The sequence below is a fragment of the Podarcis melisellensis genome (genome assembly GCF_964234715.1).
Source record: "Podarcis melisellensis genome assembly, chromosome: 2".
NCBI lineage: Eukaryota > Metazoa > Chordata > Lepidosauria > Squamata > Lacertidae > Podarcis > Podarcis melisellensis.
Genome location: NC_138529.1, coordinates 76,872,571 through 76,932,930, shown reverse-complemented (window position 1 = coordinate 76,932,930; position 60,360 = coordinate 76,872,571). Strand labels below are relative to the sequence as shown.

Genomic DNA, 60,360 nt, shown 5'->3' with positions numbered 1-60,360 from the left:
GGCTCATGGCCAGTTTAAACATGACTGCCACCATGCTGACTCTGACATATGGCCCTCCCCCATGGTAACAGCAGGTGTGGTATTTAAGATTCATTGACAAGGGTTAGCAGAAATGAGCAGGTGCTGCATATAGTTGGGGAGATTTGAATAGGTAAGATCTTTTAATCCTAATAAAGGTCACCTTGTGGGCTGGCATCATTGGGAAGAGCTTTACTGACCTCTATATGGGAGACGCATAATGGTGCGCTAAGGAGGTCGTTCCGTCAGCACCGCTCTGCTTGCCAGATGGAACAATTTCCCTTCTCCTCCCCTCATGCATGGTTCTGGGTGAGCTATTGACCCTCCCAAGATTTGGGAAGGGCATGCCGGTGTGTGTGTAGGGGGAGCAGAGGAGGAAGTCTCATTACACTGGCTTCTGCTAGTGAAACAACTTAGCTGAATCTGACCTATAATGCTTAAATCAGACTATTAAAGAAAGTGCTGATATTCTCTAGTGCGGTAATAATCTTGATTTATCCCATATGCCCTTTAAGTGTGGCGTTGGTAACAGATGCCTGAACAAGATGATGGTTAGGGGAGGATAGAATTTCCCTCCGTATAGACTGATGTGCACCAGACAATGTGTATCTCTCTCCCCTTCTTTCAGATCTGCATAGCTGTGATGGCACATAGATCGTGTCATGTCAGTGATCTGCTTCCCATCACCTCTATGACAAGCTGCTTATTACTATGTACTAACTGAGCACATAGGTTAACGTTGGTAGAAATGTCTCTGTAAGTAGCTTTGGATGCTCAAATCTACAAGGTAGGAGAATTGCAGGATTGCATTTGGCCTCTGGGCCCAATGACGTCCCGTCCCCCCCAATGATTTAAACATTGGTTTCATTTTATTTCAGGCAGTCCCACTGTGTGCCTCAATGCATTTGCAGAGGACAGAAAATATCTGAAAAGAACATATTATACCTTTTATAAACTCAGCACAGATGTCCGTGCAGCTCTAGCAATGGGCATTGCTGCCATGGCTAGAATTGCAGCAGGCATCCAGCCAGGCCAGATGCAAGACTAATGCTGATTGATTTCAGATTCATCCGAGGGCCGTGGTGTTGACTGAAGGAGACAGAGTGCTCTCCTTCAGTTCCAAGCTCCTATTTTTTCCAATTAGAATGCTAGTTACTATTGGGGGTTCTGTGTCTGACAGACAAGAGAGAGACAATGACATGACAAACGACATTGCAGAGCAGCCTCCAGCAATCTGAAGTCATCAGCACTGACATGGCTACTATCATAAATAACCTCTAAATAAGAAAGCCACTTTCACTGAGTTCCAACCAGCATCATTTCATTTGGACATGAGGAAGGACAAAGGCAGGCACAAGGAAAGCAGAAGCAGGCACCAGCAGCATTCTCAATGACTTAGAAAAGCCACCAGAGGAAAAACCCTACTCTATCATTATAATACAATGCTGGCATGTGCAGCAAAATAGCCACAGCTTAAGATCTCTGAAGGACACTGTCTCCCACCCAGATTTCAAGTTCACATTTCCAGAGCCAATGCATTTTATATTCTCACTGGCATGGGATGTTTCCATACTAATTCTCTGGAATTGCCATCCTTGTCTATTCACTTTAACGGAGCATCCAGACTATGTCCTTATCAGCCCATTGCATTCAAGGTTTGTCTCTCTGTGTCTTTTCAGAACCGATTGCTTGCAATGTTTTTATAAGAAAATGCAGTTGCGACACCAGCCTAGCTTACATAAGTAAAGCACTATTTACATTGAACTTCTATGCACACTTTCCTGAGAATGCGTCTCATTGATCTCAGTGAGGCCTACTCCTGAGGTAAACATGCATAGGACTACATTCATAGATTCTTCAGGACTCCTTTGCCTTTAATTAAATACTTCCTGTTTGCAGGTTCATCTCATTTTGTTTCTTCCTGATGAGTGGGTGGGAGAGCAGTAATGAATAGTCTCTTTATTGCTCTGATGCCAGTTTTTGTTTCTGAGTGTGGAGATTTTAATAGCAGTTTTTCTTCAATATTATTATTTTTACAGCAAAATACTGATATTTATTAAAAATGAAAGGAAATTGTTAACTAAACCAACCACTTTGCAAACTTTAAAAATATGTTGGACCTGAATGGAAAATGACCTATCCCATAGACCGTGCAACTGCAAAACTTCTGTTTTGTGCACTTTGTGCTTTTCTTTCTGGGGGGGGGGGGGACACATACCCCTAAACATTTTGTGAATCTAAGTTTGGCCTCACTGAGGGGCAGTATTTCAATATGAGTAGGAAAATGAGAGTACCCCTAAACAATTTTTTAGAAAAAAAATAACTGGTAATAGTTCTGATAATCACTGAGAATGTAAACGATATATACATATATCTGATTCAAACTCTGAAAGCATCAGTGTTTCTGTACACTATCAGAATAACTGCTTGTAATAATTATTCAGGAAGAATTTTGAAGAGTCTATTGAAATAAAAATGAAAATGTTTTTATATATATATATATATATATATATATATATATATATATATATATATATTCAAATTAGCTTCTTCTAAGAGAAAAGGGTGGGTGTATGACACGGTGTATATGAAAGCAAGTGGAGATGGTTTTTTAAAAATTACTTAATCACAGCTGCGCAGCAGAGGTCTGATGTGGAGGTCACTCTGCTTGGCTTTTCTCACTCTCCCTCTTTTGCATCAGCCACAAATTCATTCCTAATTGCTGCTGAGGAAAACAAACTGTCAGCGTGATGGTAAAGCGCAACACACAGCCCTTGCACTTATTGCTCATCAGGCAGAAAATGTCAGCACTTGCGCAGTGCTGGGGGCAAAGCCTCTGTTTTGTGCCAAGTTCTTTTAATGAAAAACAAAAACAAACTGTTCCAAGTGCTCTTTAATCTTATTGCATCTTTTATGATCCTGTCAGCGTTATTATGCAGTGGGTGGGAAAAGTCAATTACACATCTTTGGCACCCCTTGCTCTTCTCCACTCTCAGATATACTGACTGGCTTGAGGACAGGCTTACATTTTCAATCAAGCCAACTAATCTAAGACTAGCCAAGTGTTGGTGTGTGGAGCATGATGCTTACTTTCTTAATAATGCCGTTTGATTAAAAGGGGATTCTCTCCTTCCCACCCCCACCTCCCAATCATAACCATTCTCTGGATTAACATTTCAATTTGAACAAGCTTTAATTTAATTATCTGATTCCTGGGGAAAAGATCTATCTTGATGTTTGATTATTAAAACGCCTATCATTATGGTGTGTGGGTGGGTGTAGAGTGGGCAAATAAATGGCAAGGATTCTGGAGGATGCAGAGACACATTCCTCCTCCCAGGACCTCCTCTCACAGTTCTCAAGATGGTCATTTCCCCCTTTCCTTGCAGGAGTTAATAGTAGTCATTCGCTTATCTGGAAGAAGGTAAAGGAATACAGACAGGGACACCATCCTGCATTAAGGATGGAGGAGAAAATAGATCCATTTTGCATCTCAAGGTGAACTTTCCCAATTACGGTAGCCTTTCCGAAACAGCACATGAAACGAAACACAACATCATTTGAAATTTGCACTTCTCTGAAATTTGTAATGCAGTTCTCCAGCCAAGTATTGAGTACAAAAATGCACGTGCATGGGTGAAGTGTGTAGACAGGCATATACTGATTAAAATGGCATACAAAAAATGCATTATATTAAGGAACATTGCTTAGCAAAAATGTGGGTATTAGACAAAACTGTTATTAGGGAAAATGCCTCTTGCACTTCTGACACTTGAGGCGGTGCTTTTCAGCCTGTGCCATGGGTGGGCCAGCTCTGATCAGCACTGTAATCCACACCCCATAGCTCCAAAATGCTTGTACGTCACTCAGAACGTGTGTGTACCGTGTCTAATGCAAGGGAAAGACCACAGCTCAGTGGTACAGCATCTGCATTGCATGCAGAAGGTCTTAAGTTCAACCCCTGGCATATTCAACTAGGGCTGGAAATGTCCCCTGCCTGAAGCTCTGGACATCCGCTCCTAGCTGGTGCAGACAAAACAGAGCTAAATTGATTATTGGTGCGACTTGGTATAAGGCAGCTTCCTATGTTCCCATAGCCTGCTCTGTAAGCCAGTGGATAGCCGGCACTGGTGATGTAAACCCCAGCACTAAACCAGGGAGGATCATTATCAGGACCTGTTGTCGGCAAGAAGCAAAATGGAATTGGCAGTTCCTTTTCAACACAATCCGTCAATACTTCTCAGCAGGGCCCTGACTGACAACACTCTCAGCTACTGAAGCACGTGGCGGGAGCATTAAAATTATTGACTTCTTCTCTCAAGATTATCGACTGCTATCCAAGAGCTGTGAAAGCTGAATCTGATTAATTCTAAAAGGGGCACAAGGATGAAGGAAGATTAGTGTCATTAGCCTTTTAAAAAAAAGGCATGCTTGGGGGGTCAGACCAAGAGACCAGTTCTCCAAGGGCAAACTCTGAAACATGGAACAGCTCGAAAGGGGAAAGTTTGCACGGAGTCTCAGACCACGAACAAGCAGAAAAGGCAAAACGGTATCTGACACTGGCTGAGAGGAGCAGTCCAAAATTTGAGTGGAAGCACTATGTCTTCCAGGGAACAATAAGCTCAAAGGAACAGAGAATTCACACTATCCTACCTGTAGGCCTTTTTGCACTGCTACTGCTTTCATCTTCAACGTTTGGGCATGCTGCCTGGTGCTGATGGGAACTGTAGTCCAGTAGCCTCTGGAGGTCCCTAGGTTAACCACTCCTGCTTTAGAGGCAATCCCTCTTCTACCCTCAACAGGATATAAAGGAAGTGGAAAGTCCCACAACAGTGTAATGTGTCCAACTGTTGAAATGCCACTAAGCAGCAACAGTTGTGGTCTTTTGAAAGAAAAGTCTTATGCAAGCACAATGTCTGACCACACACACACACACACACATATATATGGATATATATATATATATGGTTACAGTAGGTCTAATTCCGGGAAAGGTCTACTGTATCTGTACTAACAATGTACACGTATATCTTCCAATGTACACATATATCTAAATGTTTCTTCCTTAACAGATCAATGACATTATAACTGGGTGACAAATAAGATCTATGTGAGCTGGAGTTTGCTCATGAAGAACAACATGAAGCTAAACTCAGCATGATTTTTTTCTCTCCCTCTAATTTTTGTTTGATTGTTTTAATATAAAAAATAAGGAATTTCCTACTCAGAGAAAACTTAAAGATAGGCTAAAGTGTGCAAACCCTCTATAGACTGTTGCATATGAAAATTCTGCACACATCTACTTCACAGAATATAGGAGCACTGAAACACTACAACTGCCCACAGCATCCGTACACGTGACATGCTGACACGCTTACACGTGACATTACACATGACAAACAACTGACACCCTCCTTCCTATGCAAAATTTGCTTCTCATGTTACAAAACTGAAGCAGACCTAAGCCATTTCATTGCACACATTCTCTCCATGTATGTGCCACTATGAACAAAACTACTTCAGCGACCCCTGCTGGGAGAAAGTTGAACACCCTAGGGTTTTTCTTTCTTTCTTAAATCTCACTGAAATTCCTTTAATGCAAAGGTTCAGGTTCAATTTATAAGCTGATCAAATAACAGCATTAGGGAAGGGAATCTGCATTTTAAAATAAAACAGAAACTTAAGATGTCTATTGAGTGACAGCATTTCAAACCCAACATACCAATATGCTTGGCCCCATTGACCTTCATGACGCCATCTATGCACAGAACATCTAAATTAAAACTGCTGATGGAGCCACAGTGAATTTAGTGTTAGTCTTTCGTTTTAAGCTTAACTAGGCTTTTATCCCACCCCCCACCCCCCGTGCAATGGTTTGAAAGCTAAAAGAGTTTACGAAATGCATCCATCTATTTCAAGGGCTAAGCTAAGAAAAAGGGTTAGACACTCCTCCCCTGGCCCCACTTCCCCAAGCAAGCCCCATGATGTGGCTGCTAATTAGGGGAGTTCCAAATAATGCATCTCCTGTGTCTTTATTATCTACGTCCCCAGTATGTTATTCTATAGTAATCCAATTACAGAAGGGTGTGTTTCAACAGAGGTAGATTATCTGAGGCAATAGTCCTAGCTGCTTGGTGTTTAATTAGAATAATAAAATCACCAGGCAACTGAAGTGAAGAAGCAGGTAAAAAGACTGAGAACTGTAAAAGTCCAGGAATGAAAAGGTATTTGTCTTAACAGCATAAATCACTCACAGCAATGAATGAGACCACAGTGCATTATTTCCTTAATGAGAGGTCAGTAGTTTGTTCTCTGTAAGTATACTTTGCACAGGTTGACCTGAACAGACCAGTTATGGACTTCATCTAGGCACTTAGGTTTAATCCAGGTGTCCTGAACCCCGACTCCTGAAGAACAGCAAGAGCTCAAACACACTGCCATTTGTATGCATGAATCTCCCTGCAAGTAAATACAAGCTGTGCTCACACTGCTGATGGAATAATAAATCCCCAAAAGAAAACACTCTCTTGGAAGGAAGCTTTGAGGACACAAGAGGGTGGAAAATTTGCTAATGTCTGCTACATCCTAGCTCTCCCATGGCCTGAGGGCAAAACCCCAGGTGTCCTACAGAAAGGTCACAATCTCCAGGCTTTATTTGCCATTACATACACTTAGTCTATGCACACAGGACACTTTCTTCTTGAATCAGTGGAGACTGGGTACTTATTTTGTCTACATAATCTATGCACAATCTATCTCTATTGCATCTTTGTTCCTGAAAAGCACTTCCTGAGCAACTTGTTTCATTCTTAAAATAGAAGCTCATTGGAGATTCCTTCTGCATGTCCACCTGAAAACAGGTGTAGGCAGTCCTGGGAAGAGAGAGGGATATATTCACACCTGCCCAATAATGTTGTGGGTGAGTGCATACCAAGATCACAACCACCTCTTCCTTCTTCATTCACCTGGAGCATGTGCCAGGGAGGAAAAGGCGTGGATAACCTAGTCAAATGGTTTTCAAATGTATATCAAGTAGCAACACCCACCCTTGTGGACAGCAGAATTTAGAATCAGTCTAGATTGACAGCAGCATGTTGAGGATAAGAATGAATGCTTCCAGGTTGAGAAAAAAGAAAAAGACATTTTTTCTGTTGCATGCAGGTTAGTGTGTACACAACTGGAAACATCCAGCATCTTAAAGTCCTCCCCAAGCCTGGTAGATGAGCCAGATGTGATTTTAAAAAGTTGGCACTGTGGATGGATAAATGAAAAGGGTTGTGTGGTGCTTAGCAAGAGGTTTGTTTCTATATATAGCAGACTTTAGCTTTGAGGAGGCCCGGAGTGTTGCTTCACCTTATACATAGGACCAAGAGACATGGATGGAAGCTGCTGAAGTGACCTGTAACACCTGTACCATATCTGTTCTGCTCACCAAGTTCTGATGATGCAAACAGAAGCTGCTAAGAACCAGTCGCAGGTTTTTAAAATATGGAACGCTTTACAAATTTGCGTGTCATCCTTGCACAGGGGCTATGCTCATCTTCTCTGCATTGTTCCAATTTTGGTATGTGCTGCCGAAGTGAGCGCAGTAGCAGGTTTTTTAAGCTACATTGAATGGATCTTCCCTGCTCAACCACTCCATTTAACAGTCTCTTCAGAAACAGTTTGTTGCTTTGTAGTTGACAATGAGGCAGCCTACTCATTTTAATGGGTTGTTGTTGTTTTTTGCCTCATTTTCTCCCATGATTATTATTCTAAAGAGATTTGATGCCTTTTTTTATTCTTCTGCTTGTAGCTCTGTTTCAGGATGCTCTTAAATGTTAGGAAACAAATGTGTGCCATAAATCATATTTTAAGGGAAGATTACCAACTAATCTTAGGTGCTGGGTAATAAGAGTTGGAGTCCCTTCAGGCCAGTTTTAGAAAGTAAATAATAATGAAACAAAATCTCAGACAGGTTGTGGAGTATGGCAGAATTTTAAAAGTCAAGAGCTTGTCTTGCTTCCTCATTTTTCTTACAAAACAACAGTTTATCATCATGCAAGAGGCAGGGTGCTCAGGGTGAAGACATGCAAAATTAGGGTTGGCAGACCCCCCAGGCCTGACCTGAAGTCTCCAAGTTTGCCTGGCTGGCCCCAGGTGGCAGAGGGAGGGTTTGAATTTCCAGGTGGGTGAGAGCCCCTATTTTAAAAAGTTAACAAGCTGATTGTGTGAGGAGCTTGCAAATTTCAGCCTGGTGGGAGCTGACTGCAAATTATTGCATAGAACTCTAGTCTAGGCAGAGGTTGGGGGGGCGGCATTATTATTTTTAATGCTAAACAAGCACACAAATAAATCACTGCTGTGGTACACCCACAGTTGTGATTCCCAAGATTATGATTATGTATCCCCACCTGTTGCCATTGGCTGCAGCCTACCTGTGACATCACGAACGTACATGGCAGCTGAGTGGACATAAAGGTGGGTCTTTTCCTCTTCTTCAACAGAACACAGTGTGCAACAGCTGTGACATTCAGCGTTGCCTTGTTTTCTTCCACTTGTAGGAGGAGAATTGGCAGATGGAAGGATGTGATCATCTGGTTGTGAGATGCTATGGAGTGATAATAAGGCAAGGTCACTTGCTGAGCAGGACTGCAGCTTGAAGACAGCCAATACCCACAGCTGGAAAATGGCTGATGTCTAGTGATGGACTTAACGGAAGCTGGCAGGTGTTGGTGGGAGGAAAGTGATAAAGATCATATTCAGAAGACAGTGGCTGGAGCTGGCTGGTGTTCATGGGTATAAGCTGCTTGGATTTCACCTTTGGAGGCTAGTCAACAGAAGCTCGTGGATATTTGTGAGTTGAAGCCAGGGCATGAATATGAACTGGTGGAGAGTGAAAAATGTATGAACATTTTTTGCTGGTGTTTTTCATGGATGTAGGCTGGTGTATGCCTGTGTGTATGAATGGGCCCTATAAAAATGGGAGGTTTCAGTTGCGGTCAGGAGAAATGATGTGTGTATGTGTATGAATGGTGGATATGGAAGATGGCAGGCTGAAGTCAGCAGAAGAAGTTGCCAGGTAGAAGTCACTCGAGGTGTCTGGATGCTTTCAGGTGGTAGCCATCCCTTTCACTTGTCTCTCTGGTTCCCCCACTTTCAGGGATATCTGAAGCCAGTGAAGCTTTCTTGAGACTATAGATGAGAGCAATGAAGAGATGTCATAGGGTGGTCTGAAGCTGGCAAGGCTTTCTCAAGAGCTCCCTGCTCCACCCCCTGTGAAAGCAAAGAAGGGAACTGCAGAGCTTAAATGCCAGCCAGCGTATATACCTAAAGAAATGTGTGTTTGTGTGTGTGTGTGTGTGTGTGTGTGTGTGTGTGTAATACACACACACACACACCCCTACCTGTGGTGCCCACTCTTTTTCTTCAAAGACAGATAACAGAAGGTCAAACACCTGAGCTTATGGTGTGCCCCAGCCACCCTCTGTATCCGTACACATGTAAGCTGAGTGTAAATATTTTTAATGATAAACCCATAAACCAGGCAACTAGCAGCCTTTAAGCCAAATCTGGTCTCATGGGCAACTAAATGGCCCACTTCTCTTTCCTGACCTTTAAGTACAGGGAAAAGAGTCTTTAAGCCAAACAAAGCTTCTTTGCAGCTGGCTTCAACTGAGTGAAGAAATATTCTCCTTTACAGATGACAATATTCTGTTTGAGGGACTTTCAAAGCACAGTCCTCTATTGGGAGGGCTGTCTGACCCAAGTTTGGCCATGAACAGTTTGCTGGTCAGTTTTCTCCACTATGCTAAAATGTAAATTATAGTAATTATTTGCACCTTTGCCTTTCTCCACATTAGTTAGCATATTCAAATTTGTATGCAAATCTCTTGCTTTTTTTGTAATTAGTTTTCTCATTTTGGACAATACATAAGGGACAACTCTATGGGAGACTGCCACATGGGCTACATATTTCTTGTAGGGTGTATCTTCCACCTGGCTCAGAAATCTAGTTAATCTAGTTTAAGAATACAGTTGTGTTAACAAAGGGGATGGAGAAAAGACTTGAGTCCTTGTCTTTCTAGTTGGCCAAGTACCTTCTTCTAGTTTGGATGATACCATGACCTCCAGCAGCAAGAAATGTAACAATCTCATCCCATTCCAACAAAAAACAAGGCATTCTATGAAGCTGCCTGAAAGTAACTTATGTTGGTCAACCTAGTCTAGTTAGTAATGTACTTTAAGAAGTATAAAGAAAATTTGATGCTGATGAAAAAGTACATAGGGCCAAGGATGAGAAACAAAGAATTTCATCTTACTAAAACCTTTTGTTGTCTTTTAGGGAGCAAACAAAATATATTCCACAAGTACTGGGAATTATTTTTTTCTTGCTTGCTGAACCCAATATAGAAGAAAACAAAAGAATAACTCACTTAGGAGGCTGGCATTGTGCATTTGTAAAGGCAACTGCTTTCAAACAGATAATGAAGAAGGCTTGGCTTATGTGGTGAGTTCTTTATAAACTCATTTCCTTCCTGGAGTTCAGGAATTATTCTACTTTGGCCATTGCTGCAAGACTGGAAGAAGCTTCAGTGGGAAGACGCCAGCATTTATTTTCTTTCTTTTTTTAAGAAATAAGGTAAGGTGTGCAATTCAACCATCTTTTAGTTTATAGTTCTATGAGAAAACTTGGCATTACTTAAGTTTCTTATTAAATCACACAGGATACTCTGCTGCATAGCATTTGTTGCTACTTCTATTTGGCAGTTGGAAACTCTCTCTTCATTTTCCACTAGATTTCATTTCAAGTTCTCTCCTTGGATAGATTCACACACACAAATTACTGTTGTTTTTTGTGAGCTATAAGTATTCCAGGAGAAAACCACTGCAGTGGTATCTTGGGCGTAGCCAGGATTTTTGTTAGGGTGGGCAGAACTGACGTGATTGGTCACTTAGTTAAGTATTTCTATTGTTTTACTTGACCTAGGGGGGCAGCTGTCCCCTGCCCCCCCAGCTATGCCCATAAGTGGAATGGCGTGTATGATTAGTTCACTGTTATGGCTACATAGCTCAACGAGGTGGCATGGCCCTCTGACCAGACTGGGGCCACAATGGGAGACCAAGGGTTAAAGCCCACTAATGCCTGTGCCCGGGTATTAATTTGGGCTGGGTCCCTTTGGTAGCTATTTTTGAAAGAAAATGCATATGCTTAAGGACATGATTAACATATTGCCAAGTTTGACCCTTACTGGGCTTTACTAAGCTTGTAACTCTTGTTCTCACCAATATAAAATTAAGCTCTGGAGTAAATGTGGTGATGCCCACTTTTAGAGATAAAGAGTAAAAGTGAATTGCCCACTTTTAGAGATAAAAGCCGGTTACAGTATTTCCTTAAATATGTGGCTTTCAGCACATTTAAAGCATTTCATTTCAGAAGTGTGTGCTGTAAACTTGTTTTCTTCAACTTAAATCTCTGCCTAATATATGTAATAATAAATCTTGTGGCTCAGGAAACATGACCTATATTTTTCACAATGATAGAGATGAACTTTAAAAGACCCTTCTGTACCAGAGTAGATAACTTTCATTACACCTTCAGTATGTACGCTCCCCCAACAACTTTTAAAAGGCTGAAAATAATACTCTATCAGGCTGGGGAAATCTGTCCTAAACATAATGGTCAAAAACTGATGTTTCTGTTGGATCTTCCTCTTTTACCCTGATCCAACTCATTGGGCTTAAAAATGTATTTATATATGTGACTATTCTGTTGAAAGATGCTTAGAGACGATTTACATTATTGAGCTGGCAGGGTGATAATGTAAGCTGAATTATATTCCCTAAATTCTGCTTGCTGTGAAGTAATTATGTCATTATTTCAACAGTACCATGCACTGTCTCTCTCTGTGTCTTACTCTCTCACACACACAGTTCCACATTTACCCTGCCAAAATTAGACTTGTTGCATTTTGTGTGACATCTATAAGAAACAACCACTATATACAAATGCCCCCATCCAGCTAAGGAGATAGATCCATGCATATAAGCAGGCTTAACCATGCATATATGTTAGTGGATCAGGAACCATAGATGTAATTCCAATGCATATCAGAACAAAAATTTAGCAAAGGCCATCTATTTGCACTACAGTGCTTTCAATGGGTTGGCAATCTTCGTTCTGGCACAACTAATCAAGCACTTTTTTTTTTAGTACAACAAGATGGATCAGGGTGTTCAGGTAATGTAAAGTGCCATTTGTTAATAAAAAGGAAGGATGGGCACAAGAGAAATGGCATAGAGCTCCAGGCTGGTTTTGCATATTCTTGTGAACACTTGATAATTCAGCACTTCAGCTCAGCGTGTTGACTTCATTGGAAAGCTGTGCATTTAAAGTACGATCAATCAGGTGCTATGTAATTTCTGTCTATAGTTGATCTGTGATGCATCCATTCATACTTGAAAATCACTATGGTGCTGCTGCAGTCATATGGTGAGCACGCATGTGTGAGTCGGCCCTCAGAGACAGAACAGAGAAAGATGAGGAGAAAGGGAAATAGGGTAATTTGGAGAGAGGTAGATAAATACAAACAACCACTTTAACCTCCATCTCCATCTAATGCATGGTAAAACTAAAAGCCTCATCACATGACAATATGATACAGAAAGATACCCTGCAGTGAGTCTTTCTTCATAGTTTGGCATGTTCAGGAAACTAGTTCAATTTGTCATTACAGTGGTAGTACCTCAGGTTACATACGCTTCAGGTTACATACACTTCAGGTTACAGACTCTGCTAACCCAGAAATAGTGCTTCAGGTTAAGAACTTTGCTTCAGGATGAGAACAGAAATCGGGCTCCAGCGGCACGGCAGCAGCAGCAGGCTCCATTAGCTAAAGTGGTCTTCAGGTTAAGAACAGTTTCGGGTTAAGAACGGACCTCCGGAACGAATTAAGTACTTAACCCGAGGTACCACTGTATATGCATATTGTAGGAAGTTTCAACCCTATATAAAACCAGCTTCTTCTAAACATGAAGTATCTTTTTTAAAGGTTGTTTTTTGTTTTGTTTTTTGCAAATGGCCACAAATGAGAACACTGAAGCTTCTGACTGCTCAGCAACTGATCTGAATAAAATGAGGAATCTGAACAGTGCAAAGAAATCATCCTAGCACTTCTGAACATAGCGAAAGGCAAGAATCAGTGGCTGGTACGCCAGACACTGATCATCTTCTATCCTCTGTTACCTTGATATTTCAATGGAAAATCAAGTTCCTGAACCAAAACCACTGACCAGATGAGTTGCTATTCCAATATTCTCTTCCCCCCCCCGCCCCATATTTAGCCATGTATTCTGGGCGACACCATTTCTAAAATAATGGGTTAAACAAGAGGGAGTCAATGTAGAGCCCTCCAGATGTTGCTGAACTACAACTCCCATCAGCCCCAGCCAGCATAATCAATGGTCAGGGATGATGGGAACTGTAGTCCATGAAGATCTGGAATACTTGGGGTAACCCTGAACATTATACAAAAGCAGCATGAGTCTCTTCTATGTCTCTTGTTGCCACTTTTCCATATCATTTGAGGATGCTGAATGCCATATATTGTATAGGAGCAATTTGTGCAGGATATTTCAAAGAAATTCTATAATATCTATGGGTAGAATCCAGAGGGCAAAGTTTTGCATTCTTTTTTTGCTGTAAAAGACAGAGCAACAAATTGCATTGTTCATATTCTTGTCCCACAGCTGCGATCATGAACAAAGTAAAGATCTCCTCCAATGCTGGGATACTGGTCATGCTACTGTTATTAAGCACAGCTCAACCCAAGCCCTGCCCTCCCTGTTTGTGTGAGCAGCAGGAAGACCTAAGGGGTTGGATATTAAACTGCAGTTCTATGGGGCTGAAGGAAATGCCTCCCCTGTCATCAGAATTATGTCACTCTTGCCATACCATCAACATTCTTCATCTGCAAAACAACAGTTTGACGACGGTTCCTCTTGGTGCACTGGACCGCTTAATTTACCTGAAAGAAGTTGATTTCTCCAACAACCCTTGGAACTGTGACTGCTCTATTTTATATTTCAAGCAGTGGCTGGAAGACTTCAGTAACACTTCTCTTGCCAACCTTCAATGCGCATCTCCGGCTTCTGTCAAATCAAGAGCCTTGAGTCAGCTGACTGGGAATGAACTGGAAGGATGTAGGAAGCCTCAACCAATCAAATGCCTTGATTTCTTTTGGAGAGACTTTGCTCTTATTTTTGTGGCAATTATTGTCTTAATTTTAGCAAAGTGCATTCTACAATACTCAAAAAAATTAACTTCCCAAGCTGCCAGGAAGCTACATCCTTTTGAAGTCCCACTGCTGCAGATTCATGACCTGGAAAAACAGAAATCAAAATGAGCTGTTGCAGTGACTAATAGCTCTTCAGTAAGATTACCAAAGTCATCTGTTGAAAAGGTTGTGTTTGTTCAGGCTCCAAGCGCATACAGAGCCATGACTAAATGTCCCTTAGGCTAAAGAAAAAGCACCAGTTATATTCTGTTTGTTCTTGCTGATTACATAAGAACTTGTACAGTGTACGTAGTTACTTTACGTTTTCCCAAATGGCAATACCCACACCCTACCCTTGATGCTTCTGTGAGCCACTGGGGTGAAACCAAGGATAACCAAATTCTGTTAGCTGTGTAAATAATTATGTAGTAATTATTACTACATGTGCTAATACCATAACATGGGGTGATGGAAATGTGCTCTCATGCACCATGGCTTCTGCTGCTGCGGCACTCAACCGTATAAACATCCCCAAAGATAATTAATAATATCACTGCTATGCACACAGAGCTATGTATATGAAAAAACAGAGTTTAAGTTAATCTCAAACTAAATTAGGTACCAGGCCAAAGAATTTAGAACCTTAAACTCGCGCTCTTGCCTAAAAAGGATCTGGGTTAGAGAGTTCCGTTTGCTGTTATATCTCTTTTATGTTGCATCATTTATTAATGTCCTATAGCAAACTATTTTAGAGCCCAACCAAAAGCCTGCTGTGATATCAAATGATTATTTGGGATAGAATTTATGGTGTGTATTAATGTATCATATACCCCATGAATATATTCTGAATAGAGGGCACCAGTTCTAAAAGTATTTGTCTTTTAAGCACATCTGTCTTCAGGAAATGGATGACTGAATTTCATGGCTTTGTCACTGAAACTTTAGTACTCTTTACTGATGAGTCTTCATCCATTGCATACTGTTGCTAACCAGTAAGCCCAATAGTGACTTTGCTTGCTATAATGTTAGTTATGAGTTTACAGTTGTAACGGTCTGTACACCCCCTGCTTCAAGACACCATCCTGGCTTTATTAGGATTCACCAGGATGCCTTTTGTTATTTAAGAGGACATAAATCCTCAAAAACGAGCAAGGTGTTTGTTGGTTTAAATAAAGCATGCTGGTAGCTCGCGCTCAGCAAGTTCTGTGGCATGTTTCCACAGCTATTCTTTTTCCAGTTTCATTACTTAAACACACACACACACACACACACACACAGAGAGAGATATTGCTGAGTTCTCACTTAATGCCCAACATATTTCAGAGCAAGGATGGGGAACCTTCCAGATGTTGCTGGATTACAACTCCCATCACCCCTGACTATTGGCCATGCTGGCTGGGGCTGGCTGGAGTTGGAGTCCTAACAACATCTGGAGGGCCACAAGTTCCCCTCCTCTGGTTTCAGAGGATGCTATGGCAGTGACCCATATTATTTCTCAACAGCTCTTATGAAGATGGCATAATACCTGAATTTAAGAAAAGGGTATTGGGTGAAGAAGTGAGTGGCTGCTCCATGAGTAGGAATTCTGTCCACCATTTCTGAGTAGGAACTCTCTCTTATCAACAGCAGGGGTGCTTCCAGATTGGGTCTTTTAATACTACCTAGTCATTGCTCTTTCATGGTAAGCTACATGTGGAATTGAAAATGGCTATGGCCACCAAAATGTGGAAAGTCAATGTATGTGCATCATGCAAGGTTCTGTCCATGCTAGCAGGCATCATATAGGGAGGCTCAATGTGCCTGAACACACCATTTTGGAGAAATGTTTATTTTAAATTTTGTACTGAAATACTTTCTTCTTCTTTTTTAAGTGCCATTGTGTTTTAAAGTGCTATAATTTTTTTAAGACAGACAGAACAGAAAGCCAAAAATCTAAAAATGAAAAAGTCAAAATGTCACCACTGCTGATAGTTTGGTGATCATCAGATTTTTTTCTAGCAGTTGTCAGCTGAAATCCAATTCAGGAAGGAAAAAAAAAGGCAGAGGCAGGGACACCAGATCAGAATAAAGAATCCAAAAGTCTGGAAACCTTGATATCTGTTTGCAGCGTGGATGGAATACTGAAGCTACATCTGTGCCAATTTCTGTAATAATTAGGGACTCTCTAATAATCTTTAATTTAATTCTGGTTTGCCAGAACTGGCTTAGTCATGCTGGCCACATGACCCGGAAGCTGTACACCGGCTCCCTCGGCTAATAAAGCGAAATGAGCATCGCAACCCCAGAGTCGTCCGCGACTGGACCTAACGGTCAGGGGTCCCTTTACCTTTACGACTCTTTAAACAACTGACAGCACAGTCATACACATATCAACTGAGAAGTAAGTCCTACTAATGTCCTGCATTTATTGCCAAATAATTGAGTATAGAATCGTATCCTTTGGAGCCTAGCTGCATTTGGATAAACACACAGTTCCTAATATATATATAATTGGTTGGCATCCATCTGTCTTGTGAGACAATGGAGGAGTGCGCCTTTGGGGGTGAAGTCAAACTATTGGAAGGTTACAACACCTGCTGTGGCTGTAGAAGCCAATACAGGTGTTTTGTTGGAGTGGGGGGCAGATGAAGGTTTTGCTGCTACAAGTGCACCATGGCATTTATTCTCTCTGTGCTCCTCCCAGCAGTCATTCCTCCTCCTCTGCTGTGAGTACACAACCTGTCTGTCTGTCTCCAGGCACTGTGGTCATCTGCAATGGATTCCCACATGGCCAGGTTAAATTTGCCAGCCTTCATGTCACGTTTGCAGACACCTTTGTAATATAGAGTTGGTCTGCCAAGAGGCCTGGTGCCTGAAGGCAGCTCCCCACAGAGCACATTCTTGGGGATCCTGCCATCTTCCATGGCTGTGATGATACTTCAGATACTTCAGACTTCAGAGAGCTCATGTCAACTTAAAATGGACTAGCCCAGGAACGAATGAGAAGACTTCTGGGTTTGGAAGCTGTTGAAAGTCTAGAAATGAATATGGTGCAGAATGTGACAGTATTTCTTTGGAAACAAGTCTTCTTAGCAGTCTTAGCAGAAGTCATTGTGGAGCAGCAGTCTTTCCAGTAAGCAGAATTCTTCTTATCAGGTGGGAACCACTGTCCCTTTATCTGGGGGAATCCTTCCAGAGCAGGAGCTAACAGGCTCCGAAAGAGGATGGAGGGAGCGTCACCAGCTTATCTTGCCCAGCCACTTCTTTCAGAAGCACTGGGCCACTTCCCATGCAGCCAATCAACTCCAGCTGCACAGTGCATGCTGTTGATTACAGTCCTTGCTGCCACAACCTGCAGAAAGGCAAGAAATTACTATGGTATGGATCTAAAATGGAGCATACAGAAAAAGGCTTCTCCAAGGGATTTGCGAAAAGTCTGCTGACCAACTCTACCTTCTCGTACGCACTGAAGAGTGTGCAGTGAATCCTGCTGTCTAAATCAACATAAATACTCAAAAAAACCAAAAATAAAAGAATGCAGAGCTGTAAAGTGATTGATCTCCTCATGTGTTTTGGACTTGAGGTAAGTGTCAGTATCTCTATGCATCTTTTCTCTCTGCAGTAGCCGCACTCATGCTCTCTCACCATGACATGGTGTCCAAATGAACCCTATGGTATAACCACACATAGCAGAAATAATAAGAGAAAAGCACAAGAAGTTTAGTTTATTTTTTTTTTTAAGGGACCTGCATTCCCATAGTAGCAAAGAAAAAGTTTGAATATTTTAAGCGTTTTTCCCTTTCTTGATCTTTTTTTCTTTTTTTTTAAAGGCGGTGTTGGCAAAGTTCTTCATTGTATACTGTAAGGCATCTCAGTATTTTAAAAGGTTTTGCATTTGGTTGTTAACTAACAAAATTAATGGCCCAGAGTAATATAGAAGGATAACCTGAAATTATTATTCAAATCAAGTACTGTTTCTTTAGCAACCCATTGATTTGGGTAACTGACAGTTTAAACGCTACTGTGTAAAGTACTTTGGTTTCACTTGGATAAAAGTACCTAGGTTTTTTCCAGTGAAAATAAACAAACTGATCTCCTTTATTAAACGAACCAACCACAATCAACATGTTTGGAGCATGCATAAATCATAACACAGGGGGTAATTTAACATTAATGGCTTTAATTTGCTTTAACGTTTTCATTCACGATATGGTACATAATTAGATCTTATGAAAGGTTTGTTCTATGCATTTCATGCATCACAAGGTTTTCCTGCTCATTTGCTACAGATAAGCCTTTAGCTCTCTTTGGAGAACACAGCAGGAACTGCTGCTGCATCAAAAAGTGAAAGCACACAAGAAATTAAGGGATGTTCTCAAAAGTGGGGTGGGTGGTGCTCAAAGTTTGTTAGCAGGGTGCTGAGCTCCTCTCTGATACCCTCCTTCCCTAGAACCAGGAACACACTGTGACTGTTTCTTCATCCTGTTCTGTTTACCATCTATTAACCTGGGTAGGGAAAACCATGCTAGGACCACCACTTGGCCTTAACAGAATGCTTCTCAAAATTTCTGTTTGTTGCCTGCCTCCGTACCCAGAACTCCCCATCAGTTCCATGAGTAAGCATGTGGGTCTATATGTGCAGCTCACTGCCATGTGCTAAGACAGGTTGGTTTTCCAACATTGTCATTACAAGAACAATGGAACAGGGCAGCTTTGCTTTTGTCTTAAAACCACATGCAGGAAAATACAATTGGGTACAAAGCTGCAATTTATCCTAAGGTAGGCTGTACTGGCCATAGGATCCTCTCCCTAGCTAAATCTTCATGCCTCCCATGTGTCCCTCCTCCAACCCCATAGGACACCCTTCCATAATTTGAAAAACTAGCCCACAGGGCATTATTGTATGTGAGGCTTTGTTGTATTTAGATCAGTCCCACATGTCCTGCAAACATGGTGTGGGTTTTTCTGTTTATACCCAAGGAAACTCAGCTGTCTTTTGAATTAAATGAAGTTTACTGGACAAAAGTTAAAAACTCTCTCTTCTAAGAGGTTAATCTATCTGGTCCAAAGACTGCAGTGAAGCTTGCAACCATCAACAAATCTGTAAGCAGGCACATCTATTTAGTGCATGGAAAAGAGGGATGCTAGTTTGAACTGCCATCTTGACTCATTTCCTGCACTCACTGTTCTTCAAAATGTGTAAGATGGTGATGCTTACATATGAAATGAGTGATATATAAAATTATTATGAATTGTCTACAGAAAGCTTCAGGTTCGCCACCTCTGAACAGCAAGCTCCACCAACTCCCTGAAATCTGCTTTCTTCAGACAAGATTCTCAAGTCTAATCCACATCTGGAGAAGGACTCTTCTTGTCCCTTCAGAGGTTAGTATTTAGTTATAAAAGAGATAGCCCATAAGGAACAGGAAGCAGAGATGTAGTTCAGAATAAGGAATGTTTTTCCCCTTCCCCTTCTCTCTCCCCCACTCTGGCAGTGGTCTCCTTGGATATGCCCACCAGAGATAATTCCAAAACGTTCCATGGAGGAAAACATTAAATCAAAAGTTAAACTGATCTTCAATCTGATGTTTCAGCGATGGCCTGGTAAAACAAACAATAAATTATTCCCTCCAAAGTAATCTTCCTCTTCCCCATGGATGCCCACATGCTATAGACTTCCTACATGGGAGATGAAACTGCAATTGAAGTGTGCAAAACCTATGTGTAGACTATAATGAGTGGCAGGGGAAAACATGAGAGTATACAATGACATGCACCCATGTCACTTTGTGATAAATACAGAAGACTATCTATATGCAAGTTTCATGCTGTTTTGACAGGAAAGTGTAGGAAATCTATATCAGCCACTACTGGAGCCTCCCCTTATAGGAGAAGGGAACAATTGATTCAGCTGCAAAAGTATAGAACAGGGAGGAGAGAGGCATTATTTCCTGTTAAAGTATAATCTTTGAAAAATACTATACATTAGTACAACATTCATGAATGTGCTGTGACTTATTTCTTTGCACTGATGCCATGATTTCAACTTTCAGAATGGTCACAAGTCAAGGAATAGGATTACTGATACTTCTGTTCCTTGAAGCCACGTCTGCAAACTCCTGTCCGCACCCTTGTACATGCTCTCCACCTGATCACAACCCACTAAAAGTGGACTGTGGCTTCAAAGAGCTGGCAACTCTTCCACTTCTACCCAGTTCAGCCCAAGAACTGTACCTCCAGAACAACAATCTGGAAACAATACCTGCAGGAGCGTTTGATAATCTTCAGGCACTGCGTATCATCAATTTATCTAGCAATCCGTGGCATTGCGACTGTGGAATTATGTACTTGAAGAACTGGTTAGAAGATCAAACGGGGAACACGTTGATTAGCGACATTAGATGCTTCACTCCACCTTCACTTCACAAAAAAGCAATATCTGAACTAAGAAGGAGTGAGCTTCCTTCTTGTTCCACACCCCGAAGATTCTGTTCCGATTTCTTGTTTAGCGACATATTCATCTTCCTCTTCATTTTTGTGCTCTTTCTCTTCCTGTGGGTTTTGATTACAAAAAGGCCTAAATTTAAAGTAGAGATTTGCAACAACAGCATGGAGATCCCAAACACATTACCTTCAACTTCTTATCAGCTGAAAAGAAGAACAGCAAGAGTCTAGAGTAATTTATCACTGCTAGCGATTACTGCATGTTAGATTGCCAAGTGAGAAGAAAGGTCAAGCAAATGATTTCTGTTTATCATTAAAACTGAAAAGAATTGTTATTATTGGCTTTTCATTTTAAGGGATGGGAATTCAATTCATCAAGAATGTGCTCACTGCACGAAAACTGTCATACGCAACTTTAAAAGACTTTAGCGTCCTTATTTTAATCATTATGTTTCTGATTTATGATGCCTTCATGCTGCTGGTAAAAGCACATCCTGCAATTAGAGGTGCAACTTGGCTCTGAGATATGGACCGTTATTACAGTTTTAGGCTAATAGGTCAGTGCATAGGGCTTGCTGGCTCTGGCTGAGCTGAGTTGTTTCCTGGTTGTGATCATCACCATATTGATAACCCATCAGCCCAAGCTGATGGTTGATGTGTAGAGGTTGATGTGGCTTGTACATTTTGTACAAGCCAATGGGGAAATACAGTGTTCACGCTCTGGTAACCCTCTGTTTATGTGACTCCTTGCATGTCAGAGAATTATCAATAACTGTACACAATGTGTTGTACATGGAGCTGCCCTTGAAGATGGGCCAAAGATAGCAGTTAGTGCATAATACAGGGGGTAGAATTCCAACCAGCGCTACTCAACACATGCTGCAATGTTGACCGACAGACCCTTCACTCCGGTCATATGCCAATGCTTTCCATGGGAACTTTAGTGGAGGGTGGCCCAGGGCCATTGGGTTCGGCCCCAGATCTTGTTGGTGGTAGTCTTCTCACTCCACCCTTTAAAAGAAAACTTAATTTAAAAATTTTGCCTACAGGGAAGCTGAGCACCTGGCAAAGCACAGTGCCAATGAGACCCAACTACTCATGCCTTACTTTGCCCACAGGCACATGCAGTAGTTGGTTGTGATGGAGAAGTAGGGATATGAGGGTGGGGAAGGGGCATGTTAGATGTTGAACAAGACTTTTTTTAGCTTTAATATGTCCATAAAAAACCACTTGCTGAGTATAAGATTGTGGACAAAGTTGAGGGTCTAGTCTACATAATGGTGTATGGGTCCCAGAAAATACTGCTGGCACCCAATAGCTCAGAGTAAGCCATGACAACAAGAGCCAGAGTTCCTCCTCCCCCTCTGAAAACTGGCCTAAATCACCAACCATACATATAAATCACCATATGCAAATTCTATGCAAATTTGTGCCTTAACTGTGACACATGTGCATGCGTGCACAACACATTTTCCTATCTCAAATATACTTTAGCTACACCGAAGTCTATAAATGAAACCCATTAATTTGATTCTTATGCCAACTTAATTTTTTCTGATACCCATCTCTCACATACATGTGAAAACAGCTAGAAATGTCTTTGTTATGGTACATAAAAGAGACAACTATTTAAAGAAGGAGCTAAATGTCCATCATTATGACAGATGGAAGGTGAAGAAGGGAGTTTATATTGCAAGGAATATCAGGGGAGCAGAATAGGACAGTTCACAAACTACAGTGCTCTTGCAGGACAACCCCTAATATAGCCCTCTAAGTCATAATAGTTAATGTGGTAGCATGGTTCGTGCACACATTGCTCCACCTAGTAAGAAAAATTCCAGACGGGTTGAAAACTCAAGTTAGTAGCTCTCAGGGAGGAGAATTTCCCCCTTTCCCATCCTTTTATCCTTCATGATAGATGAATTACATCTACCTCCCAGGTCCCACCACCAGATGTCATATGGGGAACTGCTCGATAAACCATCTTCATAGAATTGTAGTACTGGAAGGGACCCTGAGGATCATCTAGTCCAACCACCAGCAATGCAGGAATATGCAACTATTCCATATGGGCATAGTACCTGTAAACTTGGTGTTATCAGCACCGTGTTCTAACCAACTCTGCTATTGGCTCCACACTTTCCCAGTTCTTCCATGGGATGCCTACTCCCTGGGCAGAGGTCTATTATTTAGAATCCCATAGAGCTATCAACAAACTAAAACAAAGACTAGCTTTCCCCGTTTCTTTCCTGGTAATAAAGAATCTGAGCAGACATTTTTCCAGTTCAGCAGAAATCACTCATCCAAAGCCCAAGCAGGGGTAGGAACGAAAGCGCAAAGCAAAAGAATTACAAAGAACAAAGCATTTTTCTTTCTTGGATTACCTGTGAAGTGAAAAGCATTTTATCAAGGTTAATAAGAACTCGACGTACACTTCAAGCTAAGGAATGTTCATTTGAAAACACCACACTATTTCTCTCTGTGTTTTATTAGTACAAGTGAAAGGGTAAGACAGTTAAAATGGCTGCACGCTATAGAACAGGTCTCATTAGTATTCTGTAAGAAAAGTGGCCGATTTTTCTCTCACACACAAGACTTCAGATTATGTTCACATGCCTGGGCTGCTAATGCTTAGCAGCCAATCTTAATGAGAATCTTGCAAAATCAATCAAACCCTATCAAATATCTCATGGATGTCATGGTAAAAACAGAATGACTATAGTATATAAAATCTGCATGCTAACAAAGAATGTGTGTTAACTGGATATATTCTTAGCCATTTTAAACATTTGAATGGATTTATCCAAAATCCATTGCATATCTTTTACATTGTATTAATTGGCACCCAAGACCTGGGGCGAGATGCAAGTGTTGTCAAACCAATCCTGGGAACTGTACTTTGTTAGGGGTGCTGGGAATTGTAACTCTGTGAGGAGTAAACATCAGTCTCCATGATGCTTTGGGGAGGGGAGATATGTGATTTAAATGTATGGTGTGAACACAGCCAAAGTAAAACTAACTGAAACAGGATAATCAGTACAATTAACCATGTGGTGGGACAACATACAACATCCTGAATAACAAAATCCTTGAGAAAACAACCACATTTTAAGATGGCACTGGAATGAGGGGATATGGTGCCAGTCACACCTCAGAGGGGGACGCACTCCAGAAGTGGGACACCGCCATGAAGAAGGCCCTTTACCATACAGTGGTGCCCCGCAAGACGAAATTAATTCGTTCCGCAATTTTTGTCGTCTAGCGAATTTTTCGTCTTGCGAAGCACGAAATCCCATAGGAATGCATTGAAAATCAATTAATGCGTTCCTATGGTCAAAAAAGGTCTAAACAAAGCCAAATTTGGTACAACAACAGTTTATTAACTGCTCTTTAAAGTCACACATACTGTAAAGAGCAGTTCAAAAACTGAAGGGAAAATAAATTAACTTTATAAACAAAACATGTCTTTGTTTTTAGACGTCGCGAGACGTTTTCGTCTTGCGAAGCAAGCCCATAGGGGAAATTCGTCTTGCGAGGCAAATCGAAAACGGAAAAACCTTTCGTCTAGCGAGTTTTTTGTCTTGCGAGGCATTCGTCTTGCGAGGTACCACTGTATTGTTGATGGAGGAAGCCTGCAGCAGTAGAGACACAGTAAAGAGAGGCTGCACATAATGTGCAACTCTGAGAAATGTGGCACTAAGAAGGGGCTCCTTAGGAGAACTTAAAGCTTGGCGGGCAGGACAGTAGAAACACAAGATTGCACCTTTTTCATAAAAAAAAAAATCATTTACATGAAGTAGTTTCTATATAGTGTCTGTTTCAGAGGTGTTGTTTCCAAATATAAAAATCCCTAGGTAACCTATCTAATATGATTTGAAGAGAAAATCAAAAGGTACTTCCAATTTGGCTATATAGTACTGTACTGTATCAATCTGAAACCATTAACTGTAGCTGTCAATCTCAAATAATGCACACGACATGAACCTTCACACTTGTTTCAGCTGCCCATTCTCTGGTAACCTTTAGGTTCAATTATTGGACTTCTTTATATCTGGGCTGCCTCTGAAGACAGTTCTCCAGCAAGGGCAGAATTCAGAAGCAAGATTACTAACTGGGACTAGAAGGCTTATAAAAACCAATTCTGGCCTAACTACACTTGCTACTGATTGGTTTCTAGGCTCAGTTCAAACTGCTGGTTTTGACCTATAAATATACAGTAAAGCCTTATGTGGTTCAAGAACTCAATACCTCAAGGACTACCTCTTGCCACTAGCCCAGAGCCTGCAGTCTTCATCAGAGGCCCTTCTCCTTCTGCCCCATCCAAAGGAAGTGCGAAGGATAGTTAAACAGGAATGGGCTTTTCCATGTGGTGACATCCCATCTGTAGAATGGTCACCCCAGAAAAACATACTTGGTACCATTATTGTCTGGTTTTAGGCACCAGTCTAAAACATATTTATTTACCCAGGTGATCAAGTTAGCCTTTACAGGGGTGCACATGTTTCAGTTGGGTGGGATGGGGTGGGACAAGCACACACTATATGATAAACAATATGTTTCAAGTATAACCAAGACGTTTACAGCACATGCCTTCCCCAAAGAACCCTGGGAACTGTAATTTTCCCCTCACAGATATACCATTTCCAGCACTCTTAACCTGAGAATTTCTTCCATAAAATAAATCTCTTATTGCTATCAGAAATCTTCTGCTCTATTAGGTAACCAGCCAAACTGGACAGTTCAGTGACAACAAATATGTCCCAGGAATGGTTGGTTTGCACTTTAATACATTCTTTTTTAATGAAATGTTTCAGGCTAAGATATTTATTTGATACTTGAAAAGGTAGAGCAATTTTAACTCTGTTTTCCTGAAGCTTTTTTTTTTTTAAAAAGTCATTGATTCAATCTGCTAAAAGTAGATTTAACTGTGAGGCCCAAAAGATCGTAAGGATTGCATTTGTTTCTTAACTAGACCTTCCTCTTAGACAACTGTTTACATGGGAAACATTTTGTAATAGAAAGTTGTTCAAAAGTGCAGTGCTCATAGGAGGAGGTGAATTGCTTATATTACAAAGGCACTGGAATCTTGTCCTGAAGGACCAGCTATTTTGGGTAGAACTGTTGAAAAGTAGAGAGATATGGGCAACCTCACTTAAAGCAGTGGATGCCATTTTCCTGTCCCTAATCTCCACATAGAATGTGGACCAGCTGGCTGAGCTGGAGATTCACCAACATCCCAGTTGGTCTTAGGTCTGGATAGTCCCCTTAGCCAACTACCATCTTTCAGGATACCCCAATCCTTTACTACCCAGTTTTCTATTCCACCATCCAGCATCCACTGAGTATGCTCAGTAGTCACTGGGCGATTCTGGGTTTCTTCTCCATGAGTGTTTTTCACCAAGGGTTTTTTTTTTTTTTAGTTACTTCCACAAAGCTTTGGCTTCTACAGGGCTTGCTGATACCTCTATCCTTTGCATGAAATGTGCGGTTTTGATTATTTATTTATTTATTTATTTTTATATACCATCCTTCATCTGAAGTGCACAGGGCGGTTTACAGTATAAAAAAGTAACACATTACATAAAGACCCAGTGCTCTATTTTGGCAAGGGGCAGCGGCAGATGCCAGTGCTCAAGTCTTGATAAAAATGCTGTGGGTACCAGCACAACATGGCTCCTATGAGTAGCAAAAAAGAGGGGATGGAAAAGATTCATACTCTGAGAACTGATTTGGCTACATAGCATGAAACAGCTCTGTTGGCATTACACATGCACTCACTTTCATATGCTAACAGGTTCCCATCTACTAATTGTGTACATTTTCCATTCTGTTCAATAACAATTGAAAAAGCACCATTTCTGCCAACCATGCTATTTAAAATATCAAAGTATTCTTAGTGGTTAATCTGAAAATGGCAGATCTGTAATCAGCAGCAGAACTTACTCTGTTGCTTTCCTATGGCAAGACATGTCTACCTGGAAGTAAGTTATGCTGAACTGAGGACTGCAGTCTCACTATTTTTAAAATAATGTAATATGCAGAATTCACACTTGGGGAAAATGTCCCTCTACAGATAATTTAGATCTAACATCTTCAGAGCAGTCAGTCTGGTTCTCTTAATGTTTAGAATGGTATGAATATATAGATCTATGCTTTTTAATCATTATTGGCTGGCCTGAAAAAGCTGCACAATTAGTAGATTGCAGCCTTGTGGCATGCTATTTTAAAAGCTATTTATACTCCCCTCCCCACCCCACAATTTTTAAGGCAAGCCTTCCAAAGCAGTCTACATTAACCTGAAGAAAACAAATACCATTTAAAACATCCTATCATTTAAAGTATCACACTGAAGTTAGTATATGTGGAATTGTACATTCATCATCATGAAGCACCACAACAAATGCTTCATATTTTCCTATTAACCATCATAATGCAGGCAACTCAGCCACGGAGGAAAAGCTTGTAAGAATAAATCGTTTTTAGTCGCCAGCTCTAGAGTTCTCTCATCTCAACTGATGGAGGGAAATCTCACTTTCTAAAAATTGCCAACAATCCTGCATTGCACTGTCTAATTAAGCTAAGTGTTCTCGGTCAAACAGAATAGCTTTGGAGCATTAATGGAGTCAAACTCTGACATGATTACTCTGGCTGAGAAATGTGCTCTTGCATTTCTAATAGTGCCCCTGTTTGAAATCTGGGCCCTGGGGACTGGCATTTGAAAAGTTAGCTATTCTCATCAGAGTATTGCAGTGTCACTTTCTCAATAAAAGCAGCAGGGATGAAATCACACATTTTCCAAACTCGGTTTTTCCCTGGGAAGCTTTCCCCCCCCAAAAGGCAGAAGCTAGTAAACAGAGAAGTTCTATGGTGCACTGGGGAACTGCTAAGGTTCTGTGAGGAGAAGGGAACACACACCAAGAGAGAATATTGTTGTGCGTTCGCAGGGAGCAAGAATCCTCACACTGTGCCATGTTCTCCCCATACTGTACTTTCTAAAATTAGTAAGTGTAGGGCTGGATCAATGGATTTAGCAAGGCCTAAAAAAACAAATCACGCCAGCTTCTTCAAGGTCAGAGCCATGGTTGATTTCTGCTGGCATCCAAGACTGTAGCCAGGGAAAAACAAGACCCTTTTGGAATGATAATGCTATGAACCCCTCCATTATAGGCTCAGGTTGTATATATGTGTAAATAAACCATATATCCACAGTCTCCACTGTGTCTTATTCAGAAAAGAAAACACAAGCCATGGGTAAGCGTTGGAACCCCTGGGCTCTTGCACCGCTTGGAGACTGGGGTGGAGTGCAACAGTATTACAAATTGCAATAGGGATCAGTTCATGCTTCACTAGCTTTATATTTAAAAGAAAAGAAAAACAGATAGCGTAAGATTGAAAACACAACACGTTACTAATTAGACACTAGTTTAAGACGATATACATTTTCTGCAATGCTTTACTGATCCCTGGAATGATCATTTTAGTACTCCATGTAGACTCTGCATAGATTGCTACCTACTTGAATGATTTAAAAAAGACATTTCAAAAGCATTTTCTCAACTAATATTCTGTCCTGAACACTGCATAGACAAGGAAAGTACACTATATTGGATAATTAATACAACAAACAAACAAACAAACAAACAAACAGGAAGACAGTTTAATTAGAGTGGGATTAGATTACTCGGGCCAGTAGTCAGCAGATTTTAGTCAATCAAATTCAGCCTTGCGTGGAAATGATCAAAAGCATCTCCCAATTGATGCTCAATTAAAATTTATGTGGGGCTCTCCCTTCTGTTTAGAGACCTGACCAGCTATTAATCTAATAAATATTACAAGTAAAAATATGAATTCGGCCAAATGGCAATAAAAGAAACATGGATGATGTGGCACGAAGCCCTACAAGTGTGGAAGCTACCCAATCACCATCAAAAAGTGAAAAACAGCAGCATATGTTTGTGCCTGAGCAGCCAGCCTCAGGCTCCTGATAGCACAGCAAGGGAAGAGACAGCTTTTAACTGCTGGATGCGCACCAGTGAGTTGTCCGATTGTTCAAAAAGGCAACCTGGGATAATTTTAGCCCAAATGATGAAGGGAAAGCAATCTGTTCCTAGGACTCTAATGCTGCCCCACCACTTGCCTCACCACCATTTCCCAAGCTGCACTTGTGCACATCATTTGCCAGCCTAATTAAGATGTGGTTATTTTACTGTGGAGCAAAACGGAGAATGGGCGAGAATTGTGCAAAACACTCCAAATATTACTGCAGAGCAACCTTGAGTATCATTCTGTCTGCAGCATTTCCCTTCCTCTGTGAATTAACGCGTCCAGAAATCAGGCCTAATTATCTCTTCTTTGTGGCAATTTGACAACCAATTTGTGCTACCTGACACTATACCAACCAGCCTGCCGGGACATCATTCTAGCAGTGCCCATGGCTCAGGGCAGATTACACCCACACCTAGCATCCAAATTCAATTGTCATGCAATTGCTATTTATTGTAATGCACCCACATACTTGGGTGTGGGTTATGAAGCGGCACTTTATTGTTTGAGGGATGTACAGAAGCATCTACATGAATGGGTGAGAGATCCACACAAAAGTGCTGACTGTGTGGAAGTGACCAGAGAGCTCAGCTCCAGCCAGCTCCTTTCCTTTCCCACATCTTGCCCTTCCTCTAGCTCCTTCTCCCAGATGTACAAGCAGCCCACCCAGTTTGAGCACATGCTCTACCTGTGCTGGGATGAGAGACTATCACCCATCTATTTGGTCTTGAGCAGAAAGCTTAGGGATCTCAACTATGCCATAGGGCTGCAAGAAAGGCCTTTCCAACTGCAACTCTATCATGCCCCCCCCCCCGCCCCAATTCTTAATTCTTTCAAAATGCTGTTGAAAAATTATCAGTACTTGCAGGCAGTGACTTTTGTACCATTCTACATGAATAAAATGCTGATTTATTGGAAAGGAATAACATCCTTTAGAAAAGCTGGAAGGAAAAAGCAGCTGGAATTCCCCAGAGGAGACAAAACATGGATAATTAAACATGGAGACCTTAAAGTGCTTTCTTAGAGTTTAGTATATGTTTCGTTAGCAATGGATGGCTCGTAAGCTGGATCAACATTGTCACCTAGTGGCCACTGATGTCCTTGGAAAACAGGAAAACTCACATTTTTGCACTAGTGCAGTACTGTGACACACAGCTACATTTATTGTTGCCATTGCATCACAAACCTGATGCTTTCCCCACCATGAGATGAATCAAGTCTAGCCCTGACCTAAAGTCCTAACCAATTAGAGCAAGGGACAGGGGTCATCTGCCCCTCACATATGTGTAAGCCTTGGGCCAGCATCTAGGTTTGGGTTCAGTATCTAAGGGATATTTTTATATTAAGTTCTGGCTCAAGCCCCCACTTAGGAAACCTGGGTCTCCAGTTTAGTAGACTTCCCACAACACATATACATACACACTCTTGAGGTAGAGTGGTACCTTGGGTTACAGACGCTGCAGGTTACAGACTTCGCTAACCCAGAAATAGTACCTCGGGTTAAGAACTTTGCTTCAGGATGAGCACAGAAATCGTGCAGCAGCGGCACGGCAGCAGTGGGAGGCTCCATTGGCTAAAATGGTGCTTCAGGTTAAGAACAGTTTCAGGTTAAGAACGGACCTCCAGAACGAATTAAGTTCTTAACCCGAGGTACCACTGTATGTACAAACAATGATATGTATTCAACAAACAAACAATGGTGGATCTACATTGTAGAGAGCAGTACAAAAGTGTACTTTTTGTTTAGAACGTCCCACCTTCTTCCATGGTCCACCTTTGCCAAAGGAAGTCTGTGCCCTTAGGCCTTACTCACAGTGAGTTTGGGGATGCAACCAATAAGCAGGGCTCTTCTGAATTTGAGAAAGTTGCAATTAAGAGACTCCAGGCAAAAATAAAATCTTACACTACAGCATCTGAAGAATTACAGAAATGCATAGGTTGGAGAAATCCTCAAGAGGGACATGTACACAGGGAAGAGAATTCTGCATGAAGCTAGAACTTTGTCTGCCATTTTCATTTGCAGTTCTCACCACTCTTGTAGGAACAAGTCACTGTTAAACTAAATAAGCTGCTTATCTCTTTGGCAACCTTGAAGAATCAGAAATATTTTCCTCCAATGCTATTTTGTCAGGTCATTGCAATCCTGTTCAAACTTTCTTCAGAGTATGCATAGAGACAGGAGCAAGATTGTGACCATTTGCAGCAGCTGCTAGCTCCATCCCTGCCCCCTATATTTGCTTAGTAGAAGTTGTGAAAGGGTCTACATGACTACATGACAGATCCATGGTTAGGCTGTGATTGCTGAGACAAAGCCTACAGACATGCACTTTATACTTCATAGGCCCTTTCAGACCCTTCCTCCAAATGGTGGGGCCAGAGGCTGTGAGTGGACATGATTCCTCTTCCTCCCATATGCATGTTCAGAAGAAGAATACCTGAACAGGGCTGCAGTCTCTATTATAATATTTTAAAATGTACTGACGTAGTCAGTACAATGCAAGAATTAAAAATGCAGTATCTGTATACAGTGGTACCTCGGTTTAAGTACTTAATTCGTTCCAGAGGTCCATTCTTAACCTAAAACTGTTCTTAACCTGAAGCACCACTTTAGCTAATGGGGCCTCCTGCTGCCACTGCGCTGCCGGAGCACAATTTCTGTTCTCATCCTGAAGCAAATTTCTTAACCTGAAGGACTATTTCTGGGTTAGCGGAGTCTGTAACCTGAAGCGTATGTAACCTGAAGCGTATGTAACCCGAGGTACCACTGTATATTATTTAATCTGGCTTTGCTAAGTATGTAACAAGGGTGGTCATTTCCACACTGCCATGAACACACACACACACACACACACACTTTTCTTTGGCAATGCATCTGTTTCTAACAAGCTGGCCTTCTTAATATTGGCAGGCTCCTCTACTTTTCCCTGCCAATGCTACATTTCCAAGTAACTCAGAATCCAACAGCACTTTGAATGAAGAGGCTCCCCTTTTATTCACTCTTATAACCACATAAGCCACAATAATTTTCCTTATGGGTCTTCTCCAATAACCCTGCTGATTAAAGAGGTGCGTGTGCTGTGTGTTCTTTGCTCAGTTCAGTGTAGATCACATCTAGAAGTTTGGAGAATCGTGCAATGTGTTGAGTCCCCTTCCTTGAAGGAAGCCATGAAGTGTGTATCTTGCCTGGGGCAAGTAGCAATTGCCCTTAGGTGATCAGCAAGGATGCAAGCTGGACCTGTCTGCTCTCCTTCTGCTGCCCTTGCTGTGCTGTGCTTCCCAGGTCAGGAAAACACAGCACAGTATCTGGACTCATCCTCTCCCTCATCCTTTCATCACTGAAGACAAGGAGTGACAACCACAATGACAGGGGCCATAGCTATGCACTGCAGCAGCTACACTCCCCAGTGGTTGGAAGGGAGAGAGTAAGGCTGTCAGCTGTCACAGAACTTCTGTGCTTTTTCTGGGAAGCGAATAGTGCTGTAACAACTACGTGCCTTTTTATTTCTTTTCCCCAAGGCATAATGTGAATTGGCAAGTGGGTAAACGAATGGCCCTTTAGGTTCCCACCAACACTAGGATTCTATTTCAATGGGGGGATAGCACAAAGAAAGAAAAAATCAGAAGTTGGAAAAGGAACAAAAAATAGTGGAAGCAAGTTAATACAAATGGCAGGCAGAACAGAGAAAATTCTTTCAAAACACTGGACCCTTCCCTGTATAATTTTGATGCTTTCCTCTGGTGTCTCCAAAAGCTGTTTATTCCCTGCCACAGTTGAATGACTGTATTTGTTTTTAGGGCACAAAATTACAGGCAGGATTGAGGGACCACACACTGGTGAGAAGCCCACAGGAACACCATTTATTGATCTTTTCTCTTATCATCACTATGAAGGTTGGCAAGGCCTCCTTCCCTGCTACTCCCCAGTCATGCTGATTCATTGCCATGGTGGCAGCTCTGCTGAAGTGGAGTGAGATGAGGCAACTGGGCATACAGGAAGCTGTCTGGTACAAAGTCAAGCTATTGGTCCAGCCAGTTTAATATTCTTTACAAGATATTTCAGCAGAACAGTGGAGAACAGTAGCATTGAAGAAGGGATACACCTCATTTTTCACTTCTGATTCTATCTTTGGCCAAGGCCAATGGAAAATTGATTGGAATCTGTTGGGAAATTTACCTTTGTTTGCAGAAAATATTGAGATATCGGTCTACTTGTACAAATTGTTGTGAGGGACTTTACACATTGCTTAAATTATGTTCTCTGTTTATCAGATCAAGAAAAGCATGCAGGAGAGCAAAACACTGGCAGCTAATTCTTATGAATTATAAGGCTCTCAAAGTAAGATGCCCCCATCTAACTTTACTTTGCAGGTTCTGACAGGTTCTCAACTTTTTCCCTTTGATTGAGGCTTATAAAACATTGTAGATTTTCATTCACAAGTATGTAATACCTTTTCAATTTGCACAATACTTTTAACGTACACAGGGAATGGGCAGGTACAAAGCAAAATAATAGCCTGAAGGCAGATAATGCTGTTGCACCATTATAGCTAAGCAGTTCTTGGCCTTCTCAGTGTTTGGATGGAATGTTTATGATCATAATACTGCAACAACTCAGCCTGCAAACTCCATATAGGTCATTCCAAGTTTTCTGAATGAAGAGGGGACAAAGTGGCAATAAATAAAACCAAATAAAACCAAAAGCTTGTCAGGCTTCTGTAGATGCACTGCCCCTAACCTATGAAAAAACAAAAATGGTAACTGAAAAGGGAAGGCCACATTACCTGGCTCTGGATCTTTTATTTCCTTGTGCTTCTGACAGTAAAATTTAATTGAACAGTCATAACATGGATGAAGTAATACGGAAATGTAGATGATCAGTTTTGTGTATCTAATTTTATGGCTTCCCTGTGACTCATGTTATATACTACATCTCCCAGAAACCACTTGACTGGACCTCCGCCTGACGGCTTATCTCAGACACTGTAATATGTATAATTTTTCCTATATCTTACCGAGTGTCTCCATAACAGTTTCTGACAATGTAGCACTGGAGTAGCAAAGTAGTGGCATGAAGATACTGCACATTATACAGAAGAATGTTGTGGTGTTGACAAATTCTATTGTAGTAATAGCAGCAGAAGAATGTTCTTGTGTCATGTGGCGGCCATTCCAACCATTCTCCAAATGATCATTGGTCCTTGCTCAAGATCAAAATCATGGACAAGCCAGAGAAAGAATCACAAAGTCATTCCTTGTGCTTTTCAAACCCTTAAGCATTGCATTGGGGTAAATGATGCCAGCTGACACAACAATTCCCAATTTGAAGTTGTGTTTGAACTGATAATATTATGATCCAGGCTAATATATTGCTTACTAGCTGATTCTTCTACCAAAAAACAACTCAGAATTCGACTATGCCAGTTCGATTTAAAAAAAACAACACTTCTCTGAAGGTTTAATATTTATAATATATATTCATTTTGGTTAAAAGACAATTTTCATTCTACACCATGAAGAGAATATAAATATATACAAATCTCTGCCCAATACACTTCTATATCATGGAGCGCTGAACACCATATGAGTGCTTAACTTGCCAAATTCATCCATAAAGAGTCTGGCAATATCTACAATAACATTGGTTAATATTTTCCACTTGAAATTAAAAGCACAACTGTTCCACCTAAAAGTTATTAGATTGTACTAGAAAAACAAAACAAAAGATACTTTTGTAGATTTCCCAAATCCTACTGAAGCACAGCACTCAAGAATGTGCTCGGTTTTAAGTAAATGATAGATTGTCATATAATTTTCATGAAAAAGTACTGCGGAGAGTGTTTGGCCCAGAGTCTTGCACTTAGGGCCAAACTAGATCAGATATCATTCATACGAATCAATTGTGTGAATGGCTTTGTAAAAGTAAATAGCAGGCCTTCAGATCTGCACTGGTACCCTGGCAGGGGCTGGGGGCTTCAACTCTTTGTCCCAATCTGAGGTCCCAATCTGAAGTAGGGATCCGTGTGCTTGCTATCTGCATGGGAAGAAAAGCTCTTACTTGCACTATCTGAAAACTTTCTTCCAACGCAAATAGCAAGCACAGGGACTGCAAACCAGAGTGGGACAACAGTGAGGGTGCAAAGGGTAGAGCCCACCCCCCAACAACAATCCCAGTGTGGATTAGGAGTCCCAGACCTACAAATTACCAAATGGGGGGGGGAGGGGACTTTACCATAACTGCTAGTTGTGTGAATGGCATCTCATCTTGTTTGTCCCTTAAACTCCTCTGGGATTTTTAGCCCTGTCCATGTCAAGTTAACTGAGAATAAGGCTTCTGCCTTAATTAGTAAGAAAAGAGACAAGGACATGGAACTGTCACACTTTTTAAGCGGTAAAATTTGGTAAGGGAATACTTTTCTTGGGATGAATGTTTGCAGTAGGCATATGTACACTTAAGAGTTACTACTGATATTTCATTATGATGAATAAATCTACATAAAAATACCGCTAGTTATAAGGGGTGTTTCAAGGTTCATATAATGTGTCAGTTGAATAAACCTAACTATAATAACGTCTCTAAAACATCTGTTTTAGCCTCCTAAGATTTATGAATATTTCTTCATTGATTCAAAATACCTATACCCCGTGGCCAAGAAAATTGTATTATTATATTGGGCAAAAAAATACACAGGGAAGGCATCAAACAAACTTGGCCAGAAACATCTTTTTCTAAAAAAATTTAAAAAATTATGCTTCTCCTAGTAGCTATCCATTTGTCAAAAGGCTCGCACTCCCTTTTTCACTTGCTTAAACACAATAGCACTTTTAGCTTTGCATATATAGCATGGTCAGTGGTGCTATTGTTCTAGAAAAAGAGGTCCTGGATCTCACCATGATCACCTCCCTCATTCTCTTAACATAGCAATGGCACTTACTTGAGAGGTGCCGGAACGGAGTTTTAGCGAGTTTTGGCTGAAAAAAAAGCCCTGAGTATGGTACATACAAATCATAGCTTTGTGCTCAAGCTACAGTTTCTTACAAAGCTATATAGCTGCTTACATAGCTTTCTTGCATGTGCAAACCAGAGGTACACAAACACAGAAAAGAACATAACCCACAAAAATAGACACACAAATCCACAGCGATGCTTACTTATCAAAAACTTTGTTTTTGATACCTCCCAGCTGGCAACACCACTTTGAATGAAACTATGGCAAAGTTGTTAGTTCTAACACATTCTAAAGCAGCTGCTCGCTGAATGTATATTGTAGAGATACACTCTGTACGCTTTTAGAGCAGGGGTGTGGGGGATCTTATTACGTCACTCAGTGAAATAGAACAATTGAGAGAAGGCATAGATAGAAAATTAACTGCAAATGTTATTTTCAAGAAATCTGTTATTAATATATGCCATGTGGTATTATCTAAACACCATAGCAACGGTGCAAAATTTTAAATCAAAGAACTTTGATTCACAGCAGATCCCAAAATTACAGATAAATTCTTTTATTTATAGCATTTTTCACAGCTAACGAATTGTGGGTGATCTCTGTGCTAAAACTGCAGTTTTACACTGGCATGCTTCAGTGTCATTTGACCAGCTGCAGAATTTAATTTGTGCCAAGGCTCGGCTTCACAACTTATTTCTTTATGAAACAAAGAATACAGAGGTTATGAGAAGGCCATTTTAGCATGTGCTGAACATATTCCCATCACTGAGTAACCAGAGCCAGTTCCAGTCACTGTTGTAAGTAAATATGGTTTGAAATATGGAAAATCATTGGGACTGAATAATCTTAAAAGTGAGTATTTGGAATAGTATGCTATCAGAACTCAAGATTCTGCAATACCATTGTGAACCACAAGAAGAGTAAGACAGGAATTGTCCATCTCTTAGCTAAGAAAATGCTAGCCTTGCTGATTCTGATCCTCAGTCAGAAGCTCAGGAGAGAGGAAATTGAACTCACTCTGATATCTGTTGCCTCCCCCTTACCTCCGTGCCTACATAATGAGTCATACTAATCAAAGTAAAATAGGAGAGATTTGTGTGCATTTACCTCTTTCTGCTTGTGCATCTGGATCAGGACAATTATTGTTTTAATATGCCTTATCTGAGTGGAAATTTGAACCCTGGTTTCCCATGTTCCAGTCCAACCCTCTAACCACAATACCACACTGTCTCTTATATGTCACTGTTTCACAGTGGACCACCCAAAGGAGTTTGAAACAGAGGGGAATTTTTAAAACATCATTATATGGTATGGTGGTGAACTGCTTTCAAAGAACAAGTACTGTAATAACAAAATCCCCATTGCTCACCTACAAATAACAATATCAGCTACTTAGGCAGATGCTAACATTAAATTGAATTCATGCTTGGGAAATAAGGGGCAGTATCCAACAAAGTAGTTTTGTTAGCACAGAGTGTTGTATTTATGCACTTTTCATTCCTCTCCTCTCCTCCTGCCCTCCCCAGATCTGCACCAGAGGGTTGGGGTAACCCCAAGAACAGATTGGGGGAGGCAGGAAGAGGAGAGGGAAGGGGAAGTCCCCTTTTGCAGCCTTAGGTCCTTGTGCTAAATGGCACTACTCTGTTGGGTACAGCCCAAGGACATTTTTTGACAATGTTTGTAATCCTGCAGATAATTGCTAAGGAGTAAATCAAAATCTGATGATTGCATTCTGTGCTTACTATATTAGCACATATTGCTGTACCTTAGCTGTGTTTACTTTCAGAGGAAACAGCAGCACATTTATCATGAACAGCAGCAGAAGCTGTTAATGCTAGGGGAAAGCTGCAAACCTTTGTTTTGATCCACAAGTAGTGATTAATGCAGTCCACAGTTCTAAAATCACTGACATGAAAGCAATCTATTTAGTTTTCCAATGAACTACATCATGTTGTTACCTAAAAGAAAAAGATTCGCAGCCCTAGTACCATCTCATCCTGAAAATCTATTGTATCATAGGTTAGGACATTGATAATTTTATCAGCAAAATGCAAACTAACAGCACAATTTACTGCATACCACTATTAGTATTTTATTTCCTCATTAACAAACTTATTTTCTTGACTCACCAGTGTGTTTTGTAGCTGGCTTTTTAACCAAGCTTGAAGATCTGCTGGATAAAGTAGACAGATATTGGGAACAGGACCTATAACACAGGGAATTTAAACAACATGAAACCATGTGACTTTCACCAAAGAATCCTGCATTATAGTTTGTTAAAGGTGTTGGGAATTGTAGCTCTGTGAGACTTAAACTACAGTTTCCAGGATTTTTTGGAGCGAAGTTATGTAATTTAAATGTATCGTGTGTATGCAGTTGTATATACACTAACCTATTTTTTTATCACAAAAATGTACCTTTCCTTAATCCAGAATCATTCATGCTTGCTCTCAACATCCTTTCAGTCTAGATTTATTTTAGATATTACCATCCACAAAGATAGGTGTGGTTATTTGAAACACCTTCATTAGGTTATCCATGCCTTTTTCTCCATGCCCATGCCCCAGGTAAATGAAGAAGGAAGTAGTGATTGCAACCTTGGTATATGTACAAACATATGTAACTGGGCAGATACAGTTACACCCCTCCATTGCTAGGAACACCACCTACACCCAGAACTTATTCTCAGAGGGAACTCACCAGAACTCAGTCTGGCATCTAAGGTGGGTTCCAGAACCTCTCAGGTGAGTTCCAACACCTCTCGGGTGGGTGCCATTGCCATTCTAAGAAAAAGAAGTAGGTATTCATGGTGAGTTCCAGCACTTCTTTTTCTAGAAAAATAGCACTGCCTACACCTGTTTTCAAATGGACATACTGCAGAAGAATGCAGAATCAATCTCAACGAGCTTTTATTTTCTGAATGAAACCAGTTTCTCATGAAGTGCTTTTCAGGAGCAAAAAATATGCACTTGTATGGACTGCATAGAAAAAAACAAGTACTTTCTCCACTGATTCCATAATAAAATGACATGTGTACACACCAGCATCTGGAGCTGGCGAGGAGTAGCATGGCTACTCATTTGAGTGCTCAGGAATACTAAATGAAGCTGGATGATGTGGAATAGTATTAGGCTGCCACAAACTATGGGTTGCCTTAGGCTATAACAGTACAAGTAGTGATTTTATTATGAGAGAAAAAGGTACAGCCTAAGGTAGCATATTTGGGTGGTGTTTTATACAGTTTATTCTCCAGCACAAGAAGGATTAAAGCAGGGAAAACGAACCCACTTCACAAACATGGGATATTTCCCAGGGCACAATTCTTACTGCCATAGAAAGGGCTAACTTCTTTTCTAAAAAAAACAATGTACAGAATCCTGGAATATCACCCTATGACGTCATTGAACTTTACAGTGGAAAAAGTGTGGTCCCCCGCCTCAAATGGGACTACTTAACATCAGAAGGAAGGCATACTTACCTAAATAGCCCTCACAAAATACTCTACCATTCTTCGTACATGGCAAGTCAAGAGACCGTCTCCAGCTATCATAGCTGATTCCCTCCTGCCTTTCCTTCTCTGTTTTGACAAGGCCAGCAATGAGGAAGATGGAAATTGGCCTCATGTTGTTTCCCAGAACCAATTATTTCTGAGATCAACAGTGCAAACCTATACCAATGGGACTTAACCTCTAAGCAAATTATTGGATTTCAGCCTAAATCTGCATCCCTATGTAACTTAGGCTATGTACACTTGTACCTGGGAATAATCAGTGGGTCTTCAGAGGAAACATCAACAGGACTGCCTTATAGGGGGAAACTTTTTAAAAGAGCTTGTTCACACGTGGCTATCCAAAGGACTAACGAGGCTGCCCAGCAAAGGCTAGACCACAAGGAAGGTGGATCTGGGTTTGTTTGTTTTTAATTTAAAAAAAAAAACTGGTAGAGCCCATTCGTTCCACTGGGATCTCTTCCTCCAGTGTTCTGCTTGCAGGCATTGCAAGACCTTACACAATTTCGGCCAAAATTCACGGGGTCCCGCCTAAGCCAGCAGCCTCACCCTGCCAAATGGTTGGGCGGCTCTGCTAAGCACATACACGTGTTCTTAAGGTTCCGTACACGTGGTAGGCAAATCCTCCCGCCCGCCCGCCCTCAGTTTAAGGGAAGCGTCTTTCTTTTCCTAAAATTTGAGGCGGGATCCCTCTTGGACGGCAGCTTCCCCTCGCGGCTTCGGGCTGGGATATCCCTGCGCTGCCTGCGCCGGCCCTCAGCGCGAAGTGTGAAGGCAGGTCGGCGTTTCCCCGCCCCTCGACCCGCCTGCCGCCACCTGAAGCGACGTTTCCCTCCTTCTCGCCCGCCCTTCCTGGCAAATGCATGAGGAAGAGCTTGCGGCTCCCACTGCGCATGCCCAGTCACCCGGTCTGGCGGGGCCGGGGACGATGCTGAGGCGGTCGCAGTCGCGGCCCAGACAGGCGCTCAAGGGGCGGCGAGCTCAGCGCTAGGCCGGGCCCGGCGCCGCCGAGCTCCTCGCCGCTGTGGAGCTGAGGAGGCCAAAGGAAGCAGCGGCAAGAGGTGCCCCAGCGCCAGCGCCGCCGCCATGCCGGGTCCCCCCGTGGCAGGAGCGCCCCCCGGGCCGGACCCGGAGGAGCGCTACGACTTCCTCTTCAAGCTGGTGCTGATCGGCGACGCCAGCGTGGGCAAGACGTGCCTGGTGCAGCGCTTCAAGACCGGGGCCTTCGCCGAGAGGCAGGGCAGCACCATCGGCGTGGACTTCACCATGAAGAGCCTGGAGATCCAGGGCAAGCGGGTCAAGGTGGGGGTTGGACCGAGTGTGAGAGGAGGGAGGGTGACAAACAAGGGGGGGCTGGCTGGCCTGCCTCTTGCCACGACCCCCCGCCCCGCCTCAGTTTGCAAGTGAAGGGGCTTCTTGCTCCTCCCACCCCCACTAGCCAGGCAGGTAACAGGTGTGGGGGATGGGGGGCTTAGGTGGCACCAGACCTCTCTGTCCTCCTCCTGACATCCACAGAGGTGCACTGAATTCATTGCCAACAGACTTTGCTGAAGGGTTTGTGCTAGAACTTTACCCTAAACGCACTATACTAATTTCAAACAAACAAACTTTACCCCCCACCCCACCCTGGACCAACAGGTAAGGGCATCAGGTGTGGTAGCTGAGAAAGTTTGGACTGTGTGCACTTCGTGTGATAACACACATACAGTGGTACCTTGGTTCTTGAACTTAATCCGTTCCAAAAGTCCATTTGACTTCCAAAATGTTCAAAAACCAAGGTGCGGCTTCTGATTGGTGCAGGCGCCCCAGAAACAAAAGCTGACAACTGCATCAGACGTTCGGCTTCCGAAAAATGTTTGAAAAGCAGGACACTTCCGGGTTTTCGGTGTTTGGGAACCAAGGCATTTGAGTACCAATGCGTTTGAGAACTAAGATACCACTGTACAGAGTTGGATGCTCAATGTCTTCCCTGGCCCACACTGCTGGTTGATCTAAAGAGCATACTGCAGGAATGGTTTTAATCCATTTTGTGTCAAGGATGCGCTTCTCAGGTGCTTGCTGCTGTCATGTATATACAGTGAATTTTCTTAGGCCACTTCCTATTGTGGCAGAGGGATGTAGAGAACATTGATGCACGCCACTTGGGAAACTGCCTATCTGGATGTGCTGATAGTACAGATAGTAACTCCTGTTTTGTGCAAAGTCTGATTATTTAAAAATATTTATAGATCAGTTGATTGTACTAAAACCTTAGAGCAGTTTACAAAAAACAATAAAATCATCAGTTAAAAACAAGTATTTAAAACTTTTTTTAGAAATCAACAATAAGATATTTAAACGCATGTCAACCTTCTTAAGTCTGTATTGGCTTGCCTAAATAAAAATGTTTGTAGGAAGCCCCGGAAAGACTATAGTGAAGGCACCTGCCTCGTGTGAGTAGGCATGGAGCTCCATGTGTGGGTGGCTACCACAATGAAAGATCAACTTCTTACAAGTTTTGAACAAGGATTATGTGGCACTTGTAACAGTGCCAGTTCCTCAGAGTGAAGCAATTCAGTGGGCGTATAATACTGTAAAAAGGGATATACAATTGAAAAGTGCTATGTATAAAGGTGCTCTGCGAAAAAATGTTCCCTGTGCATTTCAAACCTTATGTGTATACATAACCTTGTATGGAAATCCCTTTGGGAATGTTGTATACCTTTCTGCAATTGCTTATGAATTCGAAATACTTCCAAAGTTATTTATGAGGAAGCTCCAGGATAACCTCAGTTGGAGCATACCTAAAGGAAACTTCAAAAGGATGTTACATAAACTGTTCAAAATCACCATCACATCAGTGGCGATAATAAAATGTACAGGATATGGTACACAGTGCTCTAATTGTCAGGGTGTGTTCTGTTATCACCTAGTTAACTTGGTTTTAAGCCATAAAGCTCCCAACAGTCCACGTCACACATCTGTTGAGTCCTGCTAACTACAAAAGCTTGTGCTGTAATACTGTAAGCTTTTCTTTCCTTTCTTTTTTCTGTTGCTACACACAGACTTAGGATCCCTAGCCTATGTGTTTGCTGTGTTTACGTACTAATGCTGCACACACAGGGACTGGCAAGTCAGTTTAAACATGATTTCAGCCTCATGCAACCCTAAGGTTTTGTTTTTGCCTGTCTAATGTCCTTTTAAAATCATGCTAACACAGTACCTTTCTAAAAAATTGACGTATCTTTAGGCTATTTGTGCCTCTTACGTTGTTAGACCTCACAGCAAATGCCATTTTCCCCTTTTTGACTGAGAAATGGAAGCTAAAGGATCACACTAAAAACCATTTTTGAATCTCCCTGTCCACAATGTGACATGTACAGTACCTAGAATGCACAGTGCATATACGTAATAGGAGAGAGCCTCAAATATGTTTGGTGTTATGACTGTATCCTTTTCTTCAGCATCACACCAGGATTTTCTAAGCTGGTTTGGAAAAGTGCTTCAGACGGTGCTAAACAGGTTTAAGAATAGGCTTGCAACAAATGTCAACAGACTTGTCGCGCAACTGCTTTATCATATGACTCATCTTTCTAAAGTGGCTTAGAAAACTGTCCAAAGTACTAGCAAAGTAAATAGAATGCTTTTCCAGATGCCATCTTGGTTTCGAAACAAATAGCAGAGCAGTACTGTTTTCCCAAGGGCAAATGCTCATTACCATAGACATTGCTATGACTGTGCAGTGCAGAGTGCGTCCGTACCAGGATTAAAACTGAAGACACTCTTTGCACTATCAGTACAACTTCATCAGATACAACCTTGGAATATTAACTAACATTGTCAGGCTGTAGCTCAGGGGTGGGGAAGCTGTGGCCCTTTAGATGTTACTTGACTCCAACTCCTTTCAACCCCAGCCAGCGTGATCAATAGTCAGGGATTATGGGAAGTGGAACCCACCAACATTTCGAGGGCCACAGCTTCCCTTCTGTGCTGTCGTATGTGTGTGTGAGAGAGAGAGACCTACATGATTTCCTGTGTGGTAGATGTATCTACTTTTAAATATAGGCTATGAAAGCTGCTGGGGTGGATGAAAAACATTAATAAACATGGTAGTTTTACTTTACCTTATGTGTTGGAAGAGGATTCCATTAATTAACGCCCCCAAGGTTTATTTTTATCTAAATATACATTTATATTTTTAGTCTCTTTTTTCCTTTTTCCCCAGCAAAAAGGCTGTTGGGACATTTTTCCTCTGAGACTGAAGCTTGGTCAAGTTTATATGCCAAACACACACATGAATTGCAAATATTTTCCTTCCTGGGACTCCACCTAGTACCAGGTGTCTCTCTGAAGGGTTCTTGGAGTAGAGCACTGCCAGCTGAAAAGCTAAAGAAGTCTTCTTACATGTGGCATAAAATAAAAATAAATTTACTCTGATTGGCAGTTACACATTACTGTAGAAGAAACTAGATACACATAGTCTGCCTTTAGATCCCACTAGTAGATGGTACACAGGTTTTTTTGGTATTTTGAACTAATTTTGGATAGTCTTACATTTGAGAAATTCAAATGACATTTCAGACTTCCTTAGCGGTGTTCAGTACTTGGCTTGATTTAAATGAGCTTTCCCATATGTGGAGCTTTGACCCTGTTACAGGAAGATAAAATGGGACCAATGTCTTATCTGTGTGGCTGCTTACTCCTCGCATAAAACCATTGTCAAATGGGCAGTTTTTTACAAGTTTGAAAACCTTCCATAAGCTTGAATATGTGTTCTGAGAAAAATACTGCAAGCTGCATTTGCATTCTTCTTGATTACAGGGGTACCATAGTTTTATTTTGTTCAGTAAAAGCTAAAGGTATTTATTTTAAGAGGTAAATCAGGATAGTGTTTTTAATTGCAGAAGGCTGTGGGGATAGTTGATGTGTTAATTAAGCACAATGCATTTCAGTCTCACTGAATACATAACACACATAGCATCCCCCAACCTTCCAGAACAGAATGAGGGTGGGAACTGAATGTGAGAGAGGGAATTGGCAAAATAGTTTGTAGAGCAAAGAAAATAAGAAGGAGCAATCCATCCACATCCGTGTTCTCCCAGGCATCACAGTGATGAGCAGTGCCCCCATTTGCTTTGCAACTACCCCTGAAACCTCCCTGCCTTCCTCCTTCCCACGGCTGTTATCACTAGTATGCTTAAGCTTTGGGGTTACTGCATGGGAAGGGCAGGTTAACTCCCCAACCCATATAGTATTAATCAGGATGGGAGTCATTTCTGTTGTCTTCTCCCACCCCATAATTGCTTTGGTGGGCAAGAGCCTGAAGTGCCTCTCTCCTGTGAGTCACTCTGGAATTCTGACTTGCCAACTTCTATTAGCTTTGTTGGACCATCCAGCTAGTGTCTCAAGACTGAGTTTGTGTATGAAACAAAAGAACTGACAAGGGATTTATCCACCCTTTGTCTGGAGACTGGTCAGTTTTGGTTCTCATTTTAGTTTCCTCTTCAGACATTGAGTGCTAGTGGTTAGATTCAGGATATGGTTTGGGCATGCGGGAAGAAGGATTTATATTGCTTGCTCAGCATTGTTGCAGTCATTATCCAGAAGTGTGGCTGGCACCTATATTATCATGTTCTAGGGAGCACACCAAATTACTGTGGCCTACTAGCTTTGGAAAGAACTGCACCTTTACAGCAGTAACTTTGTGCTTTGAACTGGGAAAGTGCAGTGTCATTATGAGAAGTACTTCCTTGAGGCAAGTTGAGAGAATACTGTACAAGACTTCTCTGCATCCTCTAAGTCTTTGTTTTATCAACAGATAACTGCAAAAAGCTGTTACTGTGGTAGGAAGGTCAAGGAAGAAGGAGATAGCATTTGCGGATCATTGCAGCTAGTTATCAGATTGCTCCATGTTGACACTTAACTCTCATTCTATTTCACATGCATCTGGCAGGATTTCCTGATCTTGAATGCTAAAATAGATCTTTTTGTTCTACCCATGCAAATGCCTGAAGCAATACCCTGACAAGGTTGGTTAGTTTGTGGCTTGACACTGGATAGCTGTGTTCTTATGAACAGCAAATCATTCTGTAGTACAGGCATAGGCAAACTCGGCCCTCCACATGTTTTGAGACTACAATTCCCATCATCCCTGACCACTGGTCCTGTTAGCGAGGGATGGTGGGAATTGTAGTCCCAAAACAGCTGGAGGGCCGAGTTTGCCTATGCCTGGTGTGGTAGGTCCATGAAAGCAAACTACAGGTGCTGCTGGTATAACCCCAGATGCTACAAGATTTGCCCATCAAAGTCAAGTGTGAGCTTGGGGCATCTCTAGTTTTTGTTACTTGACCCTGAAGAGATGTCTATTCATAAATCTACCACAAATTAGCTATATTAATTGGGAATAAATTGAATACTTTTCAAATTAGTGTGTACTTTAGTAACTTGCTCACCTTTGCTCAGCACTTGATCTTACAACAAGGAATTTTTTAAAATCCCATGTGTCGCTTATGCAAATACTTTGTAAGGACATTGATTTCTTAATTATTTTATTAAATGAACCTTCTGTAGAGCTATCTGATAATTTGTTTTGTTAAATCTAATCTTTTGTAATGTCCCTAATGCTGTTTAATGTCTAAATGAAGCTGTTGGCAGTGGTCATTGGGAGATTTGGGGTGCGGTGTCATCAGTTCACTGATGATACCCATCTCTACTTCTCTCTAACATTTGAATCAGGAGAAACTATGCAAGCCCAGGACCAGTGGCTGGACCAAGTGGTGGGCTGGAGGAGGGCCAATATTGATAGTAATTGATACTATTAATTGACTGTTTGATAGTAAGATGGAGACACTGTGGGTATTGTCTTATTTGGATGGGGTTGTAGTCCCCCCCCCCCCCCGAAGCAGCAATTTTGCAGCTGGGGATGCAATCTATCTCTGTCACCAGAGGCCCAGTCCCTCAGTGGCTAGGAGTACCTTTTACCAGCTTCAGTTGGTAAGACAACTACATCCATTTCAGAACCAGGGTACCTTGACCACTGTCATTCATTTGCTGGCAACCTCCAAATTGGATTACTGCAATGTCCTCTATATGGGGCTGTCCTCAAGGCTTGCCAAGAAGCTGCAGCTTGTTCAAAGTGAGACAACTTCACTGCTCACTGGGACAGAATATTCCCATCCTATTGCTCTACTCTTGAACAAATTGCATTAGCTTGCAATTAGCTACCAGCCTAAGTTCAAGGTACTAGTACTGGTGTACAAAAACCCATATAGCTTGTAAGCAGGTTACCTAAAATATTGTTACAAGAAAGGAGATTCCAACTAGATTTCAGGAATAAGATTTTGACAGTAAGAGCTGTTTGACAGTGCAATGGATTTGCTCAGGAGGTGGCGGACTCTCCTTTATTGGAAGTTTTTAAGCAGATGTTGGATGGGCATCTGTCATGGATGTGTTAGTTAAGATTCCTGTATTGCAGGGGGGTTGGACTAGATGACCCTGAGGATCCCTTCCAACTCTGCAACTCTAATCTGCAGCTGTTTGAATAAAATGACAGCCCATATGTGTGCAGAGTTTGAAAACACAGTGGCAGATTGAAATACTTGAAAGTTTCCTATATGGGACATGGTCCAATATTATAATAATATTTTAATATTTATACCCCGCTCATCTGGCTGGGCTTCCCCAGCAACTCTGGGCAGCTTCCAACAACATATTAAAATACAATAGTCTATTAAACATTAAAAGCTTCCCTAAACAGGGCTGCCTTCAGGTGTCTTCTAAAAGTCTGGTAGTTATTTTTCTCTTTGATCTCTGGTGGGAGGGCATTCCACAGGGCAGGTGCCACTACCGAGAAAGCCCTCTGCCTGGTTCCCTGTAACTTGGTTTCTCACGGCGAGGGAACTGCCAGAAAGTCCTCGTCACTGGACCTCAGTGTCCGGGCAGAACAATGGGGTAGAGACGCTCCTTCAGGTATACTGGACTGAGGCCATTTAGGGCTTTAAAGGTCAGCACCAACACTTTGAATTGTGCTTGGAAACGTACTGGAAGCCAATGTAGGTCTTTCAAGACTGGTGTTATGTGGTCTCGGCGGCCGCTCCCAATCACCAGTCTAGCTGCCGCATTCTGGATTAGTTGTAGTTTCCGGGTCACCTTCAAAGGTAGCCCCATGTAGAGCCCATTGCAGTAGTCCATGCAAGAGACAACTAGAGCATGCACCACTGTGGTGGGACAGTCTGCGGGGAGGTAGGGTCTCAACCTGCGTACCAGATGGAGCTGGTAGACAGCTGCCCTGGACACAGAATTGACCTGTGCCTCCTTGTACAGCTGTGAGTCCAAAATGACTCTCAGGCTGCGCACCTGGTCCTTCAGGGGCACAGTTACCCCATTCAGGACCAGGGAGTCCTCCACACCTGCCCACCTCCTGTCCCCCCAAAACAGTAATTCTGTCTTGTCAGGATTCAACCTCAATCTGCTAGCTGCCATCCATCCTCCAACTGCCTCCAGACACTCACACAGGACCTTCACTGCATTCACTTGTTCTGATTTGAAAGAGAGGTAGAGCTGGGTATCATCTGCATACTGATGAACACCCAGTCCAAACCCCCTGATGATCTCTCCCAGCAGCTGCATGTAGATGTTGAAAAGCATGGGGGAGAGGACAGAACCCTGAGACATCCTACAAGTGAGAGCCCAGGAGTCTGAACATTCATCCCCCACCACCACTTTCTGAACACTGCCCAGGAGGAAGGAGCAGAACCACTGCATAACAGTGTACCCAGCTCCCAGCCCCTCTAGACGGTCCAGAAGGATGTTATGGTTGATGGTGTCAAAAGCCTCTGAGATATCCAGCAGAACTAGGAAACAGCTCTCACCTTTGTCCCTAGCCTGCCAGAGATCATCAACCAGTGCAATGAGGCCTGAATCCCGACTGGAAGGGATCCTAACCCATTTCTCCTCTCAAGTTAAAAAATTTTATTAAAACAAAAAAATAACTGTACACTTCTGTAGTAAATATCTCTTCCCCCCCCCCCCGTTAAGATAAGGCATATCGCCTGAGAAATACAACCAATATCTTGTAAGACCTAACAACTTCTTTATTTTTTTAGTTGCAGATCTGGGACACAGCTGGTCAAGAACGGTTTCGGACCATCACCCAGAGTTACTATCGAAGTGCCAATGGAGCTATTCTAGCCTATGACATTAGCAAGAGAGGCTCTTTCCAGTCTATTCCTCGCTGGATCGAGGATGTGAGGAAATATGCAGGTTCCAACATAGTACAATTGCTGATTGGTGAGTGTGGGGTATATTTTGGAATGAGCTAGAAATACAAATTGCTATGCTTCTACTTAATAGGACAATAGCAGCCAGGGCAGAGATATTTTCTTTATTTCCTGGATATCTTGGAGATGAAGAGACATATATTTTCAGAGTTTGGAAAGCTTTGGCTTTGGTTCCTACTGCAGTTCACATTTCCACATCATGCATTTTTGTTTGCTCTTGGAAAAAACTGGTTTAGGATTCTATAGCCTTTATTCTTTTTCAAATTCAAAAATACATTTTAAAATACTAGGAATTATTTGAGCAAAGCACTATTGAGCCTTCGAGTCCTCTGGGATTTGACTCTTATAGTTTATAATATATGGTAAAGCTCCAACATACTTTAAGCCAGTTCTGTTTTTCTAGAAAAAGAGGAACTTGCCATGAATGCCTCCTTTGTTCTCTTATAATGGCAATGGCGCCCACCTGAGAGGTACTGGAACTGAGTTCTGCCTGAAAAAAAGCCCTGCTTTAAACTGAATAGCATAAACAACTATAGCTTATGTCCAATATGCCAAATGTACTTTGTTACGGATATATTTTACTCTTCATTGCAGTTTATATATACAATGTTTGTCTAGAACTGGCACTGTAGGTAGACATTCAGAATCATATTACTTCCAGAGATAAAAGCTGTATTTTAACCACAGTTTAATGTTACATCCTTGGTGGTGAATCTCAACAACAGATTGTTTGAAAAAGCCAGTTTCATGGTTTGAAACTGGCTTGTTTCCACCTTCTCCAGTTAAGCTTCTCCATCGTTAGCTGGCTTTGGATGACATAATAAGCTGCAGTTAATAAAAAGTGGAAGCAAAAGCTTTCAGTCTTATCCTTGTGGCTGCGCCAGAGGAGGGGATGTTGGGAATTCCATTCCACCCTTGCTGCAGACATGTGACATGTAACAATCCCACATATCTGCAGCAAGGGTGGAATGGAATTCCCAACACGGAGCAGGAATCCTAACAGGGGATTGGGGAATGCATGAGCCTGGGTGGAGGTTAGACTCATTCCAATCAAGACAAACCATGGTTTACTGTGATGTCCAAACACCGCCAATGAAATACAGAATAAGGAAAATGAACGTTAGTATAGGAATTTATAGTGTGTGGGCTGCACAGAACCTTTAATTAGACAAAGTAACTATGTTGAAGGTGAATGCTTTCTAAGCATCAAAACAGGATGAAATTTTAAATCCACAATCCAGAGTGCAAAATGTTATAAACCTATAGTGGCTCGGATTTCTTCATCCTTCCTCCACAGACTTTCTGTCCGCTTCCACTTTCACCTGCTCTTTCTCATCTCCAAGATAAGGGGCATCTCATCTCCAGCCTACTTCCTTCACCTGTGCGATCCTGCTGCTTTCCAAGCACCTTTCCACGAGTCACTGCTATTGTGTCTCTCCCCTCCCTCCCATGGCTGAACACTTTCCCTGACCGTAGGAGATGCATTTACGAAATTAATCTGTAAACAATTCCACTTTCTCCTGCCAGGAAACAAGTCTGACCTAAGTGACCGTCGGGAGGTTCAGCTAGAGGAAGCTCAGAGTCTGGCTGAGCACTATGACATCACCTGTGCCATAGAGACTTCTGCAAAGGACTCCAGCAACGTGGAGGAGGCTTTTGTAAAGATGGCAACAGAGTTAATGATGAGGCACGGAGGCCCCATGTTCAGTGAGCAAAACACAGACAGCATCAAACTTGACAGCAAGGATGTGGAAGGATGGGGGTGTGGTTGCTGATGCAGGTTCTCTAACTCTTACTTAGATCTACTTAGATCTACTTAAATCTCTAACTCTTACTGGAATTACAAGGGTACCTGTCCTTCCCTTATAATTACACACACACACCATGCTGCATAACAAAGCAGCAGTATCCTTTTCCTGCAAGCCCAATATTTTTGTAGGTTAGACATTAACATTTGCAGGATTATTTTCACTATGAAGGGGCTTTCTTTTGTAGATCTAAAAGTTACCCTTCCACGCCCGTTACTCTGTAGCAGTTTCTACCACATTCCTTTCAGAGGAACTTGTGCAATTTGAAAGTTAAGTTGCACAGAAGGAAGCCACTGGGATCTCTTTGTATGAAATTGTCTGAACAAGAAATTAACTGTGTTACCTGTTGTAAATCCCTGTACATGGGAGCTTGTACAGAAGAAGACACTTCTGCTTTTATGTCAGTGAGTCTTAACACTGCCTCTGTTTTTAAACTCTCAGCATTCCAAGAATCAAAGAATCAGAAACCACACAGTGTCATTCAATTTCTCTGCAGGGACGTTTCAAGTACGAAATACTTGAAAGTTTCCTATATAGGACAAATCGGCTAACATTTGTTCAATATGAGGAACCTCCATAGAAGATAGGTTTTTCTAGACATTAAATGTAGCAATGTGGTGAGGGTTGATTAATGCTGCGGGTGCAAAGCTAGCGGGACAGTTTTTTGTCTCACATTTGTCAGACAAATAGAGAAACCAGTATGAGCAGAACTGAACAGAACACATGGATCACTAATTTATTTTCTTTATTTCCATTTTGGAAGACTTGATCCTAAAAACATTTCATTGAATGGAAGTCCTACTGATTTCAACAGAACCTTCTTGGAACGTACCGTATTTTTCGCACCATAGGACGCACTTTTTCCCCTCCAAAAATGAAGGGGAAATGTGTGTGCGTCCTATGGTGCGAATGCAGGCTTTCGCTGAAGCCTGGAGAGTGAGAGGGGTCGGTGCGCACCGACCCCTCACGCTCTCCAGGCTTCGCGGACCTCTTCGCAAGGAGCGGGACCACTCCGGCTCCTTGCGGACAGTTGCCAGCATGCCGAAGCCTGCGCGCGCTGAGCTCAGCGCGCCCAGGCTTCGCGGACCTCTCCACAAGCAGCGGGAGTGCTCCCACGGCTTGCAGAGAGCTGCCTGTTTGCGGGCTGGGGTCGGGGGAAGCTCGAGCTTCCCCCGCCCCAGCCCCACGCCTGGGGGGGGGAAATAATTTTTTCCCCTTTATTTCCCCCCCAAAAAATGGGTGCGCCCTATGGTCCGGTGCGCCCTATGGTGCGAAAAATACGGTAAATGCCTTTGAAAATTCATCAGGCTCACTTCCAAGTAAATAGGCTTAGGATTGTAATGTTAATATTAAGGTTTTTTCATCACTTATTTTGCACATTTTTATAGCCCCCTTCTTGGAGATAACATTGTGTACCTCTAATATTCAGTGTTATTAATTTCATTTAAAATTCATATTCAGTACCTATGAAAAGATTATGTTTTTGTTTTTTTACCATTTGCTTCTTTAATTGCTGCAGTGCATCAAATCATTTTTATTGAAGCTTAGTTTCAGTTACATATGCTGATCATTAATGTTGTTGCTGGAGTATTTTTTCCATAGGATGTCATCCAGCTAGGGCTTCTTCTTATTTAACTTTAGATATTAAATTTGTGGAGGAAATTGCAAATCATAAATTATTTAAGGTTGTTTTATTTTTGTGTGCCATGAAATCAACTCCTTATGAAGTTTGTCTGGGCCAGTTTTGTTAAGAAATTGATAAGTGTCTGTAAACTGCACAGTCAGGTATAGGTGATCCCTGCTAATTTTCCTTAAATGTCCACCCATGTTATGGAGCCCCTATAAATCATGAAGCAATTGCTCTCATGTCAGAAATTGGCTCAGGAGCTCCCAATGTGGGACACATTTTGTGAGTTGTAGGATAACCCTTTTAAATAATTGAGCCTGTTCTCTTGTGGCTCCCCCTGCTCCTTCCACTATTAGTCAATGCCACAGCACGTTCTTTCAAATGGCATCTTCTCGTTTCTGTAAGGAAAAAAATTTCTTTTTTTTTTTTGTAGGTCTGCAATGTATTAATGAAACTATGTGACTGTTTCTGCTCAGCACATTTAACTTAAGGAGAGTTTATGTTCGTCTCAGGTTAAGGTTATTCCTGTAGTTAAGATGTGCAGATGTTGCCCACATTTCCCCCCTCTTTTTAGCACCTTAAAACTAAAATAGGATGAATAAAGGATTGAAACCAGAGAAAAAATGCATCAACGGAGGCTAAAGGAAGCTGACTTTCCCACTTGCAGAAGGTGTCTCCACCTGATTTTCAGGGATCTCTTTCCTCTCAGTTTTCTCCCCCCAACCCCATGATACATCCCACTCCATACAACAGGGACTGGGGGCCTGTCAGAAGAAAGAGGGGGTGGAAAGTAAACTTTTGGTGCACTTTTCTTTGGTTTCAACTCCAAAGTATCTGCAAGCTGTTAAGCCAGCTTTTCAGTGCTTAATGTATTGCACCTATTAAAAGGCCTTCAATTCAGAGCAAAGGACAAAGTCTCTGAAAAGCAGGTCCCTGCACCTGGACATTCAGAAGTCCCTGATTGTGTTAGGAAAATCCATATTGTAAATTCAGATTATAATTCAAAAACATCAATTTATGATTATTTCAATTAGCATTAAAGAGAGAAGACCTGGATAAGTTTGGTATCTCAGATCATTTTTAGAAATTGATATGATTAATCAGAAAATCCACCCATAGCTATAAAAAATATGGCACCTTCTGTCTGTTTTGGTTTTTGTCTTACAAAGTAACTGACTGTAAAATTTGTTTAATTAAAAAACTCATCCCACTGTTTCCAATCAAAGATGGACCCAAAATGGGTTCTGTTGTGTTTTTGCTTGTAGTTTTGAGAGCAGTGGCTTTGATTTCAAGTGTGTCAGATATAATAAATAAAGAGGCCTTACTTTCTGTTAGGGATAGTTTTCACAACTACATTTTACTAAGAAATGCAGTGTGAGGTGTGACAAAGAAGTTTTGCTTCTAAATAGGACTTCATAGCAGGAAACGTCAGGTCCACTGCATCCAGAAATTAAAAAAGCACTGATTGCCCAGCAGTAACTGATCACTGTATTTGGGAGTTACAGAAAACTCCAGTGATTACCTTAACTAATTGTTGGTATCAAACAAATGTTTTTACACTGTGAGTACAATCCTCCAGGCACTTCGGTTGCATAATTTAAATGAATAGAAGCTGATTAGCAACTGTGCCTAGTGGGCTTGGATCCATCCCCTTTAGGCCAAGCCCTAAACTGATCTGCCTGTGTTGCGCAGGAAAGTTTACATCATAGCCAGGTCTCAAATCAACTGAGGGCTGTAAGGGTCTCCTCCAGCTAACTCTTTGATGAACTGAAGCCATTACATCTTTAGGATCACTTTGAATGGATTCTGACTTGATGGTGCTCCCACGATGATGAGGACGGTGGTGATTTTAGAAATTGATCATTAAATCTACATTCTGGGTGTGATCTATATAAGATTTCCAGGGTTTAAGTGAACAGGATCCCACTGGACTCTGCTCACAAGATTGTAGTCACAAGCTCCCAGTTCAAGACATTATTCTGGGACCACCAAACGTTTCAGAATCGACCTGCTGCCTCCGATCTATGCACATTTTATAGCAAGTATGTTGAGAATACACAGAACTCAGCTGTTAGTGTTGTCTGACATTCTGTATTCTGATGTAGCCTGAGAGTGAATGAACAGAATACAATGGATCTTTTTCCAAATTGGGTTGCTTGTGAGCCTACTGTTGTAGCCCTTGAATAGCCCTGAATTTTCTACAAGTTGAGTTATTTCTCCAGGCCAGTCATACAGATAAGATTGTACTGTACTGTAGCTCACCAAACAATGTGAAGGGACTGGCTTTTGTTACGAACAAATGCTTGTTGCTTCTTTGCTAACATAGGTAAATTTGAGACCTAACTTTAAAGAGTAATACGAACCTATCTGGTATTTACAGAGTGTTCTGACACCCTTTGGAGCCAGTGCCTAGTAAAAGGGCATGAGCTGTTAACAGAATAGTGCAAGCAACTGGCAGCTGCCAAAGCCACCTGTGGATCTTTGTGTGCTTGCAAGTGTTTCATTGAAAAAGTGGTAATGAGGTTGCAGCAGATGGGATGGCTAACCAGCTACTCTGTGTGTGTGGTCCCTCCCTTCCTAGAGTGCTTAAACCTGATGCCCTACCAGGAGATGGTGGAGTTGGTGGTAATGATTATTTGGGGATTGGTGAATGTGTAATAGGGGCTTATCTGTGCTTGGGAAGGCGGGAACAGATACGCATCCATAAACAGAGACAACAATGACCTTGTCTGGTACTCAAGTGGCATGTAGTGCTAGTTGTCCTAGGGATCTCTCCGATGGAAGATGGCAGAATGTACTGCAGGGTAGAATTCAGGATTGTATCCCTAGACTATTGGGTCTGGTCTTTTAATGGGGGAACTTGGTGAGAAAACATTCAAAGCAGTCTCTTATCACTGGAAAGAAACTAAGCACTTTGTTTTTCCTCAGTCATTTTCGTACAACCAATAGCTGGTTCCCACAAGTTTATTGTGTAGGAAATCTTTTAATCAGGCGGAAAATGCATCTCTCAAAAGAAGCGTCCCAGTACCATATAGAAAGAATCACCCATCTTGGACACTGAGAAACAAGAATTATTTGCTACAAATAAATGCATTTTTCTGCCTAGGATTTCTTTTCTTTCCCTCAAGACTCAGGGCTAAGTCACATTTTACTTTAGCAGTGGCAGCGGAGGAGCAGTCTTCTGGTTGTTTTGCCACTGGCCCAGATCATGTGCTTTGGCCCTCAGCTACCATGCAGATGATCTGTGGAGTTTGTCTGGTTCAGTCAGAGGTTATATAAAAATAAGTTGCAAATTGCTTTGCCCTAAATCCATTTTTTTCTTTCAAAATATTGTACAACTTCCTTAGATGAATGAAGTTGTCTTGTATCATTCAACATTGCTAGATCAGAATAAAACACACTTGCATGCTAAAGACACAAAACAATAGACGAGGGAAATGCATTTGCCAAAATTAGTTTAGCATTGAATGTAGATGCATAGGCAGATTTCACAGGTATAGCTAGAAGCAGCACATAGAGCGCACACAAGATTCTGATGCTGATACTAAATAGATAATCATTTGTACTAAAGACAATTCTCAATTAGGGTTTGGGTGCTTCAGATGTGCCACATTTGTTACATAGAAAGCATGTTTTGTGGCATATTTTCTGCACAAAAAATGCTGTTACTAAACCTGCCTGGCCAGTTAAGCACATATGTACCTTTCACAATTGATGGCACCAGACATGCTTTTTACCATTTAAAATTGGATTCTTTTTGTAGCAGATCTTTTTAAAAATAAAGTACAAACACTTCCTAAAATAGAGTTCTATCTGTGTCCAAATTAACTGGGAAGTCTTTCATTAGAAGGGAGTACATTAAATGTGTGATTATGTAGCCTGTGAGGAGAGTTTATGGCTTAAATCTTTGAAAACTGTTTCCTGGTAGTTGGAACATAATCTAGACTTTTAAAGAGTAGCTCATAGTTTTGAAAACTTTTCTGTTTATAGCAATAGCCTTAAAATACTATTATTTGTAGTTGTTCTTTTTTCCCCTTTACTGGCTTGCAAGATTGAATATAAATTTTGCTATACAACAAGGAAAATATAGTTTATAAGTACTATGGATTTCATCATTTTTATAAGTATAGTACACGTCCACAAAAATATTTTCCAAATGGCATAGCTTTTTTTTTTTAGATGTCCGCCTTACTAACCTATTGGCAATTTCCATCTTAATGCATGATCTATACAAATATTTGTTAATCTAAGATGTGAATTTAGCACAGTGCCTTCCTTTTGTGTTTTTTTCAAAACATCTGAAATTAGGTAATGTTGGACATATATATAGATACTTGCAACTAGTTATGTTTATCATTGACCCAGTACGAGATTGGATTATTCTTTCTTAGACACAAAGGTCTCCAAGTGTCTTACAAGACATTCAGAAGCAAAAGGCCAGATTCAGCTAACTGGTCCCACCAGTGGAAGCCCACAAAAGGGCTTTCCCCTGTCTCCTCCCTGTGCCCTCTCAGTTTGCCCTGTGGGGGTTGGGAGAACCCCCAGGACGGTGTATGGGAAGAGAAGAGGGGAAATTGCTCCACTGGGCAAGCAAAAATGCTTGTGCTGACAAACATTTGTACCGGTGTGCTAACAGAATGTACGTGGCAGCAAATATCGGCCACCATAGTAGATAATACATCAAACATATAATCAATCATCCAGCCAGAGTGACTTTGTATATTACCTAAAAGTGTAGGAAGAGACATCACACTTTTTGCTCTTTTCACTAACTCTGTAATGTTGAAGGAGGAACTCGCACATTTCTCATGGAAAGAGGAGGTGGAGGAATTGGCAGAGCTGTTCCTACTTTCTCTTCCATTTTGTTCTCTTTTTCAAATTTAGACCTGGTGGTCTAAATAAATACAATTTTTGCTTCAGAACAAAACGGTGAGTCATACTAGATAAAGCACCAGTTTCTCTGAATCCTCTTTCCCTACTTTTAAAACCCATCATCCAGGCAGCGACAGCAGAAGTAAATGCCTTCTGCCTTGCTCTCACATCTGTGTTTGCTTTCCTTTCCTTCCCTCTTCCTGCTCCTCCCTGACGTTTTTCTGGCCCTGTTATGGTCATGGCTCTGCTTTGCGCTTTTATTCTCAACTTTTAAAATAAACAGGGAGGTGGCAGCATCAGAATTAAGGACTTGGTGACGGCAACTTTTGAATTGCTCAGATGGGCAGAGCTGTCAGAAGTGTGGAAAACCTGGAACTTGAGAAGTGTAAGGAAAACAAGCTGGGTATTATGGGTGTGATTTAGTGGATGAAAACTTTCCCCGTGGTCCCAAATTTGGGTACCAGGAAATAGCATGGAATGGGACCTCTCTGTATTTAGGACCAGTGTGTAAGCTCTCTACCTCACTGCACAGCGATCCTGAATCCCTTCTAATTTGTACAACTAGGAAAGAAATTTACAGGGTATAGTAAATAGACAATCTGGAATGGTTTGATACTATGGTTGCCTATGGTGCTTATACACTATCTTAGCTGCTTTGATTGTATTTCGAGAAAATAAAAAGTGCATGAGTGAGACACGTGCATGCTCTTAATATATTGCTGTTGGTCACAGTCCTCTTATTGTGATGCTAATAATTTTGCAGTTTATGAAATCTGGTTGCTTATACTGTGGTATACAAAACTGTAGGGAAGTTTTTGCTTTTAAGCTCTCTGCCTGGGGTGGGGAGCGGACATTTGAGAGATTCTCAAGCTTTAGAGAACTATTCCCTACCTTCCCAAAATTTTAGATCTCACAAGAAAGACATGCATGCATGTCCAGCCTTCCATACACAGTTTTACTTCCTTGGGACCCACATGCAAATTAGCTCTATTTGTGCAACTGCATTGTGATGTGTGTTCTCCAGTCCCCATCCATAGTGATACAAGAGATGTAATAGAAGAACATAGTGCCCCAATCTGCCTAAGATTACAATCCTACACATGTGTACTGGGGAATAAGTACCATAGAAATCAATTGACCCTACCTAGTATGCATAATTGGGATTGTTTTTATAGCTAGGGGGAAATAAGTGATATGTATTGGGCCACAGCTCTTTAAGTCCTGCTGAGTCTAATGGGATTTAAGGACAACTTCTTCTATAACGAAATTGCATATCTTTATGAGAATCAGTACTTTGATGTGAGCAGGTTAATCCAAATACTATCTCTAGTTCAGTTTACATACACCGACTAAAATAACTTACAATGATTTGGGCAGTAGTAGGGAAGGACAAGTTAAACCTTTTCTTTCTCCCATCTCTGCTCAGAAGCATGCCCTTCCTGCAGCTGTTTGCCCATCCATGGGGGCAGGTACAGAGGTGTGTTAGTACCTATTAAGTGTAGCGATATTTGTCTTGTGTGTGTGTGTCTATCACACTTAGTTCCCTTTGGCAACTAAGCCTGACCATCAGGTCATAGTCTGATGGTAGAATCTTTGGAAAGATAGCACAAGGCTATGAATTCAGGTATTGGGGATGGGGACGGAAATGCAAGTCTGCGATTGTGGTGTTGGCACAGTCTGGAATGTGACAGAGATAATGTCTGCACTACTTTTGAAAGTGGTTTTTAGGGAAATATTTAGTGATGAATACTGACATGGTCTTTGGAGGTTCCTCATGTGCTCTGTGTTGTCAGTGGCATTTCCTATTCTATAATAGTGCCTCAGAAGTTGGTGTGTGGTTAAAAAAATAAATCTCATGTCCCAGGGACATGCAGCTTCCACTAGCCATAAAAAAGGCCTGGCTTACATACATAGTGGGGAGAAAGTTCTGATTCATATTGAATTCATTCACTTCATTCCAAAAAGGACTTTAAAAGGTTTGAAGAACTCCGGTGTAAACTGAAGTGTTCTGCATTTTTTTAGAAGTTTTATTGCTTGTAATAATCAAGGTTTCTGGGAACAGGCCTAGAGCCCATCTTACTGATCACCGGCAACTGTCTTGCTTTTCCTAGCACAGTGTTTACCAGGTGGGGTGGAATGCAAGATGGCAAGGGAACAAAGCTTGCGTACAATAGTCAATTTTGACGTTTTATTGTCACCTATTTATGAATTTATAAGAAAAAGAAGTTTATTTTTAAAAACTATGAAACCTACTTTTTTTGTAAATTTTAGCAAAGTCTGTAGCAAATGCATTGTAATGTGTATAATAAAAATGAGCATTTGGCTAATTTGTGTGTGGTGTTTTTTCATTAACTGCATATAACCACAGTGTCACTGTTCACTCAGCACCTAAAGCAAAATAGGTATTGAACAGAAACAGCAGATTTGCTCCCCCTCCCCCAGAAAAGTAGTTCCCTCAATTTTCACCCCAACTTTAAGCTCACCAGAAGGAGCTTAAATGGAGATCTTGTAAATGCAGTGCAGCTGCTGACACTTCTGTACCTCTTTGGCACACAGGGTTCAAGCTTCATTGAACTGACATGTTCTCTTCACATTTACTTGGCTGAATATTCCAACGACTTAACCCTATTTTACATCTGTAACAGAGAAGTGGAAATGAGATGGTAGAGAGGACTGTGCTACTTCATTGTAAGGAACTGTTCGTATTTTTAAGACTTAAGAGCCTTCTCCTCAAGGTGCTACATTTTGGATGGAGGACACTCCACAATTGTAACCTGAGTGCTGAGTGCTCATTCTTCAGCAGGTGTAGATCAGATCTTAAGGGCAATTGGGAAAAGGAGTGAATAAAATAAGTGTGTTGGTCAGAATGTGACTGAGTGGTGTGCATGTGTATGTATAGCTGTTCAAAAGTCCACTTGGTCCTTGCAAAGTTGGCTGGACTCAAGAATCTAGAAAAGCAGAAGAGTCATTATCACCAAACATGGCATGAAGGTTCTCAAGGTGGGGGTCTTCATTATTGTTTGGGTGCCAATGTCATTTTGATTCAAGATGGTGGACCAAGATGTGACTTCACCTGTTTTTGACATGACTCACAAATTACGGTATACTGTCCATTTTAAAATCATGATATTTTTTGATTTCCAAAAATTCCCAGACATTGCTGGGCACTCCCTGCTGCCTCAGACCAAGAATCCATCTAGTCAAGCATTTTGCTTCTGACAGAGGCTCCCCCAAACAGCCTGATGGCATTAGTATTTTCTCACCCTTCAGCAACTGGTATTTACTGGCCTGCTACATCTGAATCTGAAAGGTCAGTCTTGTCTTTGCAGGTTTCATTTGTCAATAGTGATTAATCACAAACAGAATGTTACAGTGCGGAATTTCCTTGTCCAGAGTGCCAGCTACCTATGCCCTTTTCTAGGACACACATTCTCTCCTCTGCCCCTTCATTTCTTTATTTTCCTCAATGGATTTGGCATTCTGTCAGCACTGAGCTATTTGTATTTCTCTAAACCGGGGGTTGGTACCCTTTAGGGACATCTGCTTATAGTAACAAATGAGAAACTCACAGGCAACGCAAAAACACCTTGCAACCATTGGCC

The 60,360-nt window shown here is 41.6% G+C and overlaps 3 protein-coding genes and 1 long non-coding RNA gene across 15 annotated transcripts; 3 read left to right on the top strand and 1 right to left on the bottom strand.

The window, feature by feature from the left end:
- Positions 1-8,437: 8,437 nt before the first annotated feature.
- LOC309362656 lies at positions 8,438-40,083 on the bottom strand. Of its 10 annotated transcripts, none has more exons than XR_014165044.1 (6): positions 39,165-40,083; positions 38,387-38,469; positions 37,816-37,892; positions 16,847-17,604; positions 14,025-14,148; positions 9,045-9,192 (listed from the first exon to the last, which is right to left on the bottom strand). It is a non-coding gene; the product is annotated as an uncharacterized lncRNA (long non-coding RNA). The 10 variants fall into 10 exon arrangements; XR_014165045.1 differs by having other exon boundaries at positions 39,444-40,083; XR_014165046.1 differs by lacking the exon at positions 38,387-38,469 and having other exon boundaries at positions 39,165-39,263; positions 39,444-40,081.
- Positions 10,475-16,851, top strand: LOC309362649 (platelet glycoprotein IX-like). Of its 2 annotated transcripts, none has more exons than XM_081898358.1 (2): positions 10,475-10,507; positions 13,747-16,851. In XM_081898358.1, the coding sequence occupies exon 2, from the start codon at positions 13,755-13,757 to the stop codon at positions 14,400-14,402; it is 648 nt and encodes a 215-aa protein (XP_081754484.1). In that variant the 5' UTR covers positions 10,475-10,507; positions 13,747-13,754; the 3' UTR covers positions 14,403-16,851. The 2 variants fall into 2 exon arrangements, with proteins under 2 accessions (XP_081754484.1, XP_081754483.1); XM_081898357.1 differs by lacking the exon at positions 10,475-10,507 and adding an exon at positions 10,518-10,639.
- GP9 (glycoprotein IX platelet) lies at positions 17,600-21,031 on the top strand. Its single transcript, XM_081898361.1, has 3 exons — positions 17,600-17,835; positions 19,515-19,637; positions 20,306-21,031. The coding sequence occupies exon 3, from the start codon at positions 20,307-20,309 to the stop codon at positions 20,925-20,927; it is 621 nt and encodes a 206-aa protein (XP_081754487.1). The 5' UTR covers positions 17,600-17,835; positions 19,515-19,637; position 20,306; the 3' UTR covers positions 20,928-21,031.
- Positions 40,084-40,160: 77 nt separating the features above from the next.
- On the top strand, positions 40,161-59,336 carry RAB43 (RAB43, member RAS oncogene family). Of its 2 annotated transcripts, none has more exons than XM_081898360.1 (4): positions 40,161-40,496; positions 48,278-48,461; positions 49,979-50,231; positions 59,315-59,336. In XM_081898360.1, exons 1-3 carry the CDS (start codon positions 40,281-40,283, stop codon positions 50,224-50,226), a joined length of 648 nt encoding a protein of 215 aa, XP_081754486.1. In that variant the 5' UTR covers positions 40,161-40,280; the 3' UTR covers positions 50,227-50,231; positions 59,315-59,336. The 2 variants fall into 2 exon arrangements, with proteins under 2 accessions (XP_081754486.1, XP_081754485.1); XM_081898359.1 differs by lacking the exon at positions 59,315-59,336 and adding an exon at positions 50,262-51,084.
- Positions 59,337-60,360: the final 1,024 nt, after the last annotated feature.

Coding starts and splice junctions, on each gene's coding strand:
- LOC309362649 (XM_081898358.1), top strand. CDS start 13,755: ATGAACAAAGTAAAGATCTCCTCCAATGCTGGGATACTGGTCATGCTA.
- GP9 (XM_081898361.1), top strand. CDS start 20,307: ATGGTCACAAGTCAAGGAATAGGATTACTGATACTTCTGTTCCTTGAA.
- RAB43 (XM_081898360.1), top strand. CDS start 40,281: ATGCCGGGTCCCCCCGTGGCAGGAGCGCCCCCCGGGCCGGACCCGGAG. Junction 40,497..48,277: donor TCCAGGGCAAGCGGGTCAAG/GTGGGGGTTGGA, acceptor TTATTTTTTTAG/TTGCAGATCTGGGACACAGC. Junction 48,462..49,978: donor CATAGTACAATTGCTGATTG/GTGAGTGTGGGG, acceptor TTCTCCTGCCAG/GAAACAAGTCTGACCTAAGT.